General features: G+C 38.2%; 2 protein-coding genes across 9 annotated transcripts; one reads left to right on the top strand and one right to left on the bottom strand.

Annotated features, from left to right (window-relative positions):
- Window positions 1–3980: 3980 nt before the first annotated feature.
- LOC130681799 (nik-related protein kinase-like) lies at window positions 3981–11154 on the top strand. Its single transcript, XM_057495377.1, has 4 exons — window positions 3981–4085; window positions 4373–4522; window positions 7306–7441; window positions 11021–11154. Exons 1-4 carry the CDS (start codon window positions 3981–3983, stop codon window positions 11149–11151), a joined length of 522 nt encoding a protein of 173 aa, XP_057351360.1. The 3' UTR covers window positions 11152–11154.
- A 15688-nt stretch (window positions 11155–26842) lies between these two features.
- Window positions 26843–57411, bottom strand: LOC118931993 (thyroxine-binding globulin). 8 transcript variants are annotated; one of them, XR_008995295.1, is made up of 6 exons: window positions 57373–57411; window positions 55176–55811; window positions 53847–54120; window positions 52954–53101; window positions 44583–45381; window positions 40592–41125 (listed from the first exon to the last, which is right to left on the bottom strand). XR_008995295.1 is itself a non-coding variant. In XM_057495982.1 (5 exons), exons 2-5 carry the CDS (start codon window positions 55792–55794, stop codon window positions 27509–27511), a joined length of 1047 nt encoding a protein of 348 aa, XP_057351965.1. In that variant the 5' UTR covers window positions 55795–55811; window positions 57373–57409; the 3' UTR covers window positions 26843–27508. The 8 variants fall into 8 exon arrangements, 4 of the variants coding, with proteins under 4 accessions (XP_057351965.1, XP_057351963.1, XP_057351964.1 ...); XR_008995294.1 differs by having other exon boundaries at window positions 40592–41128; XR_008995293.1 differs by having other exon boundaries at window positions 44455–45381.
- Between the last annotated feature and the right edge of the window lie 14678 nt (window positions 57412–72089).

Below are 72089 nucleotides of genomic sequence, written 5' to 3' on the forward strand. Positions count from 1 at the left end.
TTGGGGGTATATTAATCATGCTTCTTTGACCTACTTGGGACTAGTACAAAAGAAAAAGAGGGTAATCTAGACAGAGAGAGAGAGAGAGAGAGAGAGAGAGAGAGAAGTTGTATATATTGGTTTAAAATGAATTCTGGCTAAAAAGAACAGCAACAGTGTCTCTGCCAAGGAAGAGGGGCTTTAGCACAAAGTATAAATCTAGCAGGTAGGACAACATATTCCATAAGAGCCACAAGGTATAGCTGAGAGCAAACATATTCATTTATACATTTTTTCTCTTTTTAAAAAAAAAACTCTTGAAACAACATACCATACAATGTCCCCATTTAAAGTGCACGATTTAATACTTTTTAGTATGTTTATAGAGTTGCATAACCATCACCATGATCTAACTTTCATCATCCCAAAAAGAAACCCCATAACTATTAGTAATCACTCCATATTCCACCACACTTACATTCACCTTATTTCCCTCACAGTCCTAGTTAACCACTGATCTATTTTATTTTGCTATAGGTTTGTCTGTTCTGAACAAATTATTTAAATGGAATCCTACATTATATGGTCTTTTGTGACAGGCTTTTGTCACTTAGTATAATGTTTTCAAGTACATCCATGCATAGCCTGTACAACATGACTTTTTTTAAATTGCTGAATAGTATCGCAGTTGTGTAGATATATCAGTTTTTTGTTTATCCAATATTTTATACATACATTGCTTATTTATTTTTACTCTTTCCACTGTTTGGTTATTAGGAATAATGCTGCAGTGAACATTCTCATAAATGTCTTTGTACGTAGCAATGCATGTTTTCTTTCCTTTTCGATAGTACTGCCAGGCTGCTTTTCAAAGTGGCTGCACCATTTTATATTGCCATAAGTATGAAGGCTCCACTTTCTCTTCATCCTGTCCAACACTTGTAGATATCCGTCTTTTGATTCTAGCTATCCAAGTGGGTGTAAAGTGGCACCTCACTGTCTGTCATATTGATTTGCATTTTTCTGATGACTAGTGTTGTTGAACACCTTTTCAAGTGTTTACTGGCCATCCTTGGATTATTTATCTTTTTGTTGTTGAGTTGTGAGCATTCTTTACATATTTTGGATACTAGACCCTAATCAGATATATGAGTTGAAAATATTTTCTTCCATTCCATAGATGTCTTTTCACTTTCTTGATAGTGTCCTTTGATGCACAGTAGTTTTAATTTTGGTGAAGCCCAATTGAGCTATATTTTTTCCTTTGTTGCCTATGCTTTTGGTGTCACATATAAAAATCCATTGCCATGAATTCCTATATCTACTTCTAAGAGTTTTATAGTTTCAGCTCTTACATTTAAGTCTTTGATCCATTTTGAGTTAATTTTTATGTATGTTGTGAGGTAAAGAGTCTAACTGCATTCTTTTGTATGTGGATATTCAGTTGTCCCAATACCATTTGTTGAAGACACTACTCTTTCCCTATTGAATGGCCTTGGCACCATTGACCATAGATGTTTGGGTTAATCTGTGGACTCCCAATTCTACCCCGTTGGTCTATATGCCTATCCTTACGTCAGTACTATACTGTTTTGATTACTGTAGATTGTACTTTTTTGAAACTGGTAAGTGTGAGTTTTGCTACTTTGTTTTTCTTTTTCAAGATCATTATGGCTATTTGGGGGCCTCTTCCAGCTCCATGTGACTTTTCAGAACAGTTTTCATTTCTGCACAAGCAGCCATTGGGATTTTAATAAAGATTGCACTGAATCTCTAGATCACTTTGGATGGTATTGCCCTCTTAACAATATTAAGTCTACCCAGCCATAAACAAAGGCAATCTGTCCATTTAAGTAAATTTAGGTCTTCTTTAATTTCTTTCAGCAATGCTCTGTAGTTTTCAGTCTACAGTTTAGAGTGCTCTTGAATGCTAAATGCATACACTCCATAAAACTAGATAGTAATTTTGTTACCTTTTTGGGGGCATCAAACTGTAACCAAATAGCTTTTCTAAAAATATGTTGTCTGTGTTCTTACATTTAGTTATGATATTTTCAATGACAAATACAAATACTTGCATGTTCTTGTTAATTCTGTAGCATTGTTACTTCTTTATATTTTTATCATTGATCATTGTAGTCCAACATGAAGAAACAACATATATTGCAATTGCTTTGAAATCGTCAATTCACCTTTACACATGGGCACCAAAGTCCTTCGATGAGAGCACTGCTATTAAAGTGAGTGGTCTCTTTTTCTTGTGGATCATATGATTTTTCTTTTGAAAAATTATAAACAGAATAATATGTGGAATATAGTAGCAGAAATATATACCATTCTTCTACAGTTAATGTAATTTGAATATACCATGTCAATAATTATCATTTAACCCTTTTTCAGACAATTCACAGGCACCACAGCAAGGGAGAGTGTGAGGGAAATTCCTGACCCTTCCCCCTAGAGGACCTCCCTACCAGCTCCTCACTCCCGATTCCTGTAGTCAACATGAAGACCTTCTCTTCTAAAGCCCCAAACACAGGTTTTGGGTGCCACCCCAATGACTTAAAGCTGAGAAAGTCCCTGTTCTCTCTTAGTGGGGAGTGGAGAGCAGAGGGAAGGTAAGGGAAGATGTGCCAGTGGTAGAGGGGGAACCCCAGTGGAAGAGGAATGAGGGAATGGAAAAAGCCTTTGCTCTAATTACCAGGACTACAGTAGATGGGAGTGGGGAGGAAAGGGCAGGTCTATATTCCTTCCAAGCTGGAACTCTAAACACATTTTTCTGGAGACCCATTGCAAGGAATGGTGGTTAGGTTTATTTGGATTACCAGTACTATTTCCATCTTTATTATGTTTTAACTGAACTTCCATACATCAACCTCTTAAGGTAATAATTTAAGTCCCAAGCAATTAAGCTGATGCTGATTTTTAAAATTACACCTCATTAACTGGGGGCTCTTTATATTTTTACTTTCTTTTTATAATCCTCCAGAATACCATGTAAATAGGATTATTTTGTATTTGTTACATATTAATAGGGCTAATTAGGGAACTGGCAGCATTATGTAAAGTCCAGCAGCTTCTAATCTGGAATGTACATCAGAGCCATCTGGAGCATTTGTTAAAAGTTTATGTCTCAGACCCAACACCAGGCCAAATTAGTACATCTGAAGAGGGGCCTGGGAATCTATATTTTTAGTAAATGTTCCAGATGATTTTGCATTCATTGGTCCATGGACAAGTTTTTTACAAAGCACTGATTGGGGACATATCATGATAGACTCCAGCAAGGCATTCATGAAATGCTTTTGTATTTTTGGTATCTGCTTACATGGTATATTTTGTAGGAGAAAACATCACATGTGTATAATAGGGATGGGCTAATTTTTACAATTATCTATTTGCATAGTAAATATGTCCTTTTATACACAGCATAGACTACTATATAGACAGACAAAACATCACATGTGTATAATAAGGAGGGGCTAATTTTTACAATTGCCCCTCGATGTCTATTTGCATAGTAAATATGTCCTTTTATGCACAGCATAGACTACTATATAGACAGACTGGGTCTGCCCTAACACAAATCACATCTCTGATCTGATCTCCCTAAATTGGGCCTTGGGTCAGCTGTCAGCTGTATTTAGATATGGGTTTGTTCTTGGGTGTCTGCTGATTCGTCACAGCTGCCTGGTATGGAACTGGAAAGCAAAGAAGATAAGAAGCAACAGTCTGTCTAGCCTGATGCACAGTTCCTGGCCCAAGCCCTCACTCCAGTTCTTGAATCTTACCTCATGACTACAGTATGGTGAATCCTGTGATGCCCAGTCCTCTACTGTGACCTGAACTTGGCAATGAATCCTGTTTGGCTTTTTGTTTCCTTGGACTAGGAACCATAGGAGCCTAGAGTACATCCAATCTGTGGTAGGTTAACATGTCTGGCCTTTTTCATTCCCTACCAAGTATGCACTGATCAATCAGCAGACTCTGAAGGAGACTACATGTCCTATGAAGCCTATATACGAATACTGGCAAAAATACAGGCAGCTGATCCAGCAAACCGGTTTAAGAGACCAGATGAGCTCCTTCATTTTCTGAAGCTCAAGGCAAGGAATTTAAAGGCAGCAAACAGAGTGCAGAGCCATACAAGGCTCTTAGGATCACTGGAGATTTGACTTTCAAAGGGAAGCTCAATATTTAGAACTTGGATGTAATCATGTTCTTGTAATGGTAACAGACCTAACAAAGTTATAATACATAGGTCTCTAAGTACATTATGTAATTTTAAAACATCAATCTGGGTTTTATAAACCTGTTAAGCAAAAGGGCAGGGAAATTTTTGCCTTAGAGTGTCATTTTTGGCCTTTTGGTCACATTTGATTTACATCTACAGGTATTTCCAACACTTGGTCATAAGCCAGTGACAGTTGACCTGGCTATTGGTTCTGAAAAAAGACTAAAGATTTTCTTCAGCTCAGCAGATGGATATCACATCATTGATGCAGAAACTGAGATTATGTCTGATGTGACCCTGCCAAATAATGTAAGATCCTTAGAAATTATTGTATAGCAGAATTTGAGTTTTTCCAAATGTCAAAACTCTTAAAGACATAAAAATATGATTATAAATGTCTATACTGAAACTGAGACCTAAGGTAAGTATAGAGTGCCAGAAGGTAGTAATAGATAAACAAACATCACTGATGGTTTCTCAGTCTAGATAGCTTTTTTGCAGGTAGTCTTTTCTGCAGATAGTTTGTCTGGAACAGTGTTTTCTGTTTGTTTTTAAATAAATAGGGTTTACACTTTAAACCTGGACTTCTATTGATAAACCAAAATACCTGACAACAGCCAGCCCACATTACTGTCTCAACTGGAACCATTCATGCCTACCCCCTTGTAGATGGAATACATGTGATACATTCTTCTAGCCATCCACCGCCATGTATTCCTGGTAACTGGTCCTAATAGGTATATGAGTTTGCAATCCTTGCTTTACTCTTTCTGCGCCCCCTAATAAGTTAAACAGATTCTTTAAAAATACAGACCTTTATTGCAGCATTACCACATGTACCACCTTCTTTATCCAGACTATACCAAATTATTATTAAGTATTTTCTTACAGTATTGATTATATTAAGAATTTCTGATGAAAGGATTCCGCATTTTAAAAACTTTCTACACTTCAACTCAACTCTTAAATAATTATAAATAATGAAAGTATGGCACACATCTAAAATATGGATAGTTGTAAAAATACCATACACATCATTTATATAAAGAATTTGAACATAATAGAATACTCTTCCCACAATACACCGTACAAAATATAATTCTACTGTGTCTCAAATTTGACGGTGGCAATGATGTTTGTCCTATTGAAAATTTTACTTAAAAGGAGCAGTTGGACCAAAAAATCTGTGCTTCACTCCTTTTTAATTCCCCAGTTTGCTGACAACTAAAATTTTAGCAATTTGACATTATATGGAAGTCCAGGAGTATACTTTTATGTACTTTTAAATCACTGTAGTAATGCGATATCTTGCAATGCTTTCAGAATTGTCTTACATCTCTAACAAATTACATAGAGCAATTGTCAAATCATTAGTGGGGACATTAAGAAAAGCGTTTTGGCCATATTAACAATCTAATTAGTTAATCACCCAGTTGTCACCTATGATTATATAGAAATCACATGGCTTATATCGTAGAAAATACTTAACCAAGCTCTGCCAAAGCCACTTAGTTATGAGCTCAGGTTAATTTTGATATAAATATTATTGTACTCTTCAGTTAGAGTGTCTTCCATAGCCTCCTGAATTTTATTTTTCATGTCATGTTAGATAGCATTTATTTTGAAGCTACTGCAATATTGAACATTGAGGTACTGGTCTAAGGTTACACTTGTTTGAAAAGTTAGTCAAGAAGATTAAAGCCTGTTTTCCACTTGACTCCTAAGCAAGGAGAATTATTTCCTTTTGAAGGAGTCAATTAATTAGAGTGGAAGCAAGAATGAGAGATGAGTTTTTAAAAAAACATTTTCTGACCTAATTAAGATACCACAAGTATATTCAAAAAGAGTATTTTTAGTTAAGTGCCCTAGTGTCTTGACCCATTAAAAGAGAAAGGACTCTAATGTAAGGGAGGGGAACATGTCTTCCAAAACAAAATGTACTAAAAATAGTATTTTTCTAAGAATGCTAGGTTACAAAAACTAATGCAAAAGGGAGCCTTGTGTGCTAAAGAATATCTGGTTACTTCAGGAATTGTTGGAGAAGCAAGAAAATTACCTCTGAGGCTTTTTGAGTTTACAGCAGTCTAGCTTTTTTCTAAACAGAATTTTTGAGACAAGCTTATTTCCTGTAATTTGTTTTTCTCTCTTCCTTCATCTCTTCTGATTCAATTGCTCATGTGAGTACCCAGGGAACGCATTAAAATTGCTTTTTGCCTCTGGATCCCCATTTTAGTTATAAGGATTGCTGTTGCTGAGACATGGCCTCAAGCACTGGGCCTGAGTACACTGGGTTTGGCAAGTATAGTTTCTGACCTTTTTTCCTGTAACTTGCTAATGTGGAGAAATGATAGAGAAATGCCATTGTTCATTTCTCAGGGAAATTCGATTAGTGTGACAGTATCTGTAGTTTAAGGAAATTTGTCATGAAATTCTTAGCTATTTCTTAGTGTTTCATAGTATGCCATGTACTACATCTCTGAATTTGTTCATTGAAGGTATTTTGAGATGATACGAATTGAATAAGAAAACCTGCAACTTTTTGTGAAGGGAGGATGACTTATAGTTCAAGGAGCAAAGAGTATTATAAAGCTTTCCCTTGCAAACATTTTGAGCTCAAGCTATGTTTCAGTTCATATTCTATTTCTGATTTGAATGAATTGGCTGATAAGCAGTGATTGTGTACTTGTTACTTGGTTCACACATTTGTCACTTTATTCAATGACATCCTGAAATGAATCTTAACTCTAACTCTGAAACAAGTCACGTTTCTTCAATCATTATATATAATACTCTGCTACTTCTCAATGAATTTCTGTGTCGGCAATATATCTCTGCTCTTTTAAAGTTTTCTCCTAAATATAAAGGAGAATATTGAATAGTGATGTCTTTATGACAAAGGGAAGGCTCTTTTTAAGTGTTAGCATGCTCTTCAATATTGAAATTGAAGTTTCTCTTCCTACCTGCACTTTCAACCCCTTTTTGGTCTTTATTATTCAGCCAAGCTGCTTCAATTAAAGTAGTAGTGATAAAATGTTGGACATATAAATCTTTATGAAACATAATTCAAGCCCCTGAAAATCATTATACCACAGAATATCATCATTTTTCCTGATTCCTTGGGAATTGGCGTGATGCTCACTTTCAATGCTGAAGCCCTTTCTGTGGAAGCAAATGAACAACTCTTCAAGAAGATCCTTGCAGTGTGGAAAGACATACCATCTTCAATAGGTATGTACAAAATTCTTCTTCTTTCAGATGACCCCAGAGAAGCTTCTGTTTCCTGAAGTATCATATTTTCTCAAGGCATATAGGGTTAATTTGGCATACTGCATACTTATTTCCTTCGTAAGGTGATGTGTGTGTTTGTCTTATGCTTAATAAATTTGCAAGTCTGCCACAAAAAGACTGATTTTGGCTGCCTCCGTCTCCATTTGCAATGATCATATAACTAAAATAGGAAAAGAACCCCTTTCCACAATAATGTATAATTTTATTTTAACTCCCTGTGATTGCAAGTTTTATAGATGTCGAAAATGCTTCATTCCATCACATTGATTTTGGAGATTTACTTTTATCTTAGGAGACTGCCAAATAATCATAAAAGGAACAAAATGTTTCTTTTTCATACAGTAAATAGTATTCTGTTTAGTAAGTGATATTTCTATGAAGAATCAAATGCAAACTGAATATGTGACATACTGGTTATCCCTAAGCTTTCATTTACAAAAGAGATAAATATGATAGACTGGAATACCTATTAGGTACCACCTAGATGACAACATAAAGAACAGTGCCTTTTCAACTTAATCAAACCAGGACACTTTTTTCTTCCTGGGACTGCTGATCTGGGAAACTGAATAATTTGAGACTCTTGTGTATGTCTCTGAGGCTTCGTGACTACAGAGGTGATTCTAGATAGAGAAAAGAATGTATGAACAATAAAAATACTAGAGAGAGTAGAATGATTTTATGGAGGGTAAATGTTCCTGAAAAGAGGAGGAGTTTAATGAAGCAAATAAAGGAGAAAAGAAAGGGAGAGAGAAAAAGAGAGGGAAAGGGGAGACAAAGAAAGAAAAAGGTAGTTTGTTAATAAAGAGGCCAGAAGCTTCTGAAACATGTATAGGATGGCTAAATGCGATCCTCATGTGGCTTTAAGGACCATTTGAAAGAACTGCTTATTAACGGACATGGTTTTCATTATGGGTTGATGGCACTTCGCATTGCATCTGCAATATCCTTTCTTGTGCGTACATAATGTTAAGGATTTTCCTGAAAACTTCCTCCAATTTCCTCATATAAGTAAGAATTCACAGAGGATTTTAAACCACTTTAAGCCACAGAAGGTAAATGCTTACAATATAATTGACAGATCTGGGGCAAAAGAAACTGAAAAATAATGAATCTTGTTCTAACTATTACAGTACTTTTGTGATCAGTATGTTAATCAGAAACTAGAGTAAGGAAATTCATCTCAAATGGTAAAGAAAACAAACTCCTATATTTATGCCACTAGATAATCATAGGAATCGAAGGTTCTTAGAAAGTCATCTGGTACAGCTCTTGTCCTTAGGAGGACAACTACTGACCTAAAACTTAAAGCTATTTTAAGTTACTAGAATTTGAAAACCATCTCTCTCTATACAAAATAATTACAGCACTATAAGAACATGATATTTTGGTTTGTGTATTAATGGTATTTTGAGATTATACTAAAAACTACAGTATAACACTGACAATAAGGAAATTAGCGACTCTCTTTTTCTGTCTAAAACCAACTGCCTTATTATTTAAAACTAAGCCAGACATAGACTGTACAGAATTGGATTTTACAGTCTAAATTTTACAGTTCCTTGAGATATAGTAAATGGTTTCAATGATAAGATTTTTGCTGTGGATTTTCAAACAAATATATAGAGGCTTAACAATTACAGAAAGTTACCATGAAGCAGTCCAACTCCAAATCTTTGGATTCCATCTCATAAGCAAGCTAGCTCAGTAGCTAGATTAATTGACAGGTTAATTAAGGTGGAAATTATGTAATGCCATATGAACTGTGTACTCGGAATTAGCAGGTAGCCTGTGCACCGAGTTTAGAAAGTTTTGCTCTGTGTGGTTGCTGACAAAAATACCATTTTAAATAGAGTATTCACATATGTGAAAAAATTCAGAATTGGATAAACTAAATCTATTACTTATTCCCATCACTCAGGCCATGAATTCCTTTCACTTCCTTTATATCTGGAGTGATTTTAATTTTAGTCTGAAATTGGACTTATAAAGTTTTCTTCCAGGACAGCCATTTTTCTGAATTACAATATGATTGTAATTTAATTACAATTTTGATATCAATTTCATACACATTTTGAATTGTAATGCAAAAGGAAGCAAATGATAATGTATGCTTGGCAAGTTCTAGTTAAGGGATTTAAAATGGCTCACACTATGCCTATGAAAAGCTACTTTTATAAAAATTTAATAATTCCTTCATGGGTCCTTTTATGTATATTTAATATATACATATGTAAGCCAGGTAAATTTTGGTTTAAACAAAGGCATCCTAGAACTTTTGATAAAGATAAAGACTGTTTAAAAAACTATATTGTAATTGTATCAGCTCAGTTTATTGTCTTTATAAGAAGATGGAAAGTCTAATGAATGGGGTTCTGATTTTAGTCATGTTAATATGGAAACAAAATTACCTTGTTTTAGTGTTTTCCAGACTATTTTAGCTTGATTCAAAATCTTGATATTCTTTGAAACTCAGGATTGCATTTACTTATGGAAATTTGCTTCCCTATAAAGTACATAAAGAATATCAATTTTAAAGTTAAACATTTGAAAATAATGTTGCTCACATTGATTAATTTACAAATATTATACCATTCTTGCATCCGTGGAATAAATCCCACTTGGTAGTAATGGACGATCCTTTTGATTTATTTTTAATTTCAGTTTGCTAATATTTTGTTGAGGATTTTTGCATCTATTTTTGCATCTAACTAACTGCACTAGTTGGGGTAAGGATTTAATAACATGTGTAACTGTTGAATCACTGTGTTGTGTAGTTGAAACCAATACAATGTTGTATATCAACAATATTTTAATGCAAAAAATAATTAAAAATAATAATACTGCTCCCTGCATCAGAAAATACCTTACAGCACTAGCTGACTATATGGATATTTACATAATTAGGTTTTCTGCTATAAGGCAATTGTCATAATCTTTACTGTCACCAAGTTGTAACACAGGGTCCAAAAGTTAAAATCTTCGCAAAAATTCCCTGAGCACGAGGGACTTTTAACTGTATCAGAAGAGCTTGTAACATCATGGAATTGCATTAGAATTGCTAAAGTCATTATTTGAGCAAGTCTTTTTTTAACAGTTTTAATTTTCAAGAGTTAGTCAGGTTTCCATGTATGTCACTTGAGCACACATATAAACCCTTATGGAATGCCATACCTCAACGAGACTGTAAAATAAAGACTGACTGTGGGTAGATCTGACTTCCTACAATAGGGGCAAATTAACCCTTAGCTTTTCCTGTGGTATTAAAGAATATGAATATAAAAATTAATTGATATCTGGTTATTCAGTATTGGTCACAGTGGTGACAATAGATAGCTGGTTTGAACACCACTACTAAGCAACACAATAGCAAAATGACTGACTGTAGAAGGAAGAAAACCCACTGTGCTTACCTGAGCTGGAATAATGAACCTTTTAATAATCAAATACTGATTGTGGTTATAAATGTTTTATCACTTATAGATTATGTATTTTTCTGAGTTTTAATTTTTATTGTAGCTTATGAGTGTACACAGCAAACCACAAGATGGGGCCAAAAGGCCATTGAAGTCCGCTCTTTGCAATCAAGGGTTCTGGAAAGTGAACTGAAGCGCAGGTCAATTAAGAAGCTGAGATTCCTGTGTGCCTGAGGTGACAAGGTATAGCTTACATCCCCCAGTTAGAGCAAAAAAAAAACTAAGCAAGCAATGAAAATTAAGGAAATGTATATCCTTTTCCTTTGGGCAATAAATGTACTTATGGTGTATTTCCCAAATTGGCATACTATTGCTAAAAACAATTTTGCATTTTGCAGTAGAAATATTGATTTGGCAAATGAAGTTTGATTTAAAAAATAAGCCGTTTTCAGAAAGGTAAAAATTCTAATTATATCCTAAGCAAAATTTAGCCACTATTTTGTCTGCTACAAAATCCATTATTTGATGCATATTTCTTTTCATGTTCATATTAATATGGTATTTTGAAACAACACTGTTGAGTACATCTACCTTTTATAGTTCCAACATAATCCAATAATAGAAGGAAAAAGTATATCTGCTGCACACCTAATTATGTGGTAGAGTTTGTGCTAAATACTTCAAAAGCTATCATATTTTATCCTTAGAAGTGGCTATTATTATGTCCATTTTACAGGAAAGAAAAATAAAATCAAATTTTAGCGATTATATGCATAATGTGATCAATTTTAACAACTAATTCAGATAGTTTAGATGAAAAAATGCATTGTATAAAATCACTAAAGCCCCTACATATTAGGAGAAATAATAACATGAAGTAATTATCTTAATAGGAGTAGGAAACATTCACATTTAGAAGGGACTGCAGAGGATCCAAATTAATAACAGAACACCCAGAGTAAAGCACTGTGCATCAAGGAAAGGTACACGTTTGTAATATAAAGGGATAAATTGGCAAGAACCTGTGTTTGAGGTCAGGAAGACGTAAGATGCAGTTCTGTCTCTAACACCTAACTAGGTGTAAGAACCTGGAAGTTTGATTAATTTTTCTGAGCCTTAGTTCCTTCATCTCCAAAATGAGAATATTAATAATGGCTCCAGGAACAATTCTGAAAATTAATAATGGCACAGATGGCCTGGCACATACATGTGTTAAGTTGAGGATAGCTAGTGTTATCATCATCATCATCATTATGTCACAAAGCCTCCTAAGTATCTACTGTGGATGCTAAAAGCATTAGTCCTAACAAGAGGCCTCTGTTCCCGATTTATGTTCATGTTCTGTTCTAAATTTCTTTGTGACACAGACACTACTTACACAACATGTTCCTCTTTAAGCCAGTTGGTTTAACTCATATCAATCTACTGATGTCAGTCCATTATACTGAAATAGAAAACTGCACCAAGTAGAAAATTTCAGTGATCACTTAAACACTAGCAACAATGATGAATGATACCAAATAATCCAATCACTTCTTTATACTAAAAGAAAAGGGAAAGCCAACTTGAGTAGAAGTAGATTAAATATTTTTAAAAAGCAAAGAGGATTTGTTAACCAAAGCCAGTGAAGAAGTTCAGCAAATGAATGCCACCAACAAAAGCCTAATTTTACTTAAACTATATGAAGAACAACTATATAGAACATGGTAAAAGTTTATTTTTTTATTACATAATTTAGACTCCATATTAATTAAAACTCTTATTCTTTCATTTGAGAAAACCCTGTTCTGAAAAACAGTGTGTCCAGATTTTTAATTGATTGATGAGTATTCATTGAAATTATATCTATCAAATATCAGGCTACAGTTTATTGAATGCTTACTGATGGTTTCTCTTTCTGTCTTTTTAAAGCTGTTCTTTACCTCTACCCTGCGCAATCGCCACAGCCGGGTTTATTTTATGACCCTTGGAAAACTTGAAGAGCTCCAGAGCAATTATGGTGTTTAAAAGGTTCCAATGATTTATTACAACATTTACAAACTTCATAAGCACACAATTTGCATCTTAAACTTTCTGAGATTAAATGAGCATTCAGTTTTATTGTTAGGGAAAAATTAAATCATATTCTTTACTTTTAATGTAGCACACAATAGTTTTAATGATAAATGCACCTTTATATATAAAATTAACTATAGCAAGCTCTATGTACTCCAATGGTGTACAACGTCTTTTGCACAAACTTCGTAACTTTTGTCACTGTGAATTGAAATGTTACTCTTTGGACAGTTTGGACAGTATCTATATTCAGATTTTACAACATGGAGTAAAGAAACCCGCAATGAGTTAGATTCCAAGAAGCTTTCAAAAGAATTTTCCCTGAATGAAGCTTTTCAGAAAAAATAAAAATAACAACAAATCACATGTGAATTCGCACTCATATAAAGAACCAAAGGTTAGATTATGGAATGAAAATAATAATCTATGCTATAAACTAGACTAAGGCTGAACCACCTGCATGCTTGGAAAAAACTACAGTGATAAAGGGGAAAAGGCCACCCATTTCCTCACTGCTCCACGACAGTTAAGCTCACAGTCAGAGACCAGTTTTGTTATTTTCATTCCATGTTAAGCTGGTTTTCTCCTGAGAAGAAGAAATAAAAAAGCCTCAGATGCTTGATTTTCCTCAGAACCCCCAAAGATGTGCAATAGCTGTTTTTAAAAACCACCAAATAATATACTTGCCAGCCTAAATACAGGACTGAACTCCTATACACATGTACTGTAGAATGAGTTTTTTCATTTTTTGTTTTTTTAAATACTTTAAAATAGGTGTCAGAGTCTACTCTTAAGGACAGATTAGTTGACTTATCAAAATTCTTATCTGGCCAGCAATGTGACCATCAGATGGCATTAAATATTTTCTCAATCCCAGATTAAACTATATAAAATTTTTTCCTCCAGTTATTAAGCAAAAACAACAAAATGTAACAACAAAAATCCTTTGGCTGTTAATACTTGTGATTTTCATGTTTCTATTTCTGTAAAATCAGAATGTAAAAGTGTTAAGTCCACTTATAGAGACTTAACTGTATAGGTAAAAAAAAAAAAAAAAAAGGAAAAGATTTTGAAAAAAATGCAACTTTCATCAAATACCCAAGTCTACAAATTTAGAGTAGTGAACATCATGCTAGTCCACCGCCCCAGTGTATTATAGACGCCATGGATAGGTGGTGTTTGGTCACCAGTGGTAACTGTTACCTGGTGAAAAGCCTAATTTCTGCAAATTCATCCTCAATACCATGGTTAGTTCTGGGGCAACAGAGAAGCAACAGAACTACCACAAAGTATACCTCAGTATAATCCTCTAGCTCTGCTTCTAAAAATCTGAAGACAGTGCTGGTAGGATAATAGTTTTCAAACTACCTGGTTAACCAGAATAAAAAAGCAGCTGATTATGTGTGATTTCATGATAGCACAGTATTTCTTAGCACCCTGGTGCCAGGAATGGCGATTTGAATTTTCCTAACAACATATCAAGAGTGTAGTAGCTCAATAATGAGAACTTAGGAGAACCTGAATCCATGAACTGAAGAAGTAAATGTGATTCACATTTCTTTTACTGTGACAAAATAATGTGATCCTAAAGCTGGCTTATCCTGAGAGTTTACAACTCAAATGACTTTTTAAATGTAGTAGTTTAAAGAGAAAACAAACTTTTTATGTCAAATTATTTCCTTAGAAGTAGTCTTCATTATTATAAAGTTGTACACCAAAAAGGCCATGGGGAACTCTGTGCAAGTACCTCATTGCTGAGCAAATGGAGTTTGCTATGTTTCAATTTCAGAAAAATTTCTCACTTAATAGTGTAGTAGAAGCAAGTCTTTTAATAATTCATTTTTTTCTTCATAATATTTACTCAGAGTTAAGGTTCAAAATAAGTTTTATCTTAAAATCATATTTTTAAGGCAGTAAGACAGTAAACTATTTTAGGAAGCCAACTCCCATTGTGCCCTGTGGCTGTTGTTCTAGTAAATATAGATAGTAGTGAACTGAATCTATAGGGATGTTCCAAAGTAAACAAGCAAGAGACATTGCCAATGTGTAACTGAGCTTGAAAGGGTAAGGTGTTATTGAAGAAGGGAAGCTGGGCCCATATTAAGAAGGGAGATTGAAGTGTTGGGTAGCTAAAGGACTGAAAGAACTAAAAATATTTAAAGTGGTTTGGAGGTAATGAATATTTTGGATTTAGATGTCATTCCATATGGAATTTTTACACACTTTTCTAGCTGAAAGAAAAAAGTGAACAGCCAATTAAATTTCAGTTAGTGCACAGTAATAGACAAAAGATATTTTCTCTACACATCACCTTGTAGCAGCAGCACCTGGCCTGTCACTGAAGTGTAGAGGAGGACTCCTGACTAGCCAATTTCCCTAGCCTGGTGATTTGAAGCATGAAGTTCTGGCAGGTTGTGAGTAGCTTTGGGATAGAGTACAGTTTGACGTCAGTGTACTTTAGTTTTTTCACCAAAGCCCTTTTCCAAAATAAAACACATTGTTGGAAATATTTGAAAACTAGAAAACAAGGTATGAAAAAGGCTGACAAGAAAAGCTCTGAGTGAGTAGGTCTGTTGAAGATCCTCAGTGGAAACAGTAAGAAAGAATCAGCATTAAGATGGTAAAATAAGCAAAGCAGAAATCGCACATGAACACACACCATTAGAATGCATGAATTTTAACATTTTCAGTTCTACCAGTTTCTAGATAAATTAATCACCAACTGTTTTCTGCCAGGACTCATTTAATTGATACAGTATACATAAAACTGGGAATAATGCCACATGTATTCAATGGGGTCTTTTAAGTACTCTTCAATTCTTTTAAAAAATGTGCCTGTTTAGGCACAGTCGCAAGGGGGCCATCAGGTGAGAAACTGGGGATCAACAGAGGTGAGGCTTAGAACCTCACCCCCCCCCCCGTTTTGAGAGAAATCTTCTGCATCCGTGGATGTTTTGTTGCCCTTGTCTAGCTTGGATTAATACTTAGTCTACAGGCACACACCTGATCATCTACATTTGCCCTCTTACAGCACTAAACTATGTTTTCTAGCTTTATCTTGCATCTACCTACCACTTCAGCATTTTATTAAAAGTAATAATAATAATAGTAATAAGGGAGAAATGTGGGATTCACATATAAATCAAGTATAAAAATCAAACAAATAATCATATTTGACCTAATTGTTTTTAGTTTATAATGCATGATCAAAACTGAAAGTTTCTGTGATGACTGCCCTAGCACTGTTCACCATGTAAGAACTTATTCACTATGTAAGAATTTGTTCACCATGTAAGAACTTATTCACTGTGTAAGAATTTGTTCACCATGTAAGAACTTGTTCGTTGTGCTTCAGAAGATTGGAGACTGTTGAGAATTAGGCTTGGGGTTGATTAATGATTGTGCATTGAGTCCCCTATATAGAATTTTATTGTTGTTAACAACCATTTGATCAATAAATACGAGAGATGCCCTCTCAAAAAAAATGTGCCTGTTTAAATCAATTTGTACTCAATCTGTGCTCTAACTTTAAAAATTACTGAAGTAATCTTTGAGACTCCTGATTGTTTCATCAGAAAGTCTGCAATGAACTATTGTTCAACCTCTAAAAATAAATATTTTAAAATTATTGGTTGATGTCATTATTTGAGATCTACTTGTCTGATGTTAGAATTAGGACTCATTCAGGAAATACCCATTTCTTTAAGGTATGTAGTTGATGCCCTGATTGAAAGGTGTTAGGAGTTCTGCCTATTTGTTGTTCCATTAGGAATTCCAGCTAAGGAGGGGTATATCGATCTGATTAGAATATTTCTGGGTACAATGCTGGAGTTTGAAACTGGTTAATTTTCCCCTAAATTTGTGGGACTTTACACAGACACACAGACTCACACGGTATGGGTATAAGCCAAGAAAGTTTAAATGCTGACTTCCTTCTGATCCCACCCCAGTATCTTGAAGTCCAGTGAAGAAAGAGGAGGAGGCTTATCCAAAGGAGGACTAAAGATGTATCATTTCTTAGCATTCAAGAAAGGGGTTAGTGCCGGTTGATGGTGGAAAATGGAATAAACAGAGCAGGTTGTGAAGGAAGGTGAGGCCTTCATTTGGGAGGAATTGAAGAAAAGGAATAGCACTTCTCTCAGCAGGTCACAGAAGCATTAGACGCATGGTCCCATGACTATCCTATTGTCTCAGAACATTCTGGAGAGATGTTTATCAGACTTTCCCATTAGGGCCAGCTGGGTGTGGTGCTAATTTGTCAGTTGTAGCCAGGCATTCAGGAGTTGTGTTACCTGGATGCAACAGGCTTGTCCAGGCTAAATTCAAAGTGCTTCATTACAATCAAACTGACTCATTCAGTTTGATACACAGGCCCCAGACTTCAGCTGCCTTAAGGGACAGTGTTATGAGCCAAAGTTAAAAAATATCACCACAGATTGGAATTAGATCGGGCAGAGTGATGCCTCAAGGTTGAGAGAGAGGGCATTATCCTAGAGACCCTTTACCAAAGCATGGGGACAGGGTAGGTCATGAGAGGAAATTGCTATTAGTAACATTATCACTCTCAAAGGGACAAGGGACCAGTGGGTTTACAGACTCCCAATACTGCAAGTCTATTAACTGAATCTTTTTCCAACACTGTGATATCCAATGTAATAGCACTTCTTATTTATAGGGCCATTAGCCCTCACTTAAGGATACTCAGGTTCCTGAAGATAATAAAACCATTGAGCGTGGCTACTCTTTAACTTCAAAAATTGAATAGAGGCAGCTAATGAATTAAAGCCAGACACGTTTCAGAAAACATTGTCACATGTCACTTTCTATGTTGTTCATAACCACGTCAATTGATTCAAAAAGAATAGTTCCTGAAGGAATAAAATTGATTCTATACAGCTTTATATTTTCAGAACCTAGCCCACAGCCTACTTCATAAATGAATACAAAATCAGGTTTAGGATTAACTTTTTCTTACAGCTTTACCACAACACATCACACTGCCTCGTTTTGTGCTTAACATAAAGCAAAGGCTCAATGAAAACCTTAGTTGAAAGGAAGAAATGGGCCTTTATTGCCTTGTCATTAGTGCTATTTAATTTAAAACAGCTTAAAATTAAAAATCACAAATCCATTTGTTTCATTAAAGTACTATCTGTGTTCTAGTGACCAAAAGGTAATGACCTATTCTGGATAATTTCAAATGATTTTACCTACTAACCTGAAATAAAACAAAGGACAGGTAAAAATAAAATTAAAATTATAATGGTGTGTTTTTAAGTTTTGTTTCCTTTTAAAAGCAACACATAAGGAACTTCTATGCTCCTTTAGTAATTACCCAAGGTTCGTGAGTAATGACAGATTGTTTAATAACATAAAAACAGTCCCAAAGGAAGCCACTCAACTGGCTATTTTGTACAAATATTTGGTTTGAAAGTGATTATTTTTCACTAAATTGACCATATGTTGTACCATCCTGAGACAAATTTAAGGGATCATCAAAGATTGTTGATATATATTTTGATCCACAAACTTTAAATTACATTCCTGTAAACAGATGAATCAAGTTCCAGGCAGTCCCTGAATGTAGTTTTTTAGTAGCTTAAAGATTGTGTGTGACTAGCAGGTGGACAGGTAGCCATTAAAATTCATGCCAAACGGGACCATCTTTCCAAAAGTCTACAAGCAAGTGTACAATACTGCAAAGTTGCATCTCACAAGTCAAGATAGAAATGAATATAAGGAAGTTCAAAGCAAAACAAAACTGAAAATCTCTATAAGTAAAATTAATATTATGTGATAGGCTGGGAAAATAGGCACTTCATTTGACTGTAAAAAGCATGAATTTTACTTCACAAACCTGAGTGTGCAAAAACCAAACCAAAACAAACAAAAAATCATTTTTTGAACTCCGACTCTTATCCCACCACTTTGAGAGGAAACTTAATCTTAATTGTCATTTAGACCTTCACTCATCTATTACCATTGTACAAAGATCAGAAAATTCATGGGTTACCCCACTGGTCTACAATCTATGCTATTCAACATTGATACGCTTCTTGCTCACCTAATCTCTTACAGTGACCCTGACACTTCTGTGTCATGTGTGGCTATGGAAATCGTTGTCAAAACAAGAATTCCAGATACCTAGAGTCATGTCCACTGTGGTGACACTCCCTCCTTGGGTGCTGGGTGGACATGGGTCCCTCCCGCTTTAGTAACCACAGTTCCTCATAATGTTTCCTCTTCCAAATGAACTTCTTTCTCCCTCTAAGCTTTTGTACTTCTGGTCCCACCTCATCCTATATAAAATGTAACTAACTCTTTCCCTTCCCTTTGTGAGAATAACATAACATAGTTGTATCAAAGAATTTAGGTTTTAAGAAAATCCAAGAAAAGATTTTGAGACAATCTGTATCTGCCCAAGACAAAGGAATCTTCCATAAACTTGGAGAGAAGAAACTCAGTGAGAACAAATTAAGAAGACAATTAGTTATTCAGTCCCCTACATATGAAAAAAAAATCTACTTTAAGGTAATCAAGAAATGAAAACTTTTAAAAAATGAGGCACTATTATTACTATGATGATGAAGTCCAGAAACTCCTAGTCATTTCTAATTGACCTGTAAGAATCCCGTCCTAAGCACCCTGATTCTCTCCTGGGTGTCCTTTTGCTCCTTCCAGACAACTGTCCCATCTAAATCACTGCCCCTCTATTTCTCTTGATAGCCTCTACCTTTGAATCTCTTGGTATCAGACTACACTACCCTTTAATCATCCTTGTTACAGTCATGTATAGACCCTGACATCATTCCTCCTCATTCCTTAAAAACTTTAATACTGGCTGGCTCTCATTTCATCCAGCTCTGCTTCTAATTCTTGATAAAGTTAATTATCTACTTAAATGATTCTGTCATTATCCTTCCACCTGTTATCCATACCTTCCTATCCCAATAAACTTGACATTATCTCAGCCACCAATTCCCACAGTAATACTCACTAGTCCATATCATTACCATTAACTATACTTTGTCATAAGCTCCGTTTCAGTTATCCCGCTCTCAGACCACCACCTTTGTATTTCCAGTTGACTTCCTCTATCACTGGACTTCAAAATTTCTTTGACCTCATATGGACCCACAATCCATTGATCTTAACACCTTTTGACTTCCCTTTACCCTTACCCAGAAACTTTCTCAGTCCCTTACTTACTCAGCTAAGATTTTATGGTGTGTCAACATAATCAATCCTTTGCATGGACCCTTAACTCCATTTCCTTTCTTTCACTTGGCAAAATCACCAGTTTCCTTGAATTGAACTCTTCATCTTCTCCACACACATGTCAGGGCAGCTAATTGTGGCTACTGAAAATACACAACTGTGCTTCACTGGTCTCATTATTAATTCATAACTGAAAACCACCAGTAGGCTGCCAGTTGCCACCCAGTAACTTATACATTTTCTTAGTCTGCTCACTCTTCCTACTCACACCTAAGAAGATGAAAAATTCATATTTTGTCTTCTGTCTTTAATCCTCTAAAATTTCTTCCTTCATTTTCATCCTCACCTAATGATCTGCATTCCTACTTGACTGAGAAAATAAAAACAATGTTTCTGATCATCTTGTCCACCCATGTATCGAACAGATTTTCTGCAATTCTTTCCCAACTCAGTTTTATATTAATTCTAATCAGACTTTCATCCCTACCATTCCATGGAAAGAGCTAAAGAGCTCTTCTCAGGGAGAAATGAGCTCTTGTCAAAGTCGTCAATGACCTTTACATTGTTTAATACAATGGCAGTTCTACCCAGTCTTTTTTTATTTAACGTATCAACAATGTTTTGGCACTGAGACAACTTTTTCTCGTGGGTTCTTCATACAACTCAGCAGGCCAACTGCTGATAGCCTCTCTTGTTTTCTTGAAGGTGGCAGTACAGCTCAATTTTATACTTTCTCCCTTGCCTACAGACCCTGGCCTGCTTTCTGTTCATGTTCCCTAGTCTTCCAAATCTTGCTCTCATTGCCACTGGCAGGGAGCCAGCCGCAGAGTTGGGGAAGGTTTGGATTGAGTATGCAGTGCCCTGGGAGTGCCTGTGGGCCAGTCAGGGAGATCTGCAGGTGAGATTTTCCCTGAAGTGCGTGGGCTGATGAAGTCCAGAATGCAGTCAGCAGGAGCTGTATCCCTTTAATTCGCTGGAGGAATCACTCATACGCTGCTCCCCAGATCTGCTCCTACCCACCCCCGCCCCAGTGATAGAGCTCCCAAGTTAATACTCTGGATGCCCTGAGAGAGAAATGAGTCTCTGTCAGTGTTCCACAAAGCTGGGGAAACCAGGTGTTCACCCACCCATTCTCCCTTTCTCCCGTGAGAGAAATCATGGTCAGATTCATTTAACCCTAAGCTGTGCTGCCTTGTAAGAGTGATACTAGAAAAGTCAAGTTTTTTCTCTTACCTATTGCACTGTGTCCAAACTCACTGTTAATGTTTTGTCTTTGTTTTTCTTTTTGTTTTGCTCCAAGGGAGTGAGGGAATTTCTCCTCTGGAAATCTTAACTTCCACAAAGGCTCTTATACATAGCTATCTTCCCAAGTCAGTGTTCTCCATGTGCTCCCAGACCACAGCCAAGAGGGACTGGAGCCGGCTCACTGCAACCAGTGTGAAGGTCTGTTTGCCTATTAATGCACAAGTGGATGAGAATCCTCCCAGGTCCCTTGGCGTTTGGTGCTGAATCCCACCACACCCACAGAGGCAACTTTGCTCACAGATGGATGCCAAAGTTATGCAGAGGGAGACAAATACAAAAGATGTCTTTTGCTACTATGGTGCTATTGTCCAGGTGATTCCAACATTTGACTTACTATCTGTTGATTATCTTTTCTTATTCAAGTTTTAATTTCCCAAGTTGTTGGTAAGACAGATTTATGTTGTTTCCTCCATATTTTATTGATTATGTTAAATACTCCCATTTACATTTTTTATCTGAGCAGGCAGGCACCCTGCCTAGCTTTAGCACCCAGGTCCTTGTCTACTTTTGCGGTCTGTGGTTACAAAGACACTTTATTATTTTCAGAGGCTTTGCAGTATCATTTTGTCTGCCTGGTTTATTTGGTGCTGCTGAAGCTCCCACAGGTAGTTGCCAGTGTGGCAGAAGATGTTTCCCTAGGCCTGGGTGCCTGGTGTTGCTAAGTGGGGGAGGGGAGTCTCAGGCTATTGAGCCAAAGAGGCTTCTCTGGCAGTGGTTTGTTCTGGCATGTTTTCCTCTGTCTGTGGATGATGGTGAGTACTTCTCTGGCTTGGCACTTATTGTTGTAGGAATTCCTCTACTAATGCCCTAGTATCTCCGGGTGGGGAAGGGGAGTCTTATGCCAATGGAGACAAAGATTTCTAGGATGAGCTGACTGTTGTGATGGAGCCCCTCTTGCAGGTGTTGCCAAAGTTGCCCCAGTATCTACCTGTGTGGGACTGGGGTATCCAGTCCAGTGGGGAAGGAGAGTGCCTCCCTTGACTACTTATTCCTCATGAGGCTCCCAATAAATCTCTTTTTCTGGTGGGGGTTAGGCTTGTCTGGTGTTGTCATAGGAGCTCTCATTAGATCTGGGGGAAAAATGAGCCTATCTGGGCTACCTTGTTACTCAGTTGGGGGTTAGAAAAACTTAAAAAAGAAACCTTACCACTGCGTTGTTTCTCTAGTCCTGGGAGTCCCAAACCACTTTGCCTTCCTCTTACCACCTTTCAGAGTTCGCCCTTGGTTGCCACGTGCATTACAAATTCAGTTTATAGTTGTACCTCATGGGAAGAGTCAGGGAAAAGTGAGTCTGCTCCACCTTGTCCCTAAGACTTTAAGTGACCTAACCAATGCATCATGCATCCTTTTATTGCCTTCTTTTCTGTTGGCCTCCTCCCTGTCTCCGACCCTCAGATTAAGGAGGTGAAGCGATGAGATACCGAAGGCCTGAACGGACCAGCCAGGGGACTCAAGGCGTAACAGCTCAAGAGCGATGCCAAGAAGGCACTCCTCATATTTATTGAGTAAATGAACATCTGAAGAAATCTGAGTAGGGGATTCAGCACATGATCATTATCTATCCTTGAGTCCAGCCCAAGGGCGGGACACTCCTCAAGGACACGGAAACCATGTGAGGACAGTCTCGAGCTGTAGGAACTTTTTATGGCTTTAATCACTCTGTCCTTGACCAAACATCAGAGGTTGTAGGAGAGACAATCAAGTCACATATCTTCATACATTTGATTTCTATATTACTTGATTTATATATTAAGCCCATTAATCCCACACTTTTCCCTTTCTGTCTCACTCTACCAGCTCTCCAACTCCTGCTTTCTGAGATCATCTCTCAAATAAACTATCTGAACCCAAGTCCTTATATCAAGTTCTACTTTCAGAAGAAGCCAAACTAAGACAAACCCAATAGGTTAAAAATAGGCTAAAGACATGAATAATATGATCATCAAAAGAAATATGAATAACTTAAAACTTACTAAAAATATGTTTGACCCACTTACAATGAAAGAAATAGAAATGAGAACCAAGATACCACTTTTTTATGTTGAACTTACGTAATTTTGCAATTAAATGCATCAGCTCCTCCAATTCCCACAATCCACCTTTTTTGGTTGAACTAATCATATTTATTTATTTATATATATTCGAATGTAGTTGATGCACAATGTTTTATTGGTTTCAGGTGTACAACATAGTGGTTTGATAATTCTATACATTGCTAAATGCTCACCGCAGTAAGTGTAGTTACCCCATCACTACATCAAAGAGCTAAATATACACTTACCATAGGACCCAACAATTCTTCTTCTGGGAATTTACCCAAAGAAAACCAAAATATCATTTTTTATCTGTAAGATAGCAAAGTTTAAAGATTTTGATACTATGCCACTTGTATGCGCTATTGTTGCAATCTCTTTGCAAGGCAATTTGACAGTAGCTTTCAGCACATACATTCCCTTTGATCCAGCATTTTTACTTCTAGAAATATAAACTAGAGATGTACTCACACATGCACATAAGTATCTGTACAAAGATGTTTGTTTCAAGATTGGTTATAATAAAGCACTGTTCTAGGGAGAAAACCACTGAATCTCCAGTCGATAAAGTATGGTAAATCCATACAGCAGAAAATACGCCATTAACAAAAACAGAACATATCTATGTGGGCCGTATGTAAAAATCTCTCAGATTCATTAAAGGGACAATGCAAGGGGCAAATATGTACATAGTATAATTTAAAAATTATAATATTTATATTGTCTATTGTATTACAAAATAACACTAACAAATATTGCATCTGAGGAAAAAAAATGGTGTTTGAGTGGGTGAAATACCTATTTTTCATTTTTTATCCCTGTGTACTCTTAGAATATTTGGTTATCCTCACTTACTATTTTTCAACTATAAAAAAGTCATCAAATAAATAATGAATATTGTGTTCCTTAATTGTAATTAAAATGAATCTTCAGTGTAATTTTATCTATTGATCTCGGAGAGAAAAACATGGAGCTGTGGAGCTTGCACATACACACACACACACCCTTACACACTCCAAAATATAAAAAGTAAGTATCTACATAGAGGTACGCCTGTATACTACCTTATTCTTCATAATTTTCCGAATTGTTTCTAATGTGCATGTATTACTTTAATTATAAAATAATAAAGCCCTCTCCCCTCAAAATATGTTTTTATAAACTCTGCATGGCGTGTCTTGGTGTCACCATCACCATCCTCACTGCAAAGCTTCTGTATCCTATTACTAGCTGTTCTTTGCCCTTGACTCCTCTACTTTGGTCTAATTGCTGCTTAGCGTGAGAAAGACAACAATCCCCTCACCTGAACACCTGAGCTTAGGCCTCTAATGTAAGTAATATCTATCAAGGGGGAATATGATTTTTCCCTGAGATGAAACTACAACTGTTTGGTATTTGGATTATAGTTCTGCTGCACTTGATGAAGAAAGCGTTTTAACAAAATCAGAAAATAGAAATAGCATCTGTTTTCCTACTAGATTTAGGAAAACTGCTCTTAAATTTGCTTTTCCTATGAACCATACTAGCCACTAAGTGGGGCTATAGGCTCAAGTATGAGAAACGTAAGGCATAAATTCAATTATTTTATGAAAATAGATATAATGATGTTCTTGGGAGTTCCCCAAGAATAATGACAAAAATTCAGGAGTATCTTCCTCCCAAAATTTCCTCCCTTGCTTAAAATGAGTATTCAGAAGCTAAGATGTTGAAAGGCGAGATGAGGTCACTTACAAGGCCTATGGGCTGTATTCCCTATGCTATACTTTTCATCCCCATTACTTATTTATTTTATAACTGAAAGTTTGTAATAACTTGTATGGCGACAGATGGCAACTACACTAGTGGTGAGCATTTTGTGATGTGTGTAAGTGTCGAATTGTTATGTTGTACACCTGAAACTAATATATTATATGTCGACTATACTTCAGTAATTTTTTACAAAAAGAAGGCCTAGGGATGTGACACATAAATGACATTCAGTTTCATTATTTCAGTTCATACAAGATTATTTAAAACAATTGGAATTTTGCAGAACATATAACAATTTCAGTATTACAGAATATTGCCTTTTTTAATTATAATTCCAGCTTCCTGAACCCAGGAATTCTACATTTGGGATTTTACCCAAAAAACAAATATCACTAACTTGAAAAGACATATGCACTCTTATGTTTATTTCAGAATTATTTAAAATAGCCAAGATATGGAAGCAACCTGTGTTCATCAATAGATGAATGGATAAAGAAGATGTGGTATATATACACAATGGAATATTACTCATTCATAAGAAAGAATGAAATGTTGCCATTTGCAATAACACAGATGACCTAGAGGGTATTATGCTAAGTGAAATAAGACAGAGAAAGAAATACCATATGATTTCACTTATGTTTTGAATCTAAGAAATAAAACAAATGAACAAAGAAAAAGAAATAGACTCATAAACACAGAGAACAAACTAGTGGCTGCCATAGGAGAGGGGAACTGAGGGATGGGTGAAATAGGTGAAGAGGATAAAAAGGTACACATGTTCAGTTATAAAATAGTCATGGGATTAAAAAGTAAAAAAGAAAGAAAGAAAAAGACAATTCCAACTTCCGGCATTTCCTTTGGCATTCCACTATACATCTGTGATTACTGGAGGACATAACTTTACACACCAGGAGACTAGAAAGGAAAAATGCCCTAAGTTTATGTCATATTTAGTACGATTTTTGTAAGTGGTTCACATTATAAATTGATAACTCTATCATTCATTTTTTAAAAATATCTTATTGCCTAGAGTAGTGTTTCTCGACTGGGGGCAATTTTACCCCCTAGGTGACATTTGGCAATATTTAGAGACCATTTTCATTTTCACAAATGAGTGAGGTGGATACTACTAACATGTAATGTATAGAGGCCAAGGATGCTAAGGAAGTAAGTACTCTATACCTGCATTCCTATTATCTTTCATGATCCTTAATACCACAATACAAAGACAGAGAGAGTGGGAGAGACAGAGAGAAGGAAGGGAGGGAGGGAGGGAGGGAAAATAGTAAGTGAATTTCCCAAGGTTGTCAGCTCTCCTGACTTTAGGGCCATTCCAGAAACCCACACCATCTCTTTGAAAATTGATATACAATACTACAACAATTTTGAAACTATTACTATTGTTTTAACAGCTCCCATGTAGATATATGGGTAAGTTTTTGTGTGAATAATTATATGTGTATCTAAATAACAAAATAATAATAGAAGCTTCTATTTATTGAACTTTGTATTGAATACTATGCTTAAACAATTTATATATATAATTGATTAAAATTGCAGTAATCTGAAGAGTTGGTGTTATTTCTGCTTCACAGATGGTAAACTGAGGTTCAGAGAGGTGAAATAACTTGTACAAAGTATAGATAGAGCTTGCACGTGGAAAAATCAGTGTTTATCTGAGGTCTGCTGACTCAAGTTCTTGTTTTTTTTAATATGCTTTATTTTTTAGAGTAACTTTAGATTCACAGCAAAATTAATCAGAACCAAGTCCATATTTTTAACCACTGTCACATTTCGTGTCACCTTTCCTATAAAGACTACCACTACAATACACACACACACACACACACACACACACACACACACACGCATACCTATAAATACTAAGTGTGCTACACATATTTGTAACTGAAAGGGAGCCTAACTGAGCAGATTTGTGGCAGACAGATCCTAATACCCATTCTTTTCAAGCTTGGTATGGCTCTTAGATTCAATCAGCCAGCCAAGTATCAGTATTTTTAGCTGGAAATGTAGCTTCCCATAATAAAGAATAAATTTCTGAGCCTCCCCACTTATGATATGTGATTAAGTTCTGGCCAGTGAGATGAAAGCAGAATTGTCATGTGATCACTTCCAACAACCTTCTTTCTAAAAGTGCTGAAGTTTGTACTTTGTGCCTTTTTCTTCATCCTTTCCTCTGTCCTGTTGCCTGGAATGCAGCTGATGCTTCAGACCTAAGGATGAGAGCCACGATCAGCAAGGTGGAGAGTGAGCTAGAGGAGCTTAAGTTCTCAAGGATTGCATTGATTAGAGCTGCCATACCACCTCTGAAGTGTGAAACTCCAGACTTTTACATGAGAAAAATACATTTCTCAAGTATTCAAAACTGCCATTTTGAGTTTCTTAGTCCCTGGCAGCAGATCCTAATCCCAACTATCATAAGGATAAAGTGTTTTTCAAATGGAGAACTAGAGGCCAGGAATGCAGGCAGGCCTCAGACCCTATTGATTGTGCCAGAGCACTGCTTTCCCAGAGAGGCTCCAGATTCAAGCGTATGGTGCCTTTTTCCCAATGATGTTTCCCAAAATAGAGCTGAGGAGATACTCAAAGGTTCATTTTTCTTTGATACTGCGGGACACAAACTTCCTGAGATAAAAACACCCTTACTCCATGAAATTAGACCTTCTTTCACTTTGCCATATAGATATCTTCCTAGACACATCTGACAGATACATGGAGAAGACTGAGTCTGTGTTGACTAGACCTCAGTAATGTCATCCTTCACAAAGGCCTTTATTAGCTGCAATTCACCTCCTAGCAAAGAATTTTACTTTGTACACTAAAGGTTTACATGCTCTGCATAGATGCACATCTGAAAAACTGAATGAGGAAGGCATGAGAGAAGAGACTGCAGGGCACTGCAAGTGAATTCAACATGGAAGAATGTAGAGTCTGACAGCATGAGTCAACCGTGCAATAGTGATTGAAGTTAAAGAACAATAAATATTGGTACAGTTTATGGCATTCTAACAACATTAAGGCATAGTCAGTCCAAGACAACTGAACCCACCTTGACCCCACACCCAAGAAGCACCTTTGTGTCCTTGGAGAAGAAATAGCTGTGAGCATAGAACTAAATTATATAGCACAAGAGTTCCTTGCATATTTACAATAAGCTTTTCTAAATCAACACAAAGATGTGCTAAAAAGGGATTTCCTTATGGTTCCAAGAATCTTAAGCCCAAGAAGTGATTATAACAAATAATTATATTGAAAGTATACTATCACGTTGCAGATAATGACTCAGGCAAACTCTTGAGTTGTGCTCTGGAGTGCTGACATTCCATAAATAAATGACCAGTGGCATGTGAACAGACAGGACATCCATGAAGTGAGCATTGGAGAAGTTTCCCCAAGTGGCAGGAGCAGCAACTAGGTGAAGAGGGTCAGTCAGCAATAGCAATCACCCAAGTCTGTGCAGCGGCGGCAAGACAACAATGGTGAGAATGGATGAATTCAGGGTGTGACACATGTCCAGGTAAAAACAGCCTTGAAAGCAGTCTAGGCAGAGCATGATTTGAAATTCACCAACTTTTCTTGAATACCTAATATTTGCAATGCTCTCTTCTAGATGCTGGTGAATGTGTAGTGTCCCAATAGTCAAGACAAAAAATTATTTCCAGGAGGGTGTAGTGCGCAATTATGTCAAATACAAATAGGTCAAGTAAGACAAAAACTGGGAATTAGCCATTGGATTTAGTAACTTAAGAGGTCCTAAGCAATATTGACTAGAATGTTTTCAATGGACTTACAGTGATAAAAATCCGATTGGAGTTGATTCAAGACAAAATCTTAGGAAAAGAATTGGAAGCAGTGAATAATAGACATGTTTTCTTGTACAGTAGGATGCTGAGTAAGAGTACAGCTGTCGCAGGGTTCGTATATTGGAAGATAGAATCCCAATGGCAGGGTACCCTAGCTCCAGCACATGATGTATCTGTAGCCCTATAACTTGAGGAAGTTGATCCCAGAGCATGAGTTGGACAAGTATACAGCTTCTTTGGTTGTCTTAAAGAGGAAGCTATAAATTTTGAGAAAGCAGAAAGTGTGCATTAATTTGAGGCTTATTGAAAACTTTGGGAGTCAAGGTTTAAAGACGCCCATATTTTCTTCTCAAATAGGTAGCAAACAAAGTTTGAGAGGCAGAGTGCTTGGCAGCTAATGCTGACTAAAAGCAGAGGTTTAGTTCAAGATGCAGACCATCTAAGAAACCACTCTTAGGAATCCACAAGAATATGCTCATGAAAGGTGGGACCCTAGGAACAGCAGCCTATAGGTAGACCCACGGTGAGCTATGTTAGTATTAGAAGAGCTAACTCATTGCCAACAGGACAAGAGGAATATGAGACACCATGCAGTTCAGACTTGAGCTCTTGGAGGGAAACACCCTTCAGGACTGGGCATACCATCAGGAAACACAGTGATATGTTTATAAACTTTACTTTACTAAACAAGTATTTTTGAACTCGTAATATAGCCTGGCTTGGTTATGGGCACTTGGGAAATATCAGGAACAAAATATAAAAATATTCAGGCTTTCATGAAAATTATACTCTGTTAGGCACAAAAGTAAAAAATAAGTATAATAAATATATGAATTATATAGAATGTCAGATTATGATAAATTCTATGAGAAGAAAGAAGACACAGAATAGGATTAAGGTGGATTGAAAATACCAGCAGGAAATAATATAGGGAGATCCTGTGTACATTTTACCATGTTATCTCCAGTGGTAATACCTTGTGATATCTTGCAATATCCCAACCAGAATACTTACATTGACACAGTCAAGATACAAAGCAGTTCCATCAACACAAGATCATTCCCATTGCCCTTTTGTAACCGCATTCTTCTCCATCCTTTACCTCCCCTCACCTAGGTACCTTTGTGGTGATAGAGTTATTCTGTACCTTAGCTATATCAGTGTTAATATTCTGGTTGTGATGTTGTGTTATAATTTTGCAAGATATTATCCCTATGGGAATCTGGGTAGAGGGGGCATGGATTTTCTCTGTATTATTACAACTGCATATGAATCTACAATGACCTCAAAAAATCCTTATTTTAAGTCTATTCATATCTTTTAAATTGATCCAATTAAGTCATACCTCAATAAAGTTCATTTTTAAAAATAAACTTTAGTTTTATAATAATTTAGATTTACAGAGATAAGATAGATAAGATAATATAAATGGATTGATAAATGAATAAGATAGTATAGTTTCCATACATGCACACCCAATTTCTCCTATTATTAATATCTAACATTAGTATGGTACATTTACTGCATTTACTGAAACAATATTGAAACATTATTAACAAACTCATAATTTATTCAGATTTCCTCAGTTTTTTCCTAATGTCTTTTTTCTTTTCCAGAGTCCCACCCAGGATATCACAGTATGTTTATTCACCATGTCTCTTTGGCTCCTCTTAGCTGTGACAGTGTCTCAGATTCCTTGTTTTTGATGACATAGTTTTCAGGAGTACTGGTCAGGTATTTATTTATTTAGATTGTCTCTCAATTGATATTTTTCTTATGCCATGATTAGACTAAGGTTATGAACTTTGTGAGGAACACAACAGAGTTTAAGCACCATTTTTATCATATATCAAGGATCATACAGTCAACCTTACATCACTGTTAATGTAGACCTTGAACACCTGGATAAAGGAACTTTCGTCAGATTTCTCCATTGTAAACTTACCCTTCTTTTCCTCTTTCCGTCCAATACTCTCTGGAAGGGAGTCACTATGTGCAGCCTGCACTTAAGGACAGAGATTTATGCTCCACTTTCTTGAGGGCAGAGTATCTACATAGATTATTTGGAATTCTACTGCATAGGCTATCTGTCTATTCTCCTACTATGTATTTACTTATTAAATCATTTATTTATATCAGTATGAACTCATGGATATTAATTTTATGCTTTGAGTTATAATTAAATGCTACTTTACTTATTCTGTTGCTCAAATTTTTCCAGCATTGGTCATTGAAAGATTTTTCATCTGGCTTCTATGTATTATTAACATACTCCCAACATTGTGCTTATTTTGAGCAGTTCTTTACTTTTTGGCATTACAAGAGGCTCAAGGCTCAACTTGTATATTTTCCATCCCATTTCTATAATCATCCATTGCTCCAAGAAGCTCTGGATCCTCTTTTAGAGACTAGTAATAGAAACCAGGATTTGGGCACTAAGTGCACTTATTGCTACTGAAGTGTCATGGCTTCTAGATCCTCTCAGCTGACAAAGCAAGGAAACGTGTGTGTACACTAACCAGTGTATGTACACATATCTATAAAACTTTCTATATGTAACATCTGTATCAATATTGAGCTAACCATGAGTGTATGATGATGTGTCCAATTTTGGTCTTTTAACATAAGGGTCATTCTAGCCTCCTCTCCTTGTTGATCTCTAACTTTTTGTCCAACAATGAGAAATTTAGTTCCTCACCTCCATTCTCCACCCATTTACTTATTTGTTCAATTCCAGTGTACATGCATAGTGGTTTCAGAATTGTTAAGCCATACCCCCATGGTAAAAAAATTTATCACCTACAGTATAATGCTAATATGAATTTCACTTCACCTTTTATCAAACAAACTCCAGTCTTTTCCAGAATTACTTAGGTCAGCCCCTTTCCCAACCAAAACTCTAAAGTAAAGTTGTTTCATATATTTGTAATACAGTTAGGTTCTCTTTTCATGGTCTGCATGCCTTCATGGGGTCCTCCAAATTTCTAAATGATTTTTAAATTTGTGTACTGTAAGATTCAGTTTTTGTGCTGTAAATTTCTATGGATTTTGAAAAATGGAGAATGTTATATATCCAATATCACAGTATCATACAAGATAGTTTCACTACCTTAAAAATCTATACTGTATCTATTCAATTCCCCTTCCTCCTTAACTCCTGATAATTACTGATATTTTTACTGTTTCTATAGTTTTGCCTTTTCCAGAATGTCATATAACTTGAGATCTAATACTATGTGGCCTTGTTAGACTGGCTTCTTTTACCTAGTGATATGCATTTAAAATTCAATCATGTCTTTTCATAGTTTCATTATCTTTTTTTATCACTCAATTATATTCCACTGTACGGTTGTACCACAGTTTATTCATTCACCTATGTAAAGACATCTTAGTTGATTCTGGTTTGGGGCAATTCTGAATACAGTGGCTATAAATACTTACATGTAAGTTTTTGTGTGGACATAAGTTTTCAAATCAGTTAAATAAATACACTGAAGATCAATTGCTATGTCCTATGATAAGACTGTTTACCTTTGTAGGAAATTGCCAAAATGCCTTGAAAAGTGGCTGTACCATTTTGTGTGCATACCATAAATGATGAGTGTACTTAACTTATCTACCACCTTGTCAGCATTTGATGATGTCAGTGTTGCAGCCATTCTAATAGGTTTGTATTGGCATTACATTAATTTATAATTCCCTGATGCCATATGATGTTGAGCATCTTTTCATATGCTTATTTGCCATCTGTATATTTTCTTTGATAAGGTATCTGTTTAGATCTTTGCCCATTTTCAGTTGTGTTGCTTCTTTCCTTATTTTGTGTTTTCAGCATTTTTTGTATTGGATTTAAGTCCTTTATCAGATATGATGGTGCAAATATTTTTCCCAGTCTGTGGCTTGTGTTTTCATTCTCTTAATGGTGCCTTTTGCAGAGCAGAAGTTTTAAAATTATTAAATTCCAGATAATCAATTTATTTTTACATGGATTTTGTTGTCAGTTCTAACAACAACTCGCCACCAAACTCAAGGTCTCCTAGATTTTTCCAATATTTTCTTTCAGAAGTCTAGTTTTGAAATTTAGATGTAGATCTATGATCCATTGAGTCAAGTCTTGTGAAAGGTGCAAGTTTGGTGTGTAACTTCATATTTTTGCATGTAGACCTCCAGTTGTTACAGCACCATTTGTTGAAAGACTGTCCTTGCTCCATAGAATTATCTTTGCTTTTTGTCAAAGGTCAGTTGATTATGTTTGTGTGGGTCCATTTTTGGTCTCTCAATTCCCTTCCACTGGGGTCGGTCCCCTCCCTGCCTCTAAGCCACAGACAAGGGAGGAGATGCGATGAGTTTCAGGAGACCTGGAAGAACCAGCCAGGGGGCTCAAGGCGTAACAGCTCAAAAGCAATGCCAAGAAGGCATTTCTCGTATTTACTGAATAAATGAACTTACAATGAACTCAAACATCATTATCCGTCCTTGAGTCTAGCCCAAGGACGCGATGCTTCTCAAGGATACTAAAACTGTGTGGAGGTGGCTCCGAGCCATGAGAACTGCTTTGGTCCTCATCACTCAGTCCTTGATTACACATCAACAGAGTGTGTGGGAAAAACAATCAAGTCATGTGTGCTTATACATTTGATTTCTACCTTACTTGAATTATATATTAACCCCATCAATCCCACAACTGAACTATGCATCCATCATTTTGCCAGTACCATATGGTCTTGTTTACTGTAGCTTTATAGCATATCTTGAAATTGGGTAGTTTGTGTCTTCCAAATTTGTTCCTATTCTTCTTTGCTGGCTCTTCTAGGTATTTTGAATTTCCATATAAGATTTTGAATCACTTTGTTGATATCTACAACTTGCTGAGATTTTGATGGGAATTTCATCAAATTTATTGATCATGATGAGATGAATGCCACCTTGGGTAATATCAAGTCCTCTAATCTATGAACACAGAATGTCTCTCCGTTTATTTGGATTTTCTGTTTTTGTTTTTTTTTTGGTTTCTTTCATCAGTGTTTTGTAGTTTTCCACATAGAACTCACACATATTTTTTATAGTTTTCCACATAGAGCCTACACATATATTTTTAGACTTATACCTAAGTATTTCATTTTATTTGGCGCTATTATAAATGATACTTTGAAATTTCAGATCCCAATTGTTCATTGCAGGTATTTAGGAAAGCAATTGATTTTTTTGTATATTAACCTTGAAGTTTATGACCTTTCTATACTAATATTATTTCCAGAAACTTTTTTTGTCAATTCCATAGAATTTTCTATAAAAACAATATTTTTTAAAAGAATGTTTTATTTCTTCCTTCCCAGTGTATGAATTTCTCACTTCATTTTCTTGCTTTATTCCACCAGCCAGGACTTCCAGTATGATGTTGAATAGGAGTGGTGGGACAGGATATCATCACTTTCTTCCTAATACTAGAGCAAAAGGGTACAGTTTCTTACTGTTAAGTATACTGTTAGCTAGAGGTTTTTAGTAGATGTTCATTATGAAGTTGAAGATATTCCTCTCTATTCCTATTTTGCTGAGATTTTTTATCTTGAATGGAAGTTGGGTTTTGTCAAAAGCTTTTTCTTCATCATTTGATATAATCATATGATTTATCTTCTTTAGCCTGTTGATGTGGTGGAGTATATCAATGTTTAATTGCTAAATCAAATTTGCACACCTGTAATAAATCCCAATTGGCAGTGGCCAATAATTCTTTTTATATAATGTTGTGTTGGATTTCTTATTATTTTATTGAAGATTTTTGCATCTATGTTCATGATAGATATTGGTCTATAGTTCTCCTTTCTTGTAATGTCTCTATCTCATTCTAGTATTAGGGCAATACTAGCATCATAGAATGACTTAGTAAACATTCCTTCTGCTTCTATTTTCTGGGATAGATTGTGGCAAACTGGTGTCATTTCTCTCTTAAATGTTTGGTAGAATCCACCAGGGGAAACCATTTGGGCTTGGTAATTTATTTTTTGGAAGGCCATTAATTATTTCTTCAGTCTTTTCAATAGATATTGGCATATTAAGATGATCTATTTCTCCATGTGCAAGCTTTTTAGTTTGTGTTTTTCTGGGAATTGGCCCATTTCATCTAAGCTTTCAAATCTGTAGGCATAGAGTTGTTCCTAGTATTCTTTTATTATCTTTAAGTGTTCATGGGATTAGTAGTAATGACCTCTTTCATTTCACATATTGGTTATTTTTGTCTTTTTTCTTTTTTATGGTTAGCCTTGATAGACATTTATCAAATGTATTCCTCTTTCCTAAGAACCAGCTTTTGGTTTCATTGATTTTTTTCTATTTGCTTCCTCTTTCCATTTTTTTTAAATTTCTGCTCCAATGTCTATTATTTATTTTTTCTGCTTGCTTAGGCTTAAGCTGCTCTTCTTTTTGGTTCCTACGGTGGAAGCTTAGTTTACTGATATTAGATCTTTGCTCTGTTATAATACATGAGTTTAATGCTATAAATTCTCCATAAGCACTGCTTCTGCAGCATACCAAAATTTTGATAATTTGCACTTTCATTTTTAATTTAGCTCAGAATATTTTAAAAGTTCCCTTGAGACTTCTTTTTCAACCCCTGTTTTACTTAGAAGTGTGTTGTATAGTCTCCAAGTATTTGAGGGTTTCGCAGTTTTCTTGCTGGTCTTGATTACTAGTTTAATTCCACTTTATCATTAAAACACACTTTGTATGATTTCTGTTTTTAAATTTGTTAGGGTGTATTTTGTGACCCAGAATGTGTTCTACCATAGTAAATACTCCATGTGAGCTTGAGAAGTATGTGTATTCTACAGTTGTTGGGAGTATTATTTTAATGTCAATTTAATCAAGTTGTATGTGCTATTCAAGTCTACTATATTCTTACTGATTTTTTGCACACTTGATGTATCAATGATGGATAGTTTTCAGGCCTCTGAATATAACAGTGGACTTGTCTGTTTTCAGTTCTATCATTTTTTGCGTATCATATTTTTGATGCTTTGCTGTTAAATGCATATATACCGGGGATTATGTCTTCTTGGACAATTGACCCTTTTATCATATGTAATGAGCCTCTTTATCCCTAATAATTTTCATTGTTCTGAAGTCTGTTTTTAATAAAACAATCTGCTTTCTTTAAAAAATCAAAAGTGTCTGCTTTTGTCTGAAATTAACAGCTATCTCAGCTTTCTTTTCATTAGTGTGTATCTTCCTTCATCCCTTAACTTTTAACCTGAGTCTTTTTATTTAAAGTGGGTTTCTTGTAGGCAATATTTAGTCAGATCCCATTTTTCTATCTACTCTGACCATTTATGTATTTTAATTGGTGCATTTATACTATGAACATTTATAGTGACTATTGATATAGAATACTATCGATCACATTTGTAACTACTTTCTGTTTATTGTGCTTGTTCCTTGGTTCTTCCCTACCCCCGCCCTGACCTTCCAGCCTTCTGATGTGCTCCGTCTCTTTGTACTGTGCCTTTTCTTGCTTTTTAGCATGATTTGTAATTTTTCGTATTGAAAGACAGAGACACTGTATCAGATAATAGCAAGTGAGATAAATAGGCCCTTAAGATGAGTTTTTATGTTAATCTGATTAGGAGTTTAGCTATGTTTAATATTTATAGTATTTGTAGATGTCAGAAGCTTCAAGTTCCTCCAGTTCCCTTGCTTTTATATCCTTTGTTGTCTTTGGGATTGCCTAAGAACTCTTCTATAGGTATAGTCTGTCTATTGCAGCTTCTTCAGCTATAATACATTATTATTATAATGGGTGTGGTGGTTAGGTGCTGGAGAACAGAAGAGCTTTATAATCTTGTGATTAAATATCAATATTTTAGTGGGTCTGAATTCCTGGACTGTGACCTTTACAAGTATTTACAGCTTTCTCCACATTACATAAGATAGGAAATGTGGAGGGAGCTAAACTAGGGAAAGTTCTCTTCCATCAAGTGGGATAAAACTCTGGCAAAGGCTGACTGGAGAGTAGATCTTGATAATGGTTACTTTTCCTCTCTCCCTGCCAGAGTCAAAATTCAGGGTTTTGTTTCTTTGCTTGTGTGTGTGTTTGGTTCTTCACCTTGATAAGTAGATCATGAGAAAGGTAAAACCATCAAAAGTGTAGGGCACCCCTAAGACTATTGCTCCCAGAAGTTTCCCACTCTCATGTTATTCCATAGTCAAAATTACCATTTGTGTCTTCCTACTAGGCTTCTGCTCCAGGAAGGAAGAACTTGGCTGTGACTCTGGATTCTCCTCTCTCTACAGATTTCAGGGTGACATTTGCCCTAACTCAGGTCTCTGATAAGTCCAAGAACAGTACAAGAAAAGTTTTCAGTTTCTCTACCTTTCTTCTTTTTATAAGTGTGAGAATAATAACTTCGAAGCTCTTTATATGTCCCAACTCAAACCAAAAGTTGACATTAATTTTTTTTCTCTTTAATTTATTAGATTTTATTTTATTTTTACTTTCAGTTGACTTTGTTTTTCTCTTTTTATTTTGATTAAAAAACATAACAAAATTTACCATCTTGAATGTACAGTACAGTAGCATTAGCTATTTGCCTATTGTTGTGCAACAGATCTCTAGAACTTTTTCACCTTTCAAAACTGAAACTCTATATCCATTGAACAAGTCCCCTTTTCCCTCTCACTACAGCATCTGGTAACCAGCATTCTACTTTCTCTTTCTAAGAATTTGGCTGCTTTGGATACATCATGTAAGTGGAATGGTGCAGGATTTGTCTTTTTCTAACTGGTTTATTTCACATAGCATCATGTTCTAAAGATTCATCCATATTGCAGCATATCAAAGGTTTTTTAAGTCAAAAAAGAAGCAGTTTGCACTGTTAGATTTGTAGTGATAGGTCTCAATGAGAAGTTGGCTTTTGAGCAAAGATTTGAAGGAAGTGAAAGCCTTAGTCAAGCAAGGATCTCGGGGAAAACATTCTAGGCAGAGGGAAGAGCCAGAGCAAACATCCTAAAGTAAGAGTGTGTTTGGGATATTTAAGGAACAATAGGGAGGCCATTGTGGATGGAATAGAGATATTAAAGGACGCTAACACTAGGAGAGGAAGTCAGCTAGAGAACAGCAGGTAGAACAGAGAGAACATGAAGGCGTTTGTGGATAAAGACTGCGTTTTGTCTAAGGAAAATGTGAATCTATTGGAGGGTTTTTGAGCAGAATAGCTACATAATCTAATCTATGTTGTAGAAAGATCAGTCTGGAAACCATGTTGAATATAACTTGCATGTGTGGTAGCGGGGGCATGGTTAAAGATAGAAAGAGGGGAATTAGGAGGCTAATTCAATAACCCAGGAAGAGAAAATGGTTGTACCAGAGTGGTAGCAGTGTAGGTGGTGAGAAATGGTTGAATTCTGGATATATTTTTGAAATTAGAGCCACAGTATTTGCCGGTAGATTGGATATGGGTTGTGAGAAAAAGAAAGAGGTCAGTAGTGAACCTCATGGTTTTGTGCTGTGCAACTGAAAAAAATAGAGTTTCTATTAACTAAGATGGGAAAGTCTCTGGGTGAACCTAATATCAGTTAGAAGACTAAAAGGTGTAAGCTGAGTTGAGATGTATAAACGACATTCAAACAGCTATCAAGAAGGCAGTTGAATATAGTGTTTGGGAGAGAGATGGAGAGAAGATACGAATTTTGGTGTCTTCAGCATATGGATGGCATTTAAAGCCATAAGACTGGACATAACTAAGGGAATGAGTGTAGATAGAGAAAATGAATAAGGGCTGAATCTTAGATGTCAATGTTAAAAGGTTAGGGAGAACAGAAGAAACTAGAAAGGGCAGTGAGAAAGAGCTGCCAATGAGGTTGGAGCAAAAGTATGAGAATGACATCCTGGAAATGAAGGAAAAAATGTTGATCAAAGAGAAGGTTAAACCCATTGTGTAAAATGCTGTCGCTAGGTCAATCAATATGAAGACTGTGAATTTAATAGGATTTAGCACCATAGAGGCCATTAGTGACACTTATGATAGCAATTTTGGTGAAGTGATGAAAGAGAAACTTTAGATTTCTGAGAGAATGGAACTTATTTTTTGTTAGGGTAATAGAAAAAAATGGGAAAGCTATTTTCTCTTTTGTAACTAGCAATAGAAGTCACAGAAAGACTAGATGTACCGAAGTGCAGAGAGTAATGAGCCCTTCTTAGGTAAGCAAAGAGCTATGACAGCCCCCATAGATGAGGGCAGGTGGCTGATAGGGATATGAATGAAAGATCAGGCCTTCCGTAGATGGAGAGGTTTTGCCAAGACATGAGAAGTGTGCCAAGTGTTAGACAACAGTGTGGACTGGCAGGACATGTTGCAAACTGTACAAGTCTCAGAAACAATAAGAAATTATGTGGTCCAGTAATTCATTCCACAAACTCATCATGAATATTTTCCCAAATGATGTTACTGGAAGAGCTGCTAGAAGAAAGGGAAAATTGCAGTAAGGATATTCCTGCAGTGCTTGAATTCTGGGCTGTGCAAACTTGAATCCAAAGGCAAAAATTATTGGAAACTATACCTAAACACCTCACAAATCAAATACTCACAAAATCAAAAGAGTAACTGTGGTGCAAGAGTCTGGAAGTTGGGCTCTTCACAGATGAACCCAATCTAATTAAAGCTGAAGTTTTGCCTACCTTCAATTCTAACTTAAGAAGAATCTAAATGATCATCTTCTCAACGTAACCCATAGACTACCAGTCAGCAAACTGTAGCCCACAGGCAAATGCAGCTTTTCATCCATCTGTTTCCATAAATAAAGTTTTAGTAGAATAGAACCACATCCATTCATTTATGTATTGTCTAACTATGTTTGCACTACAATGGCAGAGTTGAGAAGTTGCAACACAGAACATACAGCCCACAAAGCCCAAAATATGCACTGTCTGGCCCTTTGCAGACAAGCAGTCTCATATCAATGACCTCAAATTCTACTTTAAGGAACCAGAAAAAAAGAAGAGAAAATTAAATCCAAATTAAGCAGAAAAAAAGTCAGAATAGAAAACAATGAAATAGAAAATCAAAAAACAATAGAAGTCAATGAAAACAAGCTGGTGTTTTGAGTTACCATTAATTGATCAAAAATGAAAGAGAGAAGACAGAAATTACCAGTAACAGGAATGAGAGAGGCAGCATCATTAGAGTTTCTAAAGGTTTTTAATAAAGCACAGTCAGGATAAAATAGAGTACCTAAAGAGCCCTATATAATGAGCTTTCATATATGTACATATATATGTATTTTTATATATGCATACAATGCCTCTACAATTGATTAAACTAAAAAATTAGCCATGCATAGTTTATTTTCAACAGGAATATTTCTATGCAACTGCATTCCACTATTGCAAACTAAAAATGTACATTCCCACTAGGAAAATAATGGTGCTTTTCTCTTGCCAGAGAAAGTCATATGCTGAATGATTTCTAGGGAATAAAAAGTAAATTCAGTGCTTTCATGAGAGTCTGGGCCTACACACTCTCCCTGCTGAAATAATATGATGATACCCTAATAAGGTTACTAAATTAGTTTCAAAGTTCCTAGCACACTCCTCAAAAATTTTGGTGGAGAGCCAGCACTTTATTTTCCATCCTCATAACCTATAATCACTCCATGCAACCTACTATTCAGACACAATGTTTGAATCAAATTTAATTATTCAAAAAAATCAATATGTATTGAGCATTTACTGTGTATGTGAGGCCTGGTGGTACAAAGTAAATAAGACATTCTCATCCATTACAGAAACTTGTATTCAAACAGGCAGAGAGACATCTACTCGAATCCAAAATCATTACTATACAATTATATAGGCATTATATGAAAAATATTTAAAATGCAGTTATGTAAAAAACAGTACCCTTAAACTAAACTGTTCCTTGTTTGGATAGTTTCATGGGCTGCCAGGGAAGTAAAATCCCTTAGGTTGAGGATCACGTAGGGTTGCAGCTGGTCCTGCTAACAGGGGACTATCCAGGTGGGGAATTTTACCTGCTGGTTGGGGAGCATACATGGTGAAAGCAGAAGAACTCACAACTAACAATTTGGGGCACTGTGAGTCTCAAAAACATTAAGGCCACCCATGGAATTTCAGGCCTGAAAATACAGAGCTAAAGAAGCTAGACCTAAAAGAAACTGTCTATGGTCTATTGAGTATATTTATATTTAATTTAAGAACAGTTTAAACTAATCTGTAACTGTGGAAATGGAAACAACTGTTTGAGGTGAAGATTGATGGCAAAAGGACATGAGGAAACTTCCTGGATAGATGCAAATGTGTTATATCTCCACTTGAAGATGGATTTCAAGGGTGTGTACCTTTGTGAAAACTCAGTAAAATGTACACTATCAATATGATTATTCCACTGCAAGCAAATTATAATTAAATGTGAGTGTGTATTCACATTTCATGAAGTGGTGGATAAAGAATGGGATGAGAGGAAGAGAGGAACTGGACACATCAGGTATTAATAAATTTTTAAGTTTTGCCTTGGAAGTAAGAATGTGGTGTCAGTTAAAAGGGACATGAAATCAAGTAATATTCTTCTTTATGATGGAAGAAATAAAGGAAATTTGTATCCACTAAAGAGCAAAAAAAGATGATTTTATGAGAGTCAGAAGAAAGAAAAGCTAGAGCTTAATCAAAAGTAATAAATAGAATATATGATCTGGTGGGAAAAAAAGACTGATTTTAGAGAAGATTAAGGAAATATTATCTTTGCAATAAGCAGTAAGTTAGAGTATATGGGTGTAGATGCTGCTAAGTGGATGGAAGTAGTGATAAGAGTACATGAAAATTCCCCTGTAATTATTTTGATTTTTCCGCAAAATAGGAAGCGAAGTTATCAACTGAGAGTGAGGCTGAGGGAGATGGTAAGATGACATTGGAGTTTTGAGGAGAGAGAATGAGTCACCTGGGTGGATGGCAGATTTAATGGATTTGAAACAAGTAATAAGATATTTGGCAGCATTAAAAATATACTTCAAGTGTGCAGTCATTAATTTATTATTGCTAGCTTTATTTTCCCCATCTTTTCACGTGCAGGCATGGTAGAAGTTTGGACTTTATTAAAGTTGCACTTTCCCTTATAAGTGTACAAAATGAAAAAAGGGTAAGAAGAGCCAAGGACATAGGCAAGAAAATCATTGTCATGAATGACCTTGGAATTTAATCTGGATAAAAATACCTAAATATATTAACTATTATTATCATAGATGTCCTAATAAAATGGCTTCAGAAGGAAGGATCTATAGCTTTAAAAAATGTATAGCTGTAAAAGTGTCACATGTTCCTTAATTTTTAAAAATGAAATGTATGAAATAAAAGTTAAAAACCCAACATCCACATTTCTAAACCCCATTACTCAGGGTCAACTAATGTTAAATGCTTTGCATGTGTGCCTGAATATGAAAAATGTAGTTGATTTTCAAATCCTCTCCCTACACATACAGCATTTTTGAGGAGTAAATGGGTTGCAGTCCTAGAAAGAGAAATATCCACGGCTGAATAAATCTAGGCTCCCTCAGAATTAGTAAATTCTGGGAACATAAATTAGGGTAAGCAACAGGAAAAGATGTCCCTCTAATAGTTAAAGTCGCTTATAATCAAAGCAGAGATTTTTCTCAGGTCATCCTGCTCTAGCACCAGAGAGGCATTTGAACCCTGTCTGAAGCAAAACTTGATGTTGCCAGATGCAAAAGGGGTAAAGTGCTTAATGGTGAGAGTTTAAAGGTCCTCAGTGTTTTCAAAGTAAACACTAGTTTTATTTAACTGACAAATGCTTTACTTTTACTGACAAAATGCTTTAGAACTCCCAGGCAGGCTAGTGAGTTATGAGCCATAGGGACTATTCAGGTAAAAAATTTAACTATATGTGTGTTGGTGATTACAGAAAACAATAGGGAAATGAGCATAGATAGAGAAGGTATTCACCAACATTGCTTAGAAAACAAGTTATTGAGCAGAGGTGATATAACAGAATGCTTCAGCTCAAGCTCTCAGTGACAAGATCAGAGGAAGAACATGCCTCCACATCGCACATAGACCTAATTTTAATCAATACAAAGTAAAACTTGTTATCTCTGCTCAGTTACATAAAAATGTTATATTCAAAAGACTCTAGGTCAAAAGCCAAAAATCACTGAAAATTAATTCGAAATATTCACCTTTGCCTAGGAGTAGCTCCTGGTCCTTTCTGATGTGAATTGAGCTAACCTTTTTTAAGGTCTCTCAGTTTTGCAGCTCTACTTATTATTCCAATCTGCATAATAAAACTCCATGTGTGGGAACTGCCCATACAACAGGGTATTCCTCCGTATAACACAGTAGTGAGGGAAAAAAGGGTAGGAATATTTAGGAAAATGTAATCAGTTACATAATAGTAAAAGATAACATTTATTGGGCACTTACAATACAATAACTGCATGATTGAGGTGCCATTTTTGTCATCTCCTTTCCACAAATAGTGAGGCCCAGACCGTTTGAGTAAGTGGTGGGATCAGAATTTAAACCCATGCTCTGGTGCTACTACCCATGTATATCATTGGTTTATTATATATGGTCTTTCTACTGAAATTCTTTAAAAGTTAGGAAAAATAGAAAACAACTGAGTCAAACTTAAGCAAAAGTGAATTTGTTATAATAACATTAAGGGCTCAAGGGACCAATAGGAAACTGAAAAGTTGGGTTAGGAATAACCAAAAGTGGTGGTGTGGCCTGATTATCTGATTAGGGTACAACAGGATTTTTGACTAGACCTCAGACATTTAATAGTCTTTTTGTCCCTATAATTAAGATGCAAAATCTGGACACACAGCATTAGATTATCCTAATTTCAGTCAGAATGTGCCTACCTCTTGGTTAGAGCAGAGCATTGCCTTTATTTAAGTAGACTTAACATAAAAGGCAAGGGCAGTTTTTAAAAAGAAATCAGGAAGGGGAAAGTTGATGGTGGATTGCTACAAAACAGTATGTATCTATTAGAATCCATGCTTACGGCTGCCCAAAACGTTCTTCTCATACACTTCAAAAATTGTCGCTGCCTAAAAAGATACAATCGTTTCATATACAACACAAACCAAATTCTGTCACTTGCCAAGATCTCCTCAGTCACTTCACTGAAGTCCAATTCCAAGATCTCTGGGGAATGCTGATACCTCCTCTAGATTCATTGTGATTATAGTTCAATATTCTTCAACCTATAGACTAAATTTAGCCACCATAACAGTTTATGTACAGTTTTGGAGCAAAGACAATACATATCAATTAAAATATATAGGTATAAACCTATGACCTGGAGAAAGAACCCATTTGTACAAACCAAAGCCCTCAGTTCTGCAGCTGGTCTCGAGATCATGTATAGAATTTATGACTTCCTTCTTCCACTCTCCACTCTTCTTTTCATGAGCACATTAGCAGTCAGGCTTCACTGTTCAGTGGTATACTCACACTTTAATTCTTGGCTGATCTGAGCCCTTGGATACCATGCCTGAGAAGAGTTGCACTGATTTGTGTTCTGGTGCCAATCTCTCAATCTATACAACAACTTCAGATTGTTTCCCTAACATTAGAGCCATTTCATGTTATTCAGGAATTAAATGATTTTCCAAAGTTCCCATAGTCAGTAAGTGGTAGAACCAAGGTTTAAACTCAGGTTCCTCTGACTTCAAAACTCACACTTGTGATATTACTCAAGTTTCTTGAAAAAATAAGAAAGTGGATAAGAGGCAGGGAATAGGAGGAGCAACATCAGGGGAGTTATTCTTGTCCTGGGCCCACAGTCAGCAAAAGCAGGACTACTGGATGGGCAGTAGGGAGATGGAAAGTAAATAAGATAGTTGTCTCACAGGATGGGGGAAGAGGGCTGCAGATTGAGACAAGCCCTTGCAAAATCATACTTGGCAAAGTTAATAATTTGCAACGAAATAAATAAGTGATAGGGGGAGCAAAAATCAACTTAGACCTTGTGGAGGCATTTTATCTCCACTTCTGGGAAGTGTGGTATATCAAACAGAAAGAGTAACCCTTACTTCTCCAGCCTGCAGTTACCATTATATCTGAATTGCTGTACTTGCCTTGTTTCCTGCTTTATTGTTCTCCATAGTACTTTTCACCATGTAAGACATAGTTTATTTTACTTACTTAGTTTACTGTCTGTCTCTCCACACTTGGAATGTAAGCTCCAGGAAAATTCTTGTTTCGTTTTGTTGGAACAGATCCTGACACATGGCAGGCCTACCATGAATGACTGTTGAATGAATGAGTGACTGAATGCATCATTAAGAGGATTTGTGATCCCCCACCTTCTGATAGAAATGTCGGGGCTCTGATACCAAGTTTCAGCTTCCCAACTGGCTTCTTGGAAGCTCATGGCTCCTCTTCAAAAACTGATAAAGCATTCTGACTGCTTTTGTTTATTGCTTTCTATTTACTTTGTGGGTGGCCTCTTGCTGCAGCAGGAAATAACTTTGGAAAGATACCAGTACTGCTGGCACTGCCCTTATTCCTATTATTTCCCAGGAAACAAGTAAGGGTCCTAGCAAAGAACAGAGGCTCCAGAGTGAGATGGCTGGGGCAATGATTCTGGTATAGAGATGCGCTTGATTTTTGTTTATCGATTTTGTATCCTACAACACTGCTGAATTCATTTACTAGCTCTAATAGTTTCTTGTGGATTCTTCAGGCTTCTTTTATATAAGATCATGCCATCTGCAAATATAAATAGTATTTTTCTTCCATTCTAATTTCAGTGACATTTTTTTCTATTTCTTGCATAATTGCTTTGGCTGGAACTTCCAGTGAAATAATTAATAGAAGAGGTGAGGCTGGGCATCCTTGTTTAATTCCTGATCTTAGGAGAAATGCTGCTTTGGGTTTTAAATAAACTTTCTTTATTATGTTGAGGAAGTTCCCTTTTGTCCCTAGCTTATTGACTTTTTTATCATGAAAACATGTTCCATTTTTCTAACATTTTCTCTTCAACTATTGAGATCATATTGTGCTTTTCCCTTCATCATATTAGTATAGTGTTACATTGATTGATTTTTGTATGCTGAACCACCATTGATTTCGATAAACCTTACATAGGCATGTTTTATAATACCCTAAATATGCTGCTGGATTCAGTTTACCAGTGTTTTGTGAGGATATTTGCATCTCTATACATAAGATGTATTGGTATTTTGTTTTCTTTTTCTGTGATGTCTTTGTTTGGCCTTGGTATCAAGGCAATACTGGTCTAATAGAATGAGATAGGTCATATTCCTTCTTATTATATATATTTGCAAGAGTTTGAGAATAAGTTATTTTAATTCTTTTGTAAACATTTTGTAGAATTTACCAGTAAAGCCATCTGGCCTTGGGTATTTATTTTTAGAAATTTTTAAATTATTGATTCAATCTTTTTATTTGTTATAGTTCACTCATATTTTATATTTCTCCTTGGGTTGGTTGTTATAGATTGCATTTTTTCTACAAATTTTTCCATTTAATCTAGGTAACCTAAGTGTTGGCATACAATAGCTCAAAGTATTCTCTTATAATTCTTTTTATTACCATAAAGTCAGTAATAATGTCTCCACTTTCATTTCAGATTTTAGTAATTTGGTTATTTTCTCCTGGTCAGTCAACCAATGGCATGTTAATCTTATTTATCTTTTCAAAGAACAAACTTTTGGTTTGGCTGATCCTTTCTGTTGTCTTGCTTTTCTAAATTTTGTTTATGTCTGATCTAATCTTTATTTTTCCTTTCCTTCTGCTTGCTTTGGGTTTAGTTTTCCCTTTTTTTCTAATTTCTTAAGGCAGAAAGTAAGTTACTGGGATATTTCTCCTTATGTAATCTTAGTGTTTACAGATATAAGTTTCCCTCTAAGTATTCCTTTTGCAGCATCTCATAAGTTTTGGTATATCTTTTTTTTTTCATTTTCATTCATCTCATAGTATTTTCTGATTTCTCTTGTGAAATCAAGGGAAATCCATGTCAGGACAGAGAAAGAAACTGTGTGCAAGTCAGAAAGAGAGTACTCACCAAAAACTGACCCTACTTTACCTTGATCTGGGCCTTCTAGCCTCCAAAACTGTGATGAATTTAATTTCTGTTGTTTAAGCCACCTAGTTTCTGTTAATTTGTTATGACAGCCTGAGAGACTAAGACTCACTCTATTGCTTTCTGTGGTTAATCTCAAACCAGGTAATTTTTATGATGTGTATCCCTTTCTCAACACATCTTGCTAAATGCAGCAAGTAACAATCAATATACACTATCACTATTCTATTATGCAGTCTGTCTTCCTGTATCTTCAGGCTTAGTAGGTATTTGGTCTGCATTCCAAGTGATCATGGATGATAAATTCACCCAATATTTGTCAGTGCACTTGGATCTCCATATCTCTAGTTTCCAATGTCAACTTTCTCAATTCATACAACTTGACTGTTATGCCAAAACCGTATGTTGTGCATTTTTGTTATAGGATAATTCCACTTCAAAGTACCAATCTCTGTATTCTTTAGCGTAATATTAGCTGCTGTTACAAATACATCCCAACGTTTCTGTGACTTAAAAGAATAGAAGTTTATTTTCTACTCATGCAACAGTACAATGTGGGTATTCTTTGGCAGACGGTAACTTTTCTTATGCGGTGACTCAGAGAAAACATAACCTTTTTCAGTGCCAGCTTTTGGGATCTGAGACACCTCTTCCAAAAAAGAAAAAGTAGAGAGGGTACACCAGCACCACAACCTCCATGGTTCAGAAATGGCATACATCACTGATGGATCCATTAGGCACAGTAATCACAGGGTCTAGGGGTCATGATATTTTAGGGGTTCCATAAGAAAAGTTTAATTTTAATTTCTTTTATAAACAGAAAACAAAATGAACACAATAATGAACACGTAATAGTGAATTAAGCATGGATTATATTTATCTTTATACCAATGCAGTCATAAAATATAATTTTATGGAAGAAGGAATACATGGTTTCTATAACAACTAGGGGCCTTACAAATTGCAATGTAGTCCTGGTAACAATTTTGCTCATATTTCATTGGTATTAAGTATATTAGTTTCCTATGGCTGCTTTAACAATGTACCACAAATGTAGTGGCTTAAAACAGAAATGTGTATTTTTATAGTTCTGGAGGATCAAAATAGTTTTAATGGATCAAAATCAAGTTGTCAGCAGGTGTGTACTCTATCCAAAGAATGTAGGGGATAATCTATTTCCTTACCTTTTCTAGCTTCTAGTGCTGTATTCCCTGCATTCATTGGCTCATAGCCTCTTGGTCCATCTTCAAAGCCAGCAACATAGCATCTTCAAATTTCTCTCTGTTTTCACCATCACATCATCTTCTCCTGTGGTCAAATATCCCACTGCTTCTCTTTTTAAGGGACACTTCCGATTGTCTTTAAGGCTTACCTGAATAATCCAGAATAAACTCCCCATCTCAAGTTCCTTAACTTTCTTACACCTGCTAAGGCCCTTTTACCATGCAAAACTAACATTCACAGGTTCTGTAAATTAGGTAGATAACTTCGGGGGTCATTATTTAGTCTACCACAGGAACTAATCACATTATTCCAGATCATGATCCCCAAAGGGCAAACACCTCTGCCATGAAACTCAGCAAAAGTCCCATTGAAGTATAAGCTATGGATGCTGCCTGATAACTTTAGGATTTCTCTCTTCAGAGAATAACAGACAGGAAGAGGAATCACCATCTGTTGTGGCTATCCTACAGTATGGACCCCTGCCTGAATTTGGTTCCAATATCAAGAATGGTGATGTCATACACGCACACAACAATGAGTGTTAAAGTGTTATTACTTACATAATGAGGCTTTTTTCAGAAAAGTAGGGCATGCTTCCTAACTGGTCCAAACATGGCTTAAAATAGCAGGGAAAGGAAACTGGCTTAAGGTTTTTATGGTGATTAGGGGGTGGGGAGTTCTTTATGCAAGCAGGGGCTTATATGATTTGAACCTACCATTGGCACCAAAGGAGGGAACACCTTGGCTTTTTTATCAGCTTGCCAAGATGTGGGGTACAAGGGGAAGAGGGAAAAGTAAGGCTTAAAATATGTCATCAGTCAAACAGAAAAAAAAATAAATGTGACTCTACCACACATCAAGATAAGAGCAATTGACCTTAATCATCAGAATGAAGAGATGTCATTACAAAACAGGGCAAGATGAATATGCTTGACACTCATGAAATCCACATGCATACTTCTTGGTACCCCTTTGCCTAATTTTGATGGGAAATGTACATGTGCAGTAACTTTGGCCAGAGAAGAGTATGGTAACCAGTGGCTCAACACTTGTCAGGGATGAGGGTCTCAGTCATGTCACCAGATGAGCAACAGAAACCAGCTAAGGGAGAACTCTAGAATGGATAGTGGAGAAGCCTGAAGAATCTGCTTCCTGGGTATATACGAAAGAAGTAGATTTCAGCAGCATAAGGTGTAGGCTGTGTTGAGCATGGAAGTGCACCATACAGATTGCTCTTCAAGGAAAGACTTCTTGTTCCAGATTCTAGGGGTCCTGTCAGTAGAAAGTCTTCAGCTTTTAGCCCCTTTAAGGACAGTATCGGTTTCAGAGAAACATCTGGCCCATACCCAGTGACCGACTGAGGTGTGTGTGTGTGTGTGTGTGTGTGTGAAGGCTTAGACATTTCAAGGTATTAATCCCAGGGACACTCCCTAATAAACATCCTATATAATAAACTCTGTTTCAGAGGCTGCTTTCTAGAGAATATACCCTGCAACATCCTCACAAGTGCTACCAATTTCTCTATTACTTGGAGTAAGGTTAGTAGTATGGACTGAATGCTGAGATTGCTAACCCTCAGTGTGGCTACATTTGGAGTAAGGAAATAATTAAAGTTAAATTAGGTCATCAGAGTGGGACCCTGACCTGATAAGACTAGTATCTTTATAAGAGGAGATACCCGAGAGCTCACTCTCCCTCTCCACGTACATACACATTGGAGGAAAGGCCATGTGAGGATGTAGCACAGAAGCTTCAACCAGAAAGAAAGATCTCACCGGAAATGGAACTTTTCAGCACTTCGATCATAGATTTCTAGCCCCCAGAACTGTGAGAAAATAAATGTCTTTTGTTTAAGCCAACCAGTTTGTAGTATTTTGTTATGGCAGCCTGATCAGACTAACACAGCCAGGCTGCTTAGTAAGTAGACTCAGCAATAAATCCATTTTTTAAAGAAGATATAAATTTATTTCTGGTCACCTAATTATTTGGGATAAGCATTTTAGGTCAGTGGGCAGCTCTCTTTATGTGGGTATTTAGATATCAAGGTCTTTTCCATCCAATTTTTCTGCCAAGGCAGTGTTTTTAATCTGCAGTCCACAGAACTTTCAAGAAAGTCTAAGGATTTTTCAGAGGATCTATAAATTTGTTTATGAAAACTTTCATCTTGAATTTTACTGACTTCCAACTAAAATTTAGCATTTTATTCATTTATGAATGTGGTACACAAACTACAGTAGCGGTAGCTGTACTTGTGAGAACAGTAGGGAAGCCAGGTGGCTATAATTCTATCACAATGGAGATGGGTAAATAGAGTTGGTAAATTCCCTATGATCCATAACACTGTTCTTTTGTACTCTGACATCAGCCCACTGCCTGATGCTCACCAACAGGAATAACGACTAGTATTTAACAAGGAGCATGGAATGTTTACAAAAGGCTGATGATCTGTATATTATAAGTGTTCCCATTTTATAGATGAGGTATAGAGTTAAAATACCTTGTCAAAAATAATAAAACAATACAAGTAGCAAAGCCAGGATTTTAATGTAACTTCAGTGAAACCAAACTCCATGATAGCAATGAATTTCTGGTACCAAAAGTCACTTTCCCTCTCTGGGCTTTCAATTATTTATCTATAAAACCAAAATGTAAACTATACCAAGGGAAGCAAGCTTCCATGCAAATAGGTCTAATAAGAAAATAGTAGAATATCTGTGGACTACATACCTTTCTAAACATACATATTTATTTCAGTCTGGAAGCACAATATCGCAAAAGTACTTGTGCACATATTATTTCCTTGTCACTGAAGAATTTCACCTTAGGGCTAAAATTTCAGATACTACACCAGTAAAACTCACTGTGCTGTATATGTGTACTGAATTCTAATACTGGGGCTTTGAATACATATTGCCTGAGATGAAATCTAGTTTGGTGGGTGGGGTGGGATGGCATGCAAAAGCAAGAGAAAGTTGTTGAAGGATCTGGGGAAAGGGAGTCATCAAACTTCAGTGGGAGTAGAGACAAAAAGACAGATTTGTACTGCAACAAGTGGGAAAGGGGTGCAACATTTAGAAAGGAGTCTGATTAGGATATAGAAAAAGAAGGGCTGTGAGATATGATACAAATGAATATTCATTCTCCACTTCCGGCTTATAAATTAGCAATAAGGAACCTTTTTTGTTTTGGAGGAAGGGAGGGTGGGCATATATAGGGAAGCTGATTTCTGCCTCTCTTGCCCTTTTGTCTCATGCTTGTTAGGTCGCAAAGCCACATCTCTAGCAGTAGCTCAGTCTACGACTCAGCACCATAATCAAAGCACCTTTTTACAATTCACCAATGGCAGTTCTGGCAAGGAGACGAACTGTTCTGATAAGATGGAAGGAGGGCTGTTGATAAGTTCACATATAAACCACTATATCTTTGTTGTTTTACATTTCATTGATCTTGTTATTGGAATACTGGGATATGAGGGCATGACCTGCATTTCAACTACTTCCCAGAGGGCAGAGAAGGAATCTTTGCTGGCCCAAATTCTTTGGAGCTAACTAATGTGAGAATTATTCTAACAAAGTAAAAGAATATGGGGCCTTCCTGTGCTTTGATTAATGAGTCACTCACTGACTATCTGAATATTTGGTTACAGGAGCGATTCTTTCACACCCCATGTAGTTTAGCTAGGGTCCAATCTCTACCCCTGCACAAAGGAAAACACATCCAAGCCCACATCGATCACATTAGGCTATACTGTTTATTTATTTCCCTTTTCAATAAACACATGCAATTAGCCAACAGCCTCTTTCCCAACTACACTTCCGTTGGGTCCACAACTTTCCCTAGAAAGAGAATGCTCCTGGTGTTTTTCTCCAAAATCAGCAACAGGAAGGATCTATCAAATTGAATGATAGGATGAAGGGGAGTTATCTCAGGCTGATCCAGGAATCTAACTTCAGGGACAGCTACAGCTTCGGTTCCCTTTTCACCAATGTGCAGCAGAGCCTTGTGAGCAGCCTGTGGGGGCAGATAACAAACACTAATGACTCCCTGAAGAAACAGGAAAAGTCTTTGGACCTGTTTGGAAGCAGGAAAGGAAAAGGAAGGATGGGGCTACCTCTTTAGCTGTATTGTGCTGATGGTGCTTGAATATGAAGGCTACTTGGCTAAGTATAGTTAATGAATCTCTGGTGATCCGAGAGCTAGCTCTCAGGAAACCACCTGTTTCTCTACAGCTTTCTGCCTCTAGAAGTTCCTTCTTAAGCTTTCCCCCACCCCGTCACTTCTTCTGGAAGCATATCTCACCCGCGTCAATTCTGATCATTACGTTCTTCTATCAGGATAATTTTAGGACATGAAACTCAGAGATGGAAGTAACAGTTACAGTGACTTGTTTGGGGATAAAGAGAAGGACCCTGGAGTCAATCTGGCCTAGGATGAGTCAGTCAGCCTTTCTAGGCATCAGAATCCTCACTGATAAAATAAGATAATTAAATTAACTGACTATCAATGGCTCTTCCAGCTCATATGTTTAAGGAATCTAATTAACCAACTTACCTTGGAAAGTTTAAGACCTTTGTCCCCTGTGAGTGCAGAAAAATCAGCATCATCAGCAAAAGCATCCTGGATGCCCATCTTCAGAAGGATGGCTCCAAGGTCATATGTGGCCGAAATGGAAAACTTTGGAACAAACAAGTCAATCCATCTGTGGGGAAATGAGGAGAGAACATACGTCTATCAGCACATCAAGCTCATGTTTCCCTCCTTCTCTCTGCCACTATATTATATTGGATTCTGCTCTCCCCCTGTACTCACAACCATTGCTATGCAGGTCATAGCACCAAAACCCTCAGAAGTTATCCCGGCAGGAAAGAGCTCTGGTTCAGTCAACGCTGAACTGCAACACTGGAAGGAGAGACATGTGACTCACTTATAATAAAAAAGAAACATCTCAGGGGTGAGACATGTGACTCACTTACAATAAAAAAGAAACATCTCTGAGGTTGGGGAGCCATTGGCGTGAATGTCAATGGGTAGCACTTAAGGAATTTCATAGATTTCCATATAACACTCCCAGACCTGTGTGACTGCCCATTCCTCTCTTAATATCAAAATCCTACCCATCCCCCAAGTTCTAGTTGACTTTGGGGAAGGCATCAGTTTACTAGTTGGCGAACTTTGAAGAGTTCATTTTATTTTTCCAGACTTGACTTCTTATTTGAAAATTGCCTATGGTACTATCTCATTTGCAGATTTGTTTGTGTGCTTAACAAAATGATGTATACTGCCCAGCAAAGGGACTGGCACTGAGTATGCTCTTGCTATACTTTAGTGGTCATCATGCAGCTGGTAAGTGGTTCAGGGTGACTCTGCTTCTGTGTTTCTGGGAACTCAGTCTCACCGATACCATTCTGCCCACCCTCCACTGGTCATATCATCTAAATATTTACCCCTTATTCAGTAAGCGGTTCCACTTCTTCAGTGTTTTAGATGACATGGCCCCTTCCACCCACTCCATCTGGCCCTCCTTGGGAAGGACAAAGAGTGCCAGAGCATTCTTGCTGTAATCCATTTGCAGCACTGTGCAGTTCAGCTCTGCATCCACCAGGTGATAGTACTGTTCCATCTGGTGCATCATGGGCACTTGAACCATTGTGGTCTTGTCCACTAAGAAGCTGGAACCCTCTTCTGTCTTGGATGGATCAAAAGGACTTGCCCACTGAGCTTAAAATAGAGAGAGAAGGAGTTGCTTGTTTAAGCCAGAATTAGTGCGAGTGTAAGGTTTTCCATCAGTCATCTCATCTAGTAATTAAGACCACCACAAATATAGGGACCTACTGTCAACCAGTTAGACAAGTGAGTGACTAAGGATCAGGGAGATAAAGTGACTTTACACTGTCTCCCTGCTAGCCAGTAGCAGAAGCCAGGAGTCACACCCAGGGCTGTTGGACTCCATGTTTAACAGATGTTCCATCTGTGTTCAAAACCACTATAGTTACACTAAACCCATCAGAGCCACAATTTCCTCTTCTGCAAAAAGGTATAAGCACATCCAAAACACAGGGTGAAATGAGACAACAGATCTGTTCTTCCATTTTATCCATCTACAAGTGTGTGGTCTGTGGCCAAGAATTGTTCACTCCTCCACCAAACATGGCTGACATGTGCTGTAGAACCAGGAGAAATCATTTGGGCACAGCACCTTCAGAAAAGAGTCACATGTTTCTTGTTGTTACAAGCACCAGCTATAGAATCAGACAAACTTGGGTGGGAATACCAGCTCTGAAACTCATTAACCTTGTGAACCTGGGCACTTGTGAGGATTACAATGTGTGTAAACCATACATGTAGCATGATGCTTGGTACATAGTGGGTGCATAGTACATGATAGAAACATTTATGTAAAATGCCCAAGAATGTACAGCCAGTGAGAGTCACGGTAGGGCTTAAGCCCAAATCTGTTTCCCTGCCAACTGCAAGCTTGTCCTACCTCACCAAATCTTTTTAAAACCATGATTTTCTAGCTGATGTGAGCAGGATATTTATACCATTGTCACTCACATCTCTGAAAGTGCCCTCTCCCTAGAAATGTCCTCGGCTCGTTTGCAGAGTTGAGTCCCTCCTGGAAGATCCAAAACTACACAGAGCTATGTCCAGTAGAGCAGGTCACTGGTATGAGGGACACCTAGTAATGCCAGTGAGAAGAGACCATGAGCTCCACCCAGTGCTGCACCAAATACAGGAACACTGAACTCGAAAAGTGTATCTCAGAGCTGTACCTTTAAAGTGGATATAGTTAACCAGGACCATGATGGTATCCGATTTGAGATCTTGGATGATGCCCACAACTTTCCCCTTGGTTTGCTTCTCCACATGACTGTTGATCTCCTGCTGGGCTATAGAAACATTGGAGAAGTCGGTAGAAAAGACTTCAGTCTCATAGAGGCTATTGACATCGTTCAAGAACTTTGCCAGTGGTTTCAGCTGCTTCCCAATGAAGAGAACATTTCCCATCTGTAACTCTAGCTCTTTCTTTGGAAAATTCAGTGAACAGATCAGGTGCTGGAAGCCCTGTTCGATCTCTGTCACTGGAGTGTCCGTGAGGTTGAACCCCAAGCTTTCCAGGATTTGAGTTTGGGTGCTGGAGCGGGCCCCAAGGGAAAGCATGGCCAAAGCTGCAGAAATGCTCACGGGGGATAAGAAGATGTTCCGGTCTGGGGTCTCCACAGTGAACCTCCGGTACAGGTTGAATGCAAAGTCAGCATTGATGGATGACATCTTATAAAGAGTGACATTTTGTTGGGGGGAATGGCAGGTAGTTACTTTGCCTTCAGAGCTGTTAGGTGGTGCACAATGCAGCCCAAGCAGCAAGAGAGCCAGATAGAGGAACAGTGGCATTTTGGAAGGAAGGTAATCTATAAGACATGAAGTGAGAGAACCATTGGGGCATCTTAGCTGGATGAAAACTCTGAGCCAGAACATACAATAACCCCCCATCATGATTAGCAAACAATAGAAAATATTTAAGGGTGTACTCACCGGGGGCCGTGTGGAAGCTGCTCTCCTCTGAAAAACTAATGACACATCTAACAGGAGCGAGGAGTAGGAGAGGTGGCTTTCTGGGGCCACAGGAATACTGGCGTGGACTGTCATTTAGATGTAATACTGGCATACGAAAACTCAGTAAATTAAATTTATGGAAATTGAATTTTATTTGAGCCAGAGGCAGCCTTTTGGAGAGTGAGGAATCCTTAGAGAAAAAGAGAAATCTAGCACTCTTGCTTAATTTTTTTTTTTAGATTTGAGTTTTGAGTTTTTTTTAATTTGGCATTTTTCTTAAGATAAAATCTGTAAGAGATGAGATTAGAGAGTGCCTGTACTTTTCTTTGGGAAAGAGATAGAGATCATTTTCATAAGATATGCTTAGTTGGAATGGAAGGGTGGTGGTTTATGGAACAATGTACATGTTCAAGAGCTGAAATTAATGCATTCATGCAAAACATGGAAGCCACGGGAGTATTGCAAAACAACAGGAAGATGAAAGTATAACTTTTTGCATTTCAGATCTATCAGTATCATCTAAATAGTCATTTCTAAATTGCAGGACATCTTAACACTATTATGATTACTCTCACTCATGTTATTTTTTTGATTATTAGAGCGGAAGCCAGAAAATATGATGAGAGATTCTCTGAGCCTGGAAGAGTGCGTGGCTGTGGAGAAAGGGAAATTAGCTGTAATATCCATGACTGATCAGCAGGAAGAAACACAGGGAGTCAGAGCAGGACTCCTTCCTCAGCCCTCCATTTTCTTCCTGAGTGATCTCATGCTGTCCCAAGAACTCAGTTGCCATCAAACAAGACCACACATTGTAGTCCAGATTTCTTTTCTGCATTCCCAGCCATTTGTCCAGCTGCTTACTGGATAAATCCACCAGAATGTTCTACACGTATGTCAGTTCCAATTTGGAAACGGCAAAGTTTCCAAAAGCAAAGACATCATCTCCCTAGCCCTCAAGCTTTATGTTTCATCTTCGTTCCACACCACTATCTGCTGAGATTTCCAGGTCAGAAACCTGGGAGTAATCCCAGGGGCTTCCTTCATTCTCTTTCACCACATCTAATGAGTCATGGTGCTGCCCTGTGAGTACTACCTTCTAAATACTTTACAAAACTTCTCCTTTCTACTGCCACTGCCACAGTCCATGACCTGAGCTACTTCACCAGCTGCTAGCAGGCTGCACTGCTTCCTATTTCTCCCACCTCACCTCACTGCCTCTATCACTCTATCCAATCTCCAATTTTTCACCAGAATCCTCTGGCTGTAAGTCACAGAGTCTGGTAGAAGGTCAATTATCAGATGACCACACTTAGACCTCGGCCTTTGGAGCTAGGAATTTGGAGCACATGGTTATATGGAATTCTGGCTTACTGATAAAGTAAGTTCAAAGTTCCCAAGGAGAAAAAAAGTACTTACAGCATGTGCTGAAGGAGCCACTTGCATCTCTCAAAAAGCAAAATCTCTCCATCTTTATAACATACCCTGTATTGCAAAAGTAGAGCACTCTTAGTTACTCATTAACCCTTGAATTAACCCTGGGATATTTTCAAAGCCAATGTATGAAACCAAGGCCAAAAGGAACAAAGTGAAAAATGATAAACATGGAACTTTGAATGATTGCTTTGGCTGTAGGATCCTTCATCTATAGCACAAGAGAAAGAGGATTGTCAGAGTTGGTGGTATCCAGGGTCATACCAGGACATGTGTCCTTTCAGCAAGCAAGATGAGGCCCATGGGTGAAAATGCCAAGAGGCGGCAGGATGAACACTATTCTATTCACCAGGGACAAACAGTGTTGGGCTAGGCAGCCTCTTGAGGGAAGGTGGCATACCGACAGAGACTGGGTGAGCCTCTCTAATAGGTGCTGTAGAAATCATTTACGCGTTGGCTTGGAGGAGATGATGTCAGAGGTAGCTTCTCATTTTGGACTTCTGATGTTGCACACATTTATGCCTGCTCAAGGGAAAAGCAGTCCTGTCCTCTGGTCACTTAAATCCCCTGTGTCATTTCCGAGGCCACAGGACTCCAAAACAGGATTCAGAAAGTAACCACAGACATTGGAATCGAAGATTTCACTATCCAGTATTCACTGTGTACTGAACTGTGTGCTGCCAAGAAGCAGTGGTAGCAAAGAGCACCGGACTTACGAGACGCGCATTCAACCTTGCCCCTGCCAGTTTCTAGCTCTAGTAGTAGTAGTAGTAAGCAGCAACTCCTGGTTATTGGGCATTTACCACGTGCAAGGAGTGATATGAAACATGTAATTTCAGATACTGACTGCTTCAGGACTACATTAAGGATGTGTATATGCTGAGTAAGGGTTGGGGGCTGGGGAAACAGAGGCAAGGTTGAGATAAACCTAGACTACAGCCAGGTTAAATAATGCAGACTTCGTACTGAGGGCATTAGAATCCCACTGGGGGATTTTGGCAAGGCAGTGACTAGACAGAGGGTGATTGTGCTGTGACATTGTTTCTTCTCAACCAAACATAGACAAAGCTTCTATTATGTGAAAAGTACCACACTCAACACTGGGGTTTCAGAGGTGAGTGCTGAATATCAGTCCTGGATCCACAGGATCTTTCTAACCACCTGGTACCCAGTGCCCAAACTGAACAGGAAAGGACACATCTCACACATGAGACAGTCACTGGTGCGTGTGTCTCACAGTAAGGCAGCAGAAAACTCAGGTCTACCGACGCTGAGGCCAGTCCAGGCTCACTCCAGGTTCCAACACACAGTCTGCTCTCTTGGCTATAGATAGTTGCTGCTGAAGAAATAGGCAGACTGTCTGTAAAGAGACCTTCCGAACCTGTGCCCTCTGGTGGCATAGTCAGACAATGGCACAGCTTTTTTTCTGCTGCATCTAATTCAGCTGAGCTTTGCCTGTAGGTCCAAACTGCAGGGTCTGGCACTGACATGTGAGAGAAGTAGCCTTCCCCCCGTAGACTCCCCTGTTCTGTGCGCTGGAGTCCTGTGCTCCTGTCAGGTCTTTGCTATGTGGTAACTGTATAATTGGACCAAGTTACTTAATATCCCTGAACCTCAGTCTCCTCATTTCTGCAGGGCCCACATCATGTGGTTATTGGGAGTGCCAAGTGAAATTTAGAGGTGGTGTCTGAAGCTCCTACATAAGGCATGAAGCCAGGATCCAGCAACTGTTAATTCTCTTCCTTTCATCCAATACCTTGATTCTCTTACCCACCCCTAGTCTCCAGAGTCTCTGCACTCTGCCTCGCCTACATTCCCAACTACCATTTAGTTCTGCTTTTCTAGAAATGCATTCTTCCTAAGGTGAAATTGATTAACTGCTAATGTATAAGATCTCCTTTAAAACAATAAATTCAGTCTTGTGTAAAGGTGCCAGAGCCATTACATTGAATACAGAATCTCTAAGAAATATACCCATATCAATAAATTTAATCAGATCTAAAATTAAGTATCTCCTCTTTGGATGAACATCATCATAATCCATTCCCACGCAAATCCCTTAGAATTTTGCTTTAGAAATTCTACAGTTCAAAGTTTCACAGTTCCAAGTTCTTTTAATGTATAAATATTTTCTTGCTACTTTTGAATTGATATTTGATCCTTCACCCCAGTTTGGAGTAACTGATGGTATCTTACTCTAGTTACAGGTCTGGAAACATTATGGGTGTGAGGTGGTAGCATTACGAAAATTAGCTTCTTCTTGTAATTTAAGTTTCCCAAGCAAGGGAATTACTGGGTATTTGAGCAAAAGAGAAACAATCTTACTGGACAAAGAAGAACTTTCTGTCAGCAAGGGGAGGCTCAGCAGACATTTTGGGCTTGAAGTTCTTTTAATTCTCTCAATTTTCTTATTCTTGAGTTCACATGCTTTTTATTTCAGTGACTAAATTGGACAAAAGTGACCTGTCCATGCTAGGAAATCAATTGATTCTGTAATTTGGTAATTCACAGGCTCAGGTGCTGACTACAGGATTTGGCTAACTAGCCCTCTGGCTGCATTAGATAAGAAATTCTATCTGCCTATAGACTGGTTTCAGTATTTTATTGGAGCACTTCAGCCAGGAAGTTAGGGATTTGAGCATATCATTCTTTTTCTTAAGCTTTCCAGCACCATCAAAAGCTTTCACCTCACTCCACTATATTTGAATTTCTTACAACCTTCAGACATTTCTAAGGCAGCAGTGACATCCTCAAAAGCCAGGCCTTCAAAAGGCTCAGTATTTCAGAGGGCCACTTAATTAGCTGCTTTGTATTTTATTTCATTTCATATTCCCCTTCTATAGTATAAATTGGGGTTACAACCGCCTTTACCCTTACCAAACCAGATAATAAAGTTCAAAGCTCCATAATTTCCTTAAATTTTATTGCATGAAACCTAATCCCTCATAGCAATGTCTATATTAGTCAGAGTTCATGGATCTAAACTACAGTAACTGCAATTGGATAACCATAAGCGAAAAGACATTTACTGGAGGATATGACTGCATAAAATGCCAAAGAATCTTGCTCATTTTGCATTGAAGGAGATGTGGTGGCACACTTAATGAATCTACCATTGTTAATGGCTTATCTGGATGTCCATTGGAAGTGACATGATTGTACACCAGGTGATAAATGGGAAAGAAGCGCGTGTGTAGACCTCTGCAAATGGGAACACGATGCAAAGGTATTTGTGTCCTATTTGAATGCTCACCAAAGGGCAACATTAGCAGAGTTAAAGTTAAACAATTAGGCGAATAAGATGATTAATTCTGTGGATGCCAGTTTGCATTTTTCCCCAAACACCCCTATTTTGGTTGAATGGGTTCCTGAAGAAAGTGGCCATGCCAGCTGGGATGGAGGTCATGCATCAGCTCAGAAATACAGACCACCAACCACTTAACATGGCTAATGTGGATACGGCTACATCAGATATCAACACAATGTGGCCCCAATTCTCAGGGGGACTAGCAAACTACCTGGATTTCACTTGATTGTGTTGGGTCACTTCTATCATAGAATGGGCATTGTTGTGTTCTCACAGGAATAGACACTGATTCTGAATATAAGTTCAGCTTTGTATTCCTTGCCTGAAATGCTTCTGCTAAAACTACTATCTAAAGAATTATGAACCACCATATCCATCACCATAGTATTCTACATAGCATCCCTTCTGACCAAAAAACTAATTTCACACCAAAAAAAAATATGGCAATGGGCTAATACTCATGAAATTCACTGGACTGACCATGTCTCCCACCACCCTGAAGCAGCTGGCCTAATAGAGAGTGGAATGGCCTTGTGATGACTCAGTTCCAGAGCCAGCTAGATGACAACTTCTAAAAGGGCAGACAGTGTCCTCCATGATGTGGTGTATGGTCTAAATCAGCATCCAAAATATGGTGCTGCTTCTCCCATAGCCTGGATTCACAGGCTGGGAAATCAAGGAGTGAAAAAGTGTATGGACCCTCTCATTAGTCCCCTACTAATCCACTAGTACAATTCTTGCTTCCCATCCCCATGAACTAGGCTCTCCTTGCCCAAATATCTTACTTCAAAATGGATGGACACTCCCATCATGGGATGCAACAATGATTCCACTGAACTTGTAGTTGAGATTGCCACCATCAGTTACTCATGATACTGAAGCAACAGGGAAAGATGGGGGTTACAGTATTGGTTGGGATGAAGGATCCTGACTAAGAGGGAATTTCACTATTACACAAAATGAGGGTTTGTAATGTGAGAGTTTTCCAGGGATGTCTCTTAGTACTCCCATGTCCTGTGACTAAAGTCGATGGAAATTTCAGCAATCCACACAAACAGGACCGCTAATGGCCCATTATGGCTAATGGCTCCAGGAATGAAGAACTGGCTCATTCCACCAGGCAAGGAATCTTGACCAGCTAAGGGGCTTGCTGAGGGCAATGAGAATATGGAATGGGTAGTGGAAGAAGACAGTTGAAGACACCAGAATACCACCAGACCAATTGTAAAAGCTAGGACTGTAATAATCATGAGACTTTCTTCCTTATTTTGGTAGAAAAATATGTCTGTATTTGTATTTACCGTTTTTCTTGTACCTTCCTTTTCCTCTCTTCTTTCCTATTTACAACAGATGTGCTAATTGTGGTTAATTTTGATTTCCACGTACAAGTTACAAGATACCAAAGGGGACTGAGAGGGAGAATGAACATCACTCAAGACAGATAAATGGACTTTGTATCTTCTTTTATGTAAAGGGCTAGCATTTTTTTCAGTTTACATGAGATAGTTGCATCATGATAGATGGAAGCATGACTTTGCTCTTTTCTTCAGGTAGAAGTGTGTTTGGGTGCCAAGTTGACAAGGGCTGGACTCTGAAAGCTCTGTAATGTGTCAAGTCTAGCCAAGGCAAATCATGTTTCCCAGAATTCTTTCCTTTGCATTTTTCCAGTTAGGGTTGGCCACCATAAAATGTTACCTAAGATTTGGAAAGCAGAAATGAAACAGTAACCATGATTGACTCTTGGAAGGATGATGAAGAAGGTTCAGAGCCCTGCTGTGGATCACTCACTTTTTTGTGCATGTGGTACTTCCTCTCCTTGGCAATAGCTGTAGCCAGGCTCACAGCACCAATTGCTGGGGTCATAGTCCTCCAGCTTCTCTATTTCTGGGCCAGGTTTAAGAGGGACTTTGTGACAAGGGTTCCACTTCTCCTGCAGGTCATTCATGGTTTGAAACTAGACAAAGTCTTACATGGGTTCCAATGAGAGAAAGGAAAGATACATGTTTCATCTTGTTTGCGTGTTTCAGTTCCCCCTGCATTTCCCTAGTTCATATTCTTTCCTGCTTCCTGACCACATGTCCTGTGAGATGAGATCAGCACCAGATTCCCAAAAAACAGCTGAACCAAGATTGTTTCACCAGTTGTTACCACAGAAGTACAAGGTGAAATCTGTACTAAAATTCCCTTCTTGCAGAGAGAGAGAGTCACAGATGCTCTGAGAGGACAAGGCCATTTGAAGGGGCAGAATGAAAACTATCCCAGCCACCGGGGGGTCTGCTGCCTGTCTTTCGAAATCTGTCTTATATACCCTCCTCCACCTTTCCAGAGAAAATCCCACCCTCTCTGACCTCTCCTGATTCTTTCAGCTATAGTTGGTAGTCAATTATTGCATGGAAAAATACTTTAGTTATATATCCACCTCACATTCAGCCTTTTCTCCCAGCTACATTTTGAGACTCTGTTTTCCTGGGAATGTGGCATCTTTTTCTCAGACCCAGCAATGTTCTTTTGTTCATGTTTCCATGTTTGTTGAGGTATAACTGATAAACAAAATTTTATGTAGATAAGGTGTACATTGTACATTGTGAAATGATCACCATGATCAAGTTAATTAACATATCCATCACTTCACATAGATGCTATCTTTGTTTTGTGGTAAGAACACTTAAGATTTGCTCTTTTAACAAATTTCAAGTATACAAGTCAGTATTAATAACCATTACCATTCTGTGCAGTAAATTCCCAGAAGTCACTCATCCTAAAACTGAACATTTATATCCTTCGAGCAACATTTCCCCATTCTACCACCCCTCAGCCCCTGGAAAACCACCATTTTACTGTTTATAAGAGTTAGACTTCTTTATATTTCACATGTTAGTGAAAACATACAGCATTTTTTTTCCCTTCCTGGCTTATTTCATTTAGTGTAATAATGCCCTCTGGGTTTGTCCATGTTATCACAATGGCAGGATTTTCTTCTTTTTTATAGCTGAATAATATTTCATTATATATATATATATATATATATATATATATATATATATATATACACATACCACATTTTCTTTATCCATTCTCCTGTCAACAAACACCTAGGTTGTTTTCATATCTTTACTATTGTCAATAATACTGCAATGAACATGGGAGTCTAAATATCTCTTTGAGATACTGATTTCCCCAAGCTACTTAAAATTAAAGCCAACTCATCATTTTTAACAGTGATTAAACCCCATGTATCTGGGAAAAAATGGATACCTCCAAAATCAAATTAAAGCGTTAATTCTATTCTGAAGGCCCAAGAGACTAATCAAAAGCTTTTCTCATATAATTCAAGAATGGGACAAAGATATTATTGATATAATTTATACATGTATAATATAACATATGAAACTCTGAAAAATTCTTTCATCCCTATTGCCTTATTTGATTCTCAGAACAACCTTATGAGGTAGCTTGGGTACCATTTCCCTAACTTGACAGGTGATAAAACAGAAAACTAAAAATGATATGGAATACACCAGTGTCACATCAGGGAGCAACTGATGAAACCAAATGTAGACCCCAGATTGGGAGTATGATTCATTTTTGTTCTAATTATGAGGGAATTGGTTTAGAACTTTTCTACATTTCATTCTAGATTGAAGCCAATGGTTTAAGACATCATGTTCTGTTCTTTTGTGGGACCAGAGCAAAATTAAAAACATTGAAATTTGGTTGGAGTGATGAAAAGGATGTATCAGTAATTGTTTCCTGAAATGTGATATTTCTTAAATCATTTGTTATACTTTGTTTTTTACAAAAAGCATTTTCAGAGTTAAAAATATCCTTCTTTTCAGAAGAATGAAATTGTTTTATTTCTCTATAATTTTAAGAATTATTTATGCTTGAGGTCTTGTCTTAGGAGGGCTGAATTCACAGGAAGTCTTAGACTAGTTACTCACAAACAACGCCAGGAAGCCTGCTCTTTTCAATGTCTGTCATGGTTCCCTTTAAAGAAATACCATCTTCCTTTATTCATTCTTTGGAGGCTCAACATCAGTTTGGCAATGTTCATCTAACTCCTGGTTTTAGCACTGCTTCAAACCTCTATTCTTATTGGATCAATTCCAACTTTGTATGCTTCATTTCAATGTTTTAATAATGGCAAAAACTCCAAATTCTGTATCTCCCTCTTATGGGAGGTTTTTACCATTGCTGATATTTGATCAATACAAATTACAAACAAAACAAAACTGGTCTCTACTGGCATAAGCTGTCCCCAGGTGAAAATTGCAGAAATCATAGTTTGCACAATCCAAGACTTCACGACACAGGTAGCTTTGCTAACAATGGTAAGTTAAGACAGGACTCAGAACTCCAAAGCTCTGAGGGAAGCTCGACATCTTGATCACTCATTGGACCGTGGGCAAGTCAATCATCGCCTCTCAGCAAATGAGCTTAGAGCTCGCGATGACGGAAGTGGCCCTTTGTTGACATTTCCAAGCTCCACCTCCCGTTTCCGGCCTGCCTTAACCTTTCCCACCTCGTCCCACCCCCTCCCTCCCGTCTCCCTGACCCTCCCCCATCAGCCATCCTTCCACTTCCTGTCTCAGACTCTAGTTCACAGACTGTGGTCCCGTCTGCGGCCATCCTCTCTGCCACGCCCTACACCTCCCAGCAGGCCCCGCTCCCAACAACGCCCCCTCAGCGGCAGTCATCTCCTCGGCCGCCATCTTGACCAAGATTGTCACATCAGCCTGACAAGTGCTCCGCTTGAGGCATTGACTGGCACGTGTCTCCTGCCATGTCTGCCCCAGGGAAGCGAGCCCCGGCCCCAGATCGGAAAGGCAGAGAAGACGGTGGGAAAGGCAGCGACCCCACACCCCTCAGGTTCAGGCTGTTGGCTTCTGAAGGGATGGAAGAATTAGAGGGGCCCAAGGCCCTCGAAGCTCCCCAGGAGCTCTCCCAAGCCCTTGCAAAGGCAGAAGATGGGCAGAAAGCCTCCCAGAACCCAGCAGAGAACCGGCATGCAGAGCTGGTAGAACAGGAAGAGTGCAGGGAGGTTGAGGTGGACCACGATGAAGGTGACGATGATGAAGATGATGACGAATTCCTGGATGAGTCTGGGAATGAGATGGAGGATGAGCCCGAGTCTGAAGAGGACGACTATAATGAGGATGAAGAGAGAGAAGAGTCGCGAGAGAACAGCCGAGAGGGTGCAGAAGTCCACGAAGGCATCCAAGTCCAAGAGGCCCTCGAAGTCATCCCAGGCACCCGTGAGTGTCCCATGGTACAGTTTCGGGCCCTGTTCCAGAATGTGGTCTATGCCTTTCTACGCCATATCCATTATAACAGTCATGTCCAGGGCCAGCCCCACTCAAGCCCTGTGGTGGTCAGGCACAGCTCCCAGGAGCCCGAGGACCCCAGAGAGGGGCCGGTGCCTTGGAAGAGGGAGGAGCCAGGAGAGGGACCAGCAGCGCCCCAGAAGCAGGAGGAGCCGGGAAAGGGAGCACATGCATGTAAGTGTGGAAAGGAGGGTGAAGAGGTCCAAGAAGCCAGAGGTGAGGAGGAGCACCATGATGAAGAACCAGAGGAAGGGCGCAAAAAGGATTTGGACCCAGCAGAGGGGCAGACCCGGAGAACCCAGGTATCTTTGTATAGCTTTGGGTATCACCCAACCATTCCTGACATAACGCCTGTCATGGTTGCTACATATTTAAATATTTCTACACAAAATAAATAACAACTTTTTGCAAACTGGTTAAAATCTAGTTAGGAAACAGCTTAATGTTGCTAATTCCTGTATTGTAGGTGATCTACACAATGCACCATGTTCTGAATGTACTTCATTCACAGCTACAGGTCCTGTGATCTCTAGCCATAAGACTTGTACAGGGGGGAAATTTTTATTTTATTTTTATTTTTTTTAATTTGGTATCATTAATCTACAATTACATGAAGAACATTATGTTTACTAGGCTCCCCCCTTCACCAAGTCCCCCCCTCATACCTCTTCACAGTCACTGTCAATCTGCGTAGTAAGATGCTGTAAAATCACTACTTGTCTTCTCTGTGTTGCACAGTACAGGGGGGAAATTTATCAGGCCTGGTAGCCAGGACCACTCTTGGTCAGGGTCACAGTTACCACAACAGGCGGCTAAAGTGACTGGAAGGTACACTAGCTGGGCCTTCATTATTTAGCTACAGAAATATGGTCTCTTGCACCAATTGGGAGAAAAGGCCTGGGAGAATGTGACCCCTTACAAAGACGTAGTCAGTTAAAAATTGGGAGTGGGCACTCATTCAGTGATGGTAACTCTTTGTTCAATTGCAACTTTCTTGTATTTCCCCAGAACAGTCAGAAGAATAGGACATGAGTTATGGCAGGATCGTTAATCATTAAACTGGTAATTTTTTCAACTTACATCCTCCCTATCCTTTCCTTGCTTGCTTTCTTTGCTTTTTTTCTGTCTTTCTCCTAACCGTTTAACAGACATGGAAACTGAGGGGCTGGGAGGTTAGGAGTGTGATTGATGGGTAGAGCATGGGCTTTTGAGGTGGAAACACTCATTAGATAAGTCCCTCGAGAAAACTAGGATGGCAAAGCACGCGTTTTTGGTGTTTGGCAAGTGGGAGAGGAGTTGGTTATGGTGGGAGGATGGAAGACATATCTAAAGGTCTGTGTTGCAAGAGGAAAATGTGTTGAAACCTGTTGGTAAAACAGGCATCCACAGGAGTGACTGTTTACTTAGATGTAGAAAGTCACTGTTGCACAGTATTCGTGGACAATTGTTAATTGTCTCTTCTTTCATCCTACAGTTGTAAAACAGAAAAAAAGGATGGAGGAAGAAGCAACGAATTTGTCCCTTGTGGATTTGAGATTGTTCTCCTTTTTGGCAGCCGTGGCCCTGCTGCAGATTTCATCACACAAACAGTGATAATCCACTGAAACCCGACCTTCTGTTATGTTTGTTAGATATATTTGACAGCATTTGTCCAAGTTAAAAATAAAGTTTGCTTGAAATGAATATGCTGCAGTCATTTTAGATATAACACTGATGCAAACCTGTCTCTGTATCTTTTCTTCTCGATTTGGCCCACCTTGCTGCCTTTGAAAAGGATGTCTGTTGAGACTGTTTCAGGTGAACTGAACAGGAAAGTAAAAGCGGTGCTGGGGATGAGACTGGAATTCTCAGAGGCCAGAGACACAGAGAAGCCCTCCTTGGGGGGCCAAACATTGGATGGTGGCAGTGGAAACAAATGGGTGAGGGGAGAAGCTAGTTCCAGAAGGTTAGAAACATTAAGACGCCATGTATGTGAAAATTAAGAAGGTGCCGAACAGTCACATATCAGTTAACGGGTTTTTTGGGAGGAATGCATGCGTGTGTAGCCTGCGTAAGGGATAAATACCTTATTAAGGATAGCAGTCACATCTTGTGGAGGGGGCAAGAGAAGAATTCAATGGGGAAGGGTGACGCTTACTGTCCCCGGGCTGCTATAACAAATTACCACTGAGTAGGTGGCTTCGAAGAGGATAAAATATATTCTCTCGTAGCTGAGGAGGCCTGAGTTCTCAAAGGGCAAACATCACAGATTCTACCCACTCAGTGCAGTGCTCTCTCTCAAAGTGTGAGGTCACTAGGGAATCCTGGAGCCAGGAGCACTGTTCCTCGAGGACACTGTCCCTCCAGCAGATTGCAGGGCGAAGGGGTATGCTAGATTCGCTTAAGAGCTGCCTCCCCTCCGCTGGGGATGTCCAAGTGGTGCTGCTTGGGCTCTGCACCATTGATCGCAAGCCTTGCCCTAGTCAAGTACTAGGGCTCCCTGACCTCACTCCCAGGCTGGGTCTAGATACATGGGAACTGACAGCAGTGAAATGGTTTCACTTGCCATCATGACCGCACTGGACGGAGACATCCAGTCCAGAGCACTGTTCGGTGCTAGACCACACCCTCGGCCAGTGGGTGTAATGACCCCGAGATGTCAGACTCTCTACTCACTAGTCCTTCTTCCCATTCATTCTAGATGGGGAACCAACACCCAGTTCCGTGCGATAGTCCCTCAGCTTGCATCCTCTGACACTGGGAACGCTTGAAGCCCCCGAACCCAAGCCTCCTATGGATGGTGTGGGTCTAAGCATGCTCTCCATGGGAGACAACATCCCCGAACTGAGCCTTCTACAGAGGGTGTGGGTCCAAACAGGTCAGTGCCCTCAGAGAAACCTCTACCCTATCCTACTTTGCCCCATACCTGCAGCCCTCTCCTCCAGACCACAACCCCCTGGGGTCTTCAGCCCTCAAACACCCTGCTACTCCCAAATCTGCCTGTATCCCAGGTCCTCCTGATGCCCCTGGATGCCCCCTGATCCACAGGGCCACACTTTCAAGGGAGAGCAAGGTTACCTCCACAGAGGGTCTGCCCCCTTGTGGAGGCAGCCGGGGAGTTTGGCCCCGCTTGTGCATAAACCCTGCCCTCTCACTGAACTTAAACAACTTCAAGTAGACCTGGGAAGGTACAGTGACAACCCTGATGATTATTATTGAACCAGAGGGTCCTACTGAGTTCCCACCAACCAGAGTGACTTTTGTCAAAGGCGGCCCACCGCCCACACATTTGCCAGTGCGCTCCCGAATCGGTCATGTACTAACTGTTCATCATGTTCAGGTGAGCCAATCATCAGCTACTCCAAAACCCAGCCTGAGACATTTCCAGGCCCATGTACCGACCTAATCAAAACATAACCCACCACCCAACTGCTTCTCCCCTCACAACAGCTAATGTATTCACCCAGACTACTCAGCTTTGAGGGCAGAAATTTCCTAATGGACAGACAGGGAAACACCAGCACTCCCCTGGTCATTACCTCTTTCACCTCCTGCTTGTCCCCTTCTTTGGGACTATACTGGGTGTGTGGACATAGCGCCTATTTGAGGTCCCTCCAGGGTGGACTGGATGCTAGTCTTTGGGTTTTATAGTGACAGACATGTCCTCATGTCCTTGGCTATGGCCAATACATCCTTCCCTTATCCAGTGCATCACCAATAAATGTTGATGAAATGTGCAGGGCCCCAGACCTTAAAACCTTAAATTGTAAATATTGAATTGTATATATGTATATATGTGTATATATATATATATATATATATGTATATATATATATATATATATATACACTTCTCTTTCTATTGTGTTTCATTTCTTTTATACTTAAAATGCTTTTCTCCTGTGGAGATCAAATAAGTAAGTATTCAGGTACATCCTGGGCATGAATGCAGCTTCATTCCTTAAAATGGGCTCACAAAGCAGTTTGAATTCATTTTTTAATGGGTGACATGCTGTGAACATTTATCCTACTGTCTTCCTTGCTGTGTTTAAGCTGGCCAAGTATTATTAAACTTATAAGTATTATTAACCATTGACCTTGTATATTTTAATTCCTTATTTTCAGTAATTTTAGATGCATGTTGAGGTTGTGGAAAATGGCACAGAGCGTCTTTACCCAGATTTCCCTAATGTTAACAATTTACAACACCAAGGAAGGATGAGCAAAACCAGGAAATTAACATTGATGTAATACTATTAACAAACGAGATACTTTATTTTAATTTCACTGGTTGTCCCACTAATGTCCTTTTCCTATTCCAGGATCCCATTCAGGATACCGCCAGGGCATCTGGCCATCATTTCTCCTTTGTCTCCTCCAGGCTGACGGTTCCTCAATCTCTCTGGGTCTTTACAGCCCTGACACTTTTGAAGATCCTATACTGGTCAGTTATTTTATAGAATGTCTGCCAATTTTGGTTTGTCTGATATTTTCTTAGGATTAGATTTAAGTTACTCATTTTGGGCAAGAATTAATGTTTACCTCCACTGGTGATGGAGGACTTTCCACCCTAGTGTTATGAGTGAGGGTTTCCGAACACAAGACACACGACACTGAGCAGGTGACATCCATAGTAGTTTATTAATAACATTTACTCAGCCCCTGGGCGATGAGGACGCTACATGCCAGGTAGTGCTTTGCAGGTGTCATGCTCTGGAAGAGAGTGAAAACCAGGGGCTGTGGGAGACAGTCTTAGTAGTAACGAGAAGATGAAGTGATCCTTGGTTCCCGTGGGAGGATGCGATCTGCTTGTTTGAATGATTGTGTGGGCTGGTTGGGAATGGAAACTGACTACTCAGGGGTAAGCAGGCACTGTGCCTAGTTCCCATGATAAGAAGGGTTCTTTGGCCAGGGAACCTTCTTTTTGGGAAAACAATATGCAGGGGAACTTGTGGTTAGGCCATTCGAGGTCCTCTGGGTTTTCCCCAGATGTCAAGGTGTGTATATCATTGGGCCTTAATTTTAGGGCTTATACCACGATACTGCAAAAGTGATTTTGAAGATGGCGGCGTGAGTAGAACAGCGGAAATCTCCTCCAAAAACCACATATATTTATGAAAATATAACAAAGACAACTCTTCCTAGAATAGAGACCAGAGGACACAGGACAACAACCAGACCACATCCACACCTGTGAGAACCCAGCGCCTCGTGAAGGGGATAAGATACAAGCCCAGCCCAGTGGGACCCAAGCGCCCCTCCCCCCAGCTCCCAACGGGAGGAGAGGAGTCAGAGCGGGGAGGGAGAGGGAGCCCAGGACTGCTATACACCCAGCCCCAGCCATCCGGACCAGAGCGCAGACACAGTACATGCATGGGGTCCTGGACACTAGGGAAACAGGACAGCAAGACCAGTGAGCAGGTCCCTGAGGCCAGCGCCCTGGGACAAAGAAAAGCGAGTGGCATTTTTTTTTTCAAATATTTTTTTAATTTTTCTTTTTCTTTTTTTTTTGCAAGTGCTTTTTGGAAGTCTTAAAGGGACAGGGACCCCAAAACCGGATGGAAACATCCTGGGACACTTAGTACAGCAGCAGGGAATTTGGAGATCTCTGGGCACTCTAACCCCCAGGGCAGCAGGGAGCACGGAGGCCCCTCCCAGAGATAAATAGCCTCCTGGCTGTTTCCCCTCCGAGGGGGCTCCACCATTTCAGAGTAGCAGCCCAAGGCAGTCCATGCCCACAGCAACAGCGGAGATAAGCTCCATAGCAGCCGGGCAAGAATCAGAAGCCCTTTCTGCACACAGCTGCCCAGCACAAGCCACTAGAGGTCGCTGTTCTCCCAGGAAAGGAAGGCCACAAACCAACAAGAAGGGAATTTCTTCCAGCCGTCACTCGTGCCAGCTCTGCAAACTATCTCTATCACCATAAAAAGGTGAAATTACACGCAGAAAAAGATCACAGAGACAACACCAGAGAAGGAGACAGACCTAACCAGTCTTCCTGAAAAAGAATTCAAAATAAAAATCATAAACATGCTGACGGAGATGCAGAGAAATATACAAGAGCTAAGGGATGAAGTCCAGAGGGAGATTACA

Source organism: Manis pentadactyla, chromosome X (genome assembly GCF_030020395.1).
Source record: "Manis pentadactyla isolate mManPen7 chromosome X, mManPen7.hap1, whole genome shotgun sequence".
In the NCBI taxonomy this organism is placed as follows: domain Eukaryota; kingdom Metazoa; phylum Chordata; class Mammalia; order Pholidota; family Manidae; genus Manis; species Manis pentadactyla.

What these genes read in the sequence shown, in the direction of transcription:
- LOC130681799 (XM_057495377.1), top strand. Translation starts at nt 3,981, where the DNA reads ATGTCCTATGAAGCCTATATACGAATACTGGCAAAAATACAGGCAGCT. An exon ending in ATGTGACCCTGCCAAATAAT is followed by an intron (nt 4,523 to 7,305) that starts GTAAGATCCTTA and finishes ATTATACCACAG; the next exon opens with AATATCATCATTTTTCCTGA. An exon ending in AGACATACCATCTTCAATAG is followed by an intron (nt 7,442 to 11,020) that starts GTATGTACAAAA and finishes TTTTTATTGTAG; the next exon opens with CTTATGAGTGTACACAGCAA.
- LOC118931993 (XM_057495981.1), bottom strand. Translation starts at nt 56,801, where the DNA reads ATGGCTGGGAATGCAGAAAAGAAATCTGGACTACAAT. An exon ending in AAAGAAATCTGGACTACAAT is followed by an intron (nt 55,812 to 56,764) that starts GTGTGGTCTTGT and finishes CATGTCTTATAG; the next exon opens with ATTACCTTCCTTCCAAAATG. An exon ending in AAGGTCTTAAACTTTCCAAG is followed by an intron (nt 52,414 to 52,953) that starts GTAAGTTGGTTA and finishes CTGCCCCCACAG; the next exon opens with GCTGCTCACAAGGCTCTGCT.